Source organism: Apium graveolens, chromosome 11 (assembly GCF_009905375.1).
Source record: "Apium graveolens cultivar Ventura chromosome 11, ASM990537v1, whole genome shotgun sequence".
NCBI classification, from domain to species: Eukaryota; Viridiplantae; Streptophyta; class Magnoliopsida; order Apiales; family Apiaceae; genus Apium; species Apium graveolens.
In genome coordinates, this window is record NC_133657.1 from 204484776 (window position 1) to 204552151 (window position 67376).

Genomic DNA, 67376 nt, shown 5'->3' on the forward strand with positions numbered 1-67376 from the left:
ATTTGGAATATGATAAGGCATGGATTGTGCAAACATGTTATTCCACATAGGCATATTGTATGGCATTTGAGGCATACTAAATGCAGCAAGATAAGGATTGTTAAAATATGGCATGTTTGCAAAATATGCATAAGGATTCTGTTGAGACATAGTAGGCATAGCATGTAGAGGTGATGCAGACATTTTAGGCATGGAAAAGGGTACAGGCATGGGAGTTTTCTTAATAGATTTGCAGTTAGCAGATAGATGATTAACACTACTACAATGCACACAGCTTTTTCTAGGAGCATACTTGTCAGGTGTGTAATTGTTATGTTTGTTAACCCCTACCTTCCCATTTCTATTAGATTTCCTTTTAGTTTCCTTTTTATCCTCAACCACTTTGAGCCTATTCTTTAACTGTTCTAAGGTCATGTGCCCTATATTCACCTTACTGAAATCTTTGGATGTGCTTGCTTCTTCTTTGACAAAGTTCTTGGAAGTTGAACCAAACTTTTTATTGAGTTTCTTTAGAAATTCACTTTTAGAAACATCTGCCTGTTTTAATTGAGAAACCTTCAACGGATGCTCCTTTTCTTCCTTCAACGGATAACTTTCATCATCCGTTGATTCCACATCCGTTGACAGTCCATCAATTAATTCCATTTTCTTTTTGTTTTTATCCCAGGCAGTCTCACAGAATGATTCAATTCCTTGGACCTTGGCAATTTGAGCACTAACATCCCTAGATGTCTTCCAGGCTTTAATCACCTCTTGCTCTCTCTCTAATTGATTAGAAAGTATTTCTACTTTCTTAACAGATTCAGCTAGTTCATTTTCAACAGATATACAATGTAGCTTAGTTTTCTCTAGGTCAATCAACTTGTCTTCTAACACAGCATTTCTATTACTTAAAAACAGATTGTTCTCTTTAATCCTACTATTTTCTTTAGCAAGAGATTTAAGAGACACACGCAAATGATACAATTCAGTAGACATGTCATTAAAAGCATCATTGCACTCTTCTTTAGTAAGCTGTGTTACATCAGTAGTGATTACCTGGTTGCTTGATGAACTAACTTCATTTTCCTCAGAATCAGCCATGAGAGCCAAGTTGACATATTCCACATCTTCATCCTCTTCTTCTCCATCAGCTGCCCAGTCTTTTTCTTGAGTAATGAGAGCTCTTTCCTTTTGCTTGAGCAGATCAAAATATTTCTTTTTGTAATCTACTTGATCAAATTTCTTCTTTTCAGAAGTTGGCTTTCTGCACTCACTTGCAAAGTGTCCACTTATACCACAATTGAAACACTTGAACTTGGATTTGTCCAACATGTTCTTATGAGGTCTAGTGGCTCTAGTGTTTTTCCTAAATTTCATCTTTGCAAATCTCCTGGACAGAAATGCAAGATGTTCATCAATACCATCAGAGTCATCTTGGCTGGAGTTATCTTCATTCTCAGCAACTTGCTCTTTATCCTTGCTTGATTCTTGATTTCTTATACCATCTTTGGAGTTTGATGTAGATCTCACAGTTTCTTGTCTGCATTCTCTCTCATTTTCAGCTACCAATGCAACTGAACCTGCTTTCTTTCTCCCCTTTTCCAATACCTCATCCTGTTCCAGCTCTAGTTCATAAGTCTTCAAGATTCCATATAATCTTTCAAGAGTGAAGTCCTTATAATCTTGAGAGTTTCTTAAGGAAACAGTCATGGGTTTCCATTCCTTTGGCAAGGATCTTAAGAATTTAAGATTTGAATCCTTCACCTGGTACACTCTACCATACAGCTTCAGTCCATTCAACAGCTTTTGGAATCTATTGAATGTGTCATTTAAAGATTCATTTTCTTCAAAATGAAAATACTCATACTGTTGAATGAGAAGCTGCATTTTGTTCTCTTTTACTTGTTCTGTACCTTCACACAGTAGCTGAACTGTGTCCCAAACCTCTTTGGCAGTTGTGCAATTTATCACATTATCAAACATATCCTTATCAAGACCATTAAACAAAATGTTCATAGCCTTCTTATCCTTGTGGACTTCTTCTGTGTCTTCCATTGTCCATTCTGCTCTAGGTTTTGGAATGGATTGACCAACAGCAATTGTGGCCGTAGCAACTGTGGCTACTTTGTGGGGAATGTGAGGACCATTCTCAATGCAGTTTACATAACCTTCATCTTGGGAGAGTAGATGAAGGTGCATTTTCACCTTCCAGTGGTGATAACTGTCTTTGTCAAGAACTGGGATTTTTACTCCAATATCCTTCTTACTCATCTTTGTTAGTTTCCAAGATCTTTAAGCTCTTTGTGTGTCAAGAGGAGGCTCTGATACCAATTGTTATTCCTAGTGAACTAACAATGAGATTTACAGAAGGGGGGTTGAATGTAAATCTCAAAACTTTTTCAAGTTTTGAGCAGTTTCAAGGTCTATGTGTTTAAGATAAACAAGTGTGTGAATTGCTTTAAGCTAATACAGACAGATATATATTCAAACACAAAAGTACAGAACACAACAGACCTTAAAAACTTTTCTGGTGGATTTGTTGTTCTACCAGAGATGGTATTTCAGAAAATCTGTGATTCAAGAAGTTGATCACAGCTGCGTCCTAGTACAAACTAGATAATTTTTCTCTCAAGATTTTTCTAAACAGCTCTGGAAAAATTCTTATCTAATTACTAGCTTCTGCTTGGTTTATATATCACCAAGTTTACAAGTGAAGACAAAGATAAAATACAATAAAAAATAAGTTCTCCACTTGTTTCTTCTCCATTTTACTCCAGTGCATTGTTGACTATTGCCTCTTTGTACTAGAGTAGAACGGCTGCTTTTTCTGATGTTCCTGAAATAGGCTACCACATCTCAGTTATCTCTGTCAACCCATGTGCCTCTGTTTGTAGGTACAACTACCACTTGTCAACTGCTATTTATCAGAACATCCGTTGAAGCCTTCATCCGTTGATGGCTTTATCCGTTGATGTGTTAGCAGTTGAAGCTCTATCCGTTGATGCACTCATCCGTTGAAGGATGTTATCCGTTGAAGCTTTAGAGACATCCGTTGAAGCTTTGTTTCTCATCCGTTGAAGGTCTTTAAGTTATCCGTTGATACCACTTCATTTATGCAAAATTACAAGGCATGAAATATTTACAATTGGCCTTCCTATTTGCATATCCTCTAGTAGTCAACATGACTTATAATTTCTCTCAACAGTTAAGAACTATATCTCAAATACAGATACTGAAATGTGCTACAACACTAGACTTATTTCTAAGTAAAGCTACACCATCAACGGATAGCCAAAGTGGTCTTATCCGTTGAGGCTACAAACACTAGATTTCTACTTAAGTATTTTGTTAAACATATCATCAAACTAATGCACATATATTCCTAACAGCTGTAATTTACTTAAAAATATTATTTAATCATTTTATTTACGCTTTTTAATTTGAGAAAGTATAAGAGTCCTTTTGTTTTCTCATTTATACTTTACGCTTTCTTGAATCTTCAAAAGCTTTTACTATCCTTTCTCTGCAAAACCCTCAATCTTTTCTCTGCAACTTCTACTCACAAGAATGGCACCAGTGGTAAAGATAATGTCCCAATCTGGGTTTGTCTTTGAGAAAAACAATTTTATAGCTTTGGTGGAAAAGAATGAAGCCCACTCAGATTATCACAAGATGATGGATTTCATCAAGAACTGCAAACTGAGCTATGCAATGCTGGAGGCCCCAATGATTTACTGTGAGGTAGTTGAGGAGATTTGGACAACGGCTGAGTTCAATCCCACTGATATGACCATCTCCTTCTCTCTCAAAGGTAAGGACCACTGTATTAACTGTGATGATATACAGTCATGCTTTAAATTACCTGAGAATAATGCCATGACACCACACACTGGTAATGATGTATCTAGCATGTTAGATTCCATAGGCTACTCACTTAATTCTACTAGTTTAGGCAGTATTAAGAGAAAAGGCCTTAGGAAAGAATGGAGTTTTCTTGGTGATGCCTTTATCAAGGTTTTCTCTGGGAAAATTAGTAATTTTGATGCAATAACTTCATCTCTTGTTAATATGCTCTATATGCTAGTTTCTGATAGGTACTTTAATTTTAGCAATTATGTTATGCTAGAATTGGCTACTAGGTTAGGTAACAAGGCTAATAGACCTCATAACATCTACTATGCTAGATTCTTTATGTTGTTGGCTAACCATGTTGCTGAAGGTTTGGTCATAAATAATGAGAATAATAAGCTCAAGTGCTGGGCACAAGAGAAGAGGGTCCTTGCAGACCTTTTAAGGATGGACCTCAACAACAAGGTGCCATTGGTATATTTACCAATCATGAATGCACATCAGGTAAGTGAGGTAAATGCTTCTTCAACTCCTACTACTTCCAACCCCATTATTTCTTTGCCTTCAAGAATGGCCATGGAATCTGTGTCTTTGCCCCAACAGATTCCTACCAAGGCCACCAAATCTAAAGTTTCAAAACCAAAGTCAAAGAAAGCCACCTCTGTTGTTTCTCAAAAGACAACAGTTGTAACAACTACCATAAACCCTGAGGGGAGTGAACAGGGTGTGAGTGGTGAGGGAAGGGGTGAACATCAAGAAAACCCCCAGGATAAGGTAGGAGAGGTGAGTGGTACCCCAGCTAGCCAAGCCACAGTTTCTCAAAAAGCTGTGGTGGTTGAAAATGATTCAAGCTCATCCCTAGTTGCATCCACCCAAAAGGGCGCAGCTATTGAAAATAGTCCCCATCCAGGGACACAGAACAAAAGAGGGAGGGACACTGAACCCACACACTCACCTGCAAAAGCCTTTACAAGAAGAAAGAGGGTCAAAACCCAAATTTCCACACAGGGTGCACACACTGCACAGATACACCCACCTGTATCTATGCCTTCTCAAATTCAGCTTGATGTGACTCCAACAAATGTGGAGTCACAACCTCATTCTCTCAAAATTGACACACATCAATCACCAAATTCTCCATCACCATCTCTGGATGTGGACATGTTATTCACATCAATTCCTGATTTTCCCTCTTTACAACTCAGGGAGAAGCCCCACTCAAATACTTGTGATCATCATCTTTTAGATGATTTGTTGGATCATCAGCCAATTCTTTCAGACTTAGTTGAAGAATCTATGTCACCTAAATTAAAATCAATCCACACAGATTCAACAATTATGTCACTTTCAATTTCTACTTCTTTTCCTTCTTCAACGGATATCCCTCATCCGTTGACAAGTGGTTGTTCTTCAACGGATAAGCTTGACAGCAGTTATCCGTTGATACCATCAGTTTTAACTTCAACGGATATTCCTTATCCGTTGATGGTCTCTACACAAACAACTGAATTAATTCCAAGTGTAGAAGACATGGTTACTGTACAATCACTTATAGGGCTGAGGGAAGGGAGTGAAAATTTGAGTGTGAGGCTGGGTTGCTCCCAGGCAAAAGGAGAGCTTGAGAGTACAAATATGCATGCTATTTCTTCCAGCATGGCAAAAGAAAGTGAGAGGAGTACCACCTTAGTAGGTGAAGGTGAGGGTGTGAGGGATGTGAGCCAGGGGGAGCCCCAGATGCAAGAAAAGAGAGAAATTGAGAGAAAAGTAGGTACAGAGGGTATAAGGGTGGATCCAGCCATTGCTAGTGAGTCAATGATTGTGGATGATGCTGAAAAGGAAAGACAATTTCAGCAACATTACAAAGCTGTAATTGATAACATTTCCTTGGATGCTGACACTTTTACTCATCTTGTGTCAGCCTATCAGTTGTTGGCTACTCAAGGCAATGAGGAGGCAGAAAAGACTTTAAATCTAGTACATACTTCAGAATCTCTACAAAGGGTTAAAGCTGCTGTCAATAGGATGCCTTCTACAGCTGGTGAGCCATCTGAGGAATTTGGAGTAAATTCTAATGATGATGACTCTGTTTCATTTGATGGAAGCATGAACTTAGGGGGAGATGAAGGCCCTAGTTCTATTCCAGATTTACCTGAATGGGCATTGACAAAGGAGTCTACACTAGGACAATTCAATGTATCCTTAGTCAAACAAATCATGTCTATCCAAAAGGCCATTCAGAACACATCACATGCTGGTACCAAGGCTATTCTTCAAGCCCACTTGGATTCTCTACATCTCATGAAGCTACAACAACTGAGACAGAATCTAAGTGTGGATGAACTCAAACAAGAAATAGCTGACTTGAAGTCCTACAATTCTGAGAAGCTGGACTCAATTATGCCCTTTGGTACCATGCAGTAACTGTTACTGAGACTGAGAAAAGAATCAGATGCTGATAAGAAGATGGCCAAATTGGAGGAAAAAGTTCAAGTTATTGAAAACTCTATGATCACCATTCTTCAAAATCAACAGTCTCAGACTAATCTACTAATGCAGCTGGCTAAAGCACAGGGCTTAACCCCTCTCCTTGATGATAACAAAAAGAGGGAGAATAAAAGGGAAGGTGAAGGGGAGCCATCTACACAAATTCAAATATCCAAAGTGCTAATTCCTGCCATCACTACTTCTCCAACACTTCAACTCAAAGGAAAGCTTGATGGAATTGACATAATCCAGATAGCAGTAGCTGAGATTCAGGTGAAAAAGCAATGGAAGAAAATTGATGGAAGGATACAACAAGTGTTTGGCTCTACAACTTCAAAATCTTTATCTGTGAAACACAACACAAAAGTTGAGCCAATCATTATGGAGCAAAATCCAGTAAGGAGGAATAAGGTTGGAGAAACTTCTTCATGGAATCTAAAACCCATGATACTCAAGCCAACCACCAGATTTAACAAGGACTCTATAAAGAACCCTCTAAACTTTGCTCAACTAAAAGAAGTGGATTTTCCTCTTCCAAAGCCTGATGAAGACAAAGTTTTGGGTGGTAATATCTTAAAGCACAAAGAGACCAAGGATGCAGTGGAAAGAATGAATATGGCTGTTATTTATAGAGAGGGAAAGAGAATCTGTGTGATTCAAGGTCATCCCAAATTCTCAATAGCCAAGAATGAAGAGATCATGAGGTTAAAGGAAGAAGCTAAAAAGTTGGAAGCTGACAAAAGAGCACATGCAAAGGCTGAAAAACAGCTAAAGTCAAACCAACTTGAAGAAGAGAAGAAAGGGATTGAAGACAAGAGTGAAGACAAGACTGAAAATATAAATATGGATTTTGGGAATCGGCTTTGTGAAAGTGTGGAGGAAAGAAGTGAGGAAATAAAGGAATGGCGGAAGGGGAACAGAAGAAAGGCCAAGGCACAAAGGAAAAGTGAAGATAACACTGAGGCAACCCAATCTAAATCTAAACCACTACCTTCCATCCCTGAACCTGTTATTGCTGACCCCAATATAAATATCCATGGTGAACCAATCATCCCTAAAGAGGAACCTATTGATTGGGACACCATCAAATTGCCTACCTTCTTAACTACTCCTCCACCACCAAAGAAACTGAAAAGAAAATCGAAATCCACACCTCTCCCAACCTCAACGAAATTCACTCAGAAACACAAACCTAAGCCCAAGCCACCAACTCTAAGGATGATTATGTTCACATTTGTGACATAAAAGAATGCACAGATATTGAACTCTACCTGGATGAGCTGGAGGAAGTGAGGGGAATAGATGCCTACAGACAGCTACCAGAAAGGCTAGTGTTCAAGTATAAAGGAAGAAATAAAAGGACTTGGCCACTTCATAGAGTTCTAAATGAGGGTTATTCTACCTTGATTAGAGTTTACTCAGCTATAAAAAGGGACACTGGTTTTACCAGAACTACCAAGACTGAGATTCTCAACAAGATTGCCAGCATAATGAAAACTTGGAGGGAACCAAATTCCTTGCCTAGAACATTATTCATCCCAGAGCATGGAATCACAATTCATAAATTACCTCATTGGTTGATGGAGTTCAGAGACAATAAAGGAGTCAGAAGATTTTTCAGACTTGAAGACCAGCTTAAGATTGCCAGCAATGAAACTCTCAAGGACATGCAATCTAAGTTGGATATCAGTGATAAAGATGAAGTTGATTCTACAGACAACTCCAACTCCAAGTTGAGGAAAATGACAGGGGGCTAGGAAAGAAAACAAGGGTACAAAGGAAAAGAAGATGATTTGCTCAGGCTAAAGGAGCACCCTTGGAAACACTGTAAATCTTCAATTCCATCTCAATACACATACTTTTGCAGCACTTTTGAATTTCTACTTAGTGTCAACTCATATAATTGTTAAGTGTTTTGTTATCATCAAGTTAACCCTGAATTTATGCCTACAATTCTTATAGACATAAATAGGGGGAGATTGTTAGGAATATATGTGCATTCGTTTGATGATATGTTTAACAAAACACTTAAGTAGAAATCTAGTGTTTGTAGCCTCAACGGATAAGACCACTTTGGCTATCCGTTGATGGAGTAGCTTTACTTAGAAATAAGTTTAGTATTGTAGCACATTTCAGTCTCTGTATTTAAGTTATAATTCTTAGAAGTTGTGGGAAATTATAAGTCATGTTGACTACTAGAGGATATGCAAATAGGAGGGCTAATTGTAAATATTTCATGCCTTGTAATTTTGTATAAATGAAGTAGTATCAACTGATAGTTTAAAGGCCTTCAATGGATGAGAAACAAAGCTTCAACGGATGTCTCTAAACCTTCAACGGATAACATCCATCAACGGATGAGTGCATCAACGGATAAAGCTTCAACTGCTAAAACATCAACGGATAAAGCATCAACGGATAAGAGTGTCAACGAATAAAGCCATCAACGGATGAAAAGTTCAATGGATGCTCAGTTCCATAGCAGTTGATAGTGACAGTTTATAAAGCTGACATAGGCACATGGGTTGACAGAGACAACTGGAATGTGGTAGGCTCTTGGAGGAACAAAAGAAAAAGCAGTCGTTTCACTCTGGTACAAAAGGAAATAGTTAACGGATTATCCCATATTGTACTGGATAGAAAAATGGAGTAGAAACAAGTGAAGAACTATTTTATAATTGTACTTTATCTTTGTCTTCACTTGAAAAACTTGGTGATATAAATACCAAGTGGCAGCTAGTAATTAGATAAGATTTTCCAGAGCTGTTTAGAAAAATATAGAGAGAAAATCATCTAGTTTGTACTAGGATGCAGCTGTGATCAATTCTTTGTATCATAGATTTTCTGAAATACACATCTCTGGTGGAACAACAAATCCACCAGAAAAGTTTTTAAAGGTCTTTGTGTTATTTACATTTGTGTTTTGAATATACATCTGTCTGCACTTGCTTAAAGCAATTCACACACATTTGTCTTTATTCACTTAGCCTTAAAACTGCTCAAAACTTGAAAAAGTTTTGAGATTTACATTCAACCCCTCTTCTGTAAATCTCGTTGTTAGTTCATTAGAAATAACACATTTAGTGTGCATAGCCTAAAATAGAACTGAATACAATTTTTATATTTTTAAATATAATTTTTAAGCATATTCTAATTTATACTAATTTTTTAATGTTAGATACACTCTAACCTGTTTTTAAGTTATTAATCTCATTTTCTCATTTATTTTGTAAAGATCAGTTGTGATTTATTATTTTTCTTTTTTTTCATTTCATGAACTAAAACAAAATTAAGATTTATCGTTTCAAATGACGCGTTTTTTAATTCAAACTGTCTAATATTTCTTTTATTAATTTTTATTTGATTTTCTTCAAAACATTCAAATAATAAGTTAATAATACACAATATATTATCCGGTATTTACATCTTTATTTAATAAAATTTTAATCATAACAAGACTTAAATTACAATGTGATAATTTGATTCATTTCTGCTTTAAAAATATCAAAAACTAAATAAAAAAATTATAAATTTTGTTTATTCACATTATTTAATACAAACAATATTATATGGACAAAGTAGATACTACAATATTTTCGAGTTAGAAATTTTTTCAACCCCTGAGAATTAAGTATGCTGGGTCCGCCCCTCGTCGTGATCCGCATGAGCTCCGTCACCGGTTCTTGAATTTCATCTTGCACTCCATGCAGTACTTGAGCTTTTTCGGACAATAATTCATTGAGCCTTCGGACAACAATAGACACAATTGCTTCAGCCATTCAGAAACCAAACACAAAATTAATGTTTATTTTGTATATGATATATCATTATTTATCACTTTTTTTGTATATTATACACAAGTTGACAGTTATCATCCTTAATAATATCCTAAATTACTAAAATTCTAATATTTTATAACATTTATAAGAAATGGATTTGGAGGCTCTTAAACATCTCCAATATGGATTGATAATAAGTTGTCGAAATTGATATGGTAATATAATCTTGGTAACTTACCCATTGGAATTGGTTGATTGTCGCGAAGTTACTAACTAATATTGTCAATATTTGGTAAATTTTGGAAATAGTAAAAATACATGTACAAGTACAAATAATATAAAAGATCAATGGTTTTTTGTAATTTAATTGTTACTAGTAGATAACCCGTGCAAAGCACGAGCCGAGAACAAAATATCAATATTTAATAATGATTATAAAAAATTATTTTAATTTTTTATTAAAATATATAATAAATAAAATTGTACGATTATTGCAATTTTTATTTTTAAATAATATGTAGCTTTCATTAATTCAAATTTTATTATAACAACAAACTTAACGTTATTATGTATCTATTATTCAAAAAGACATAACTAATATTTTACATCAAAACTTTAGTCGCGACACGATTGATGGATAATTTAATAAAAAATTAAATCAACAACACTAAGTAATTGCATATTAAATTTCTTATTGTTAGCTGAATTTGTGTTTTTATATAGTTTGTGATTGCATAATTTTTTCTGATAAAATATTCATTATGTATGTATAAATTTGCATTTTGGTGCTAAAATAACATTCTGTAGGTATGAATCTAGAAATTACAATGTATATACGATTTTGTTTATATAAAAACAATATAAATATGTGGTATATAAGAATCAAAAAACGGGTAAAGTATCTCTTCAATATATAATAGGAGAACAAGAGGATAAATTCATGAGATTAAATAGTCTCATTGAAATGACTAATTTACCCCTGAGATTAAAAAGTCTCATTGAAATGACTAATTTACCCCTGTATTTTAAATTTATATAAAAGAGGTTGTTGGGAGGAATTGAACATGAGTCTTCACGTTTACAAACACATCACTTTACCACTATATCACACTCTTACTTAAGTTTTTTATCATACACATAATATGTGTGAGTGTTGTAAATAACGACAATTTATTTAACATTAATAATATATTTGTAGAGTTAGTTTTGAACAATTGAATTTGAGGTATAAAATTAAGTACCGTATATAAACGGATCATTACCTTATTTATTAAATAATTTAGTTTGAAAAGTATGTCTCATATATTTTTAATATATATTTTTAATAAAAAAATAATTTGTACACATAATTAATTTTTTATATGTTAAAAAGAGATACACTTATATAAATAATATATATTTGTACTACATATTTAGATAAGTTATAATTAGCGTATTTCGATTTATTTCTAATTCAAAATTAGAATTTGACCCATTTTTCAAAAAATACTCGAAGTCTGACTAAATGACCTACCCGTAAATACCATGCCACTACATAGGTTTAATTTGAATTACGAGTTTGACGAGAAAATCTTACCAACAAAATTAATAACTTTAGAATCTTTATAGAATCAAGGCAATTGATTTATGTATCAAAATTTCTAGCTTCAAAATCAGTATTTTAACCATTTTGAAAAATACTCGAAATTTGAATACATGACTCGGCCGAAAATACATCATCACTATCTAGATTTAATAAATTTAAATTATGAGCTCGACGAGAATATCTTACCAATAAGGATGAATTTTATAACATCTTATATTAATATAAATTAATATTTTTGAGATATTTATACGACCAAGTCATTTGATATTATGTATTAAAATTACTATTTTTTACATTATTTCAGTTGCAGAACATATACGGACTCCCGTACTGAACTAAAAATAAGGACTATCATATATATATATATATATATATATAAGAAACTTGTAAAATTATATAATTCAGTATTTTGAAAAATAAAAATTAAATTAGCAATAATAAATTTACAAAAAAAAATACTTAGTGTTGGAAAATATTGTACAATTATTTTAAATTATTTGAAAAAAGGTTAAAACTATAATGTATTGTACTATTTGATTTAATCCATGTTATGCTATCTAAATAAAATAATTAATATTAGTCCATATTTTGAAATGATTAACAAGTTCAACTAATATTTAAAAAAAAATCATCAAATTGAAAATATTTAATTTTAGAAAAATGGTATACAATGTTATCAAGTTACTATAAAAAGAATTATTAGTATCATAAATGAAAAGAACTTTAAAATGATTTGAATGATGATATTAGTACAAAATTATCTTCAGATTCTTGAAAAAAAAACTTCTAAATATCAGTAGTTAGTCTTGACGATATATGACTTATTTTTATGTCAGATCCATGACTCATGCTCTGTTGAGTAAAAATAGATATTGTTTGATTTTCAGTGCTACTACGACTACGATATATAAAAAAAACTTCTAAATATGAGTAGTTAGTCTTTAGTAATAAAATACCTCATTACTCCGGGTTTATTTGACCAAAACTCAAAAAATTTACTCAACTCTACAATATATATATGTTAATTTTTAGTTTCTTTTTATAAACATATTGAAAATATTTGATGGATTAACCATAATTTTTTTCTTTTACACGTACAGTACAGTGACTACCATGCTTGTATTTATTTAATAAATACAAATTACAAGACACAAATAGGAAAATATGTATTATAGTTAATGAGATATATTTAAAAACGTTATGAACGTTATTAATGTTTTACATAAAAGACATCATACACATTGATGGATACTCAATTTGTATTTGATATGTTTTAGATGTTATACAATATTTATCAATAAGAAAACAATTAAGAATTTTACTCATATAATTGTATGATGTACAAAAAAATCTAAAAAATGACCCGTGTCTCGCACGGGTTATTTTGCTAGTTACATATAGAATTATAAGTCATATATGAATAAAAAAGAATATAAATGGTATATTTAGAGCTATAGTAAGATTTAAAAAAAAAGGTGAAACCAAAAGTTCGTAAAACCGAAAAGAGGTGAAACCAAAATATCCCTTAAAAGATGATTTCCTTATTTATTAATAATAACATTGTTTAAAGGATTCCATTTTATTATTTTAATAAAAAATAAAAAAGAATTCTACGAAAATAGAAATATCGTAATTATAATCTGATTTGAATCTATATTTTGTTAAAAAAACAACATAGAACTCTATATTAAAGAGAACTATATGGGTAAAACCAAAATACGGCGTAACCGTATTAATATGAAACGAAGTACCCTATCAAGAAATAATTTGGAGTTCTACAAAAATAGAATTGTAATCATATTACGGTTTGAACAATTTTATTATTTTCTAGTAGTGAAACCAAAATATAATTTTTTTCCCCCCAAGGATTGACTCAATTGTTTAAAGAAAAGATAACTAAAAATACAATTTTTTATAATATTCATATCATTTTATTAAAATGGAATTCTACCAACAAATTAAAAAATTCTAAATTAAAAAATTCTAAATTAAAAAATTTCAATTTAAACACATGGCCTATTTAATTGGTCGTGGTTTATATTTCTCGGAACCTATTTAGTTGAGTCAATTTATGAACTTATTTATTTTAAAATATAATTAAAAATAGGATTCAAACCTATAAAAATAATAAAAAATTATGGCTTATAAAAAATTTAAAAATGAGTAAAAATAATACATATACAATTATAAGTCATATTGGAATAAAAAAGGATAAAAATAATACTTGGAGTTATAAAAGGTGAAACCAAAAGGTGGTGGAACTAAAAAATAAGTGAATATGTTTAGTTTATTGATAAAGAAAAAACAGGTAAAAATAATACATATAGAATTATAAGTCATATAGGAATCAAAAAGGATAAAAATATTAAACTTAAAATTACACCATGAATAATAAAAACAAAAAAAAATAAAAGGTGATAGAACCAAAGAATAAGTGAAAACAAAGTATCACTTAAAAAATTTATTAATAAACAAAAATAAAACTAATATGTTAGATTTATATATCAAGTAAAACAATGCAAAACTAGAATTATAGTGGAAAATTTCATAACTGATTCGATTATTTTTAAACACATAACTATTTTTTGCAAGTACCAATTTAATATTTGATATTAATATATTAATTTTAATTCGTGTTTCGCACAGATTATGAATAATTCTCTACAAATATTAATTCGATATTTTTAGTCTCGGTCTCGTGTTTTGGGTTATCAACTATCAACTATCTATACTAATAAGCGAAACCATGTTTATGTCCCAAATCTTGGTACTCACTAAAAAATTATGCAACTAATTTTAAAATTTTATGTAATAAAATCTCAACTGACAAAAAATAACTTTCACTCTTTGTCAATTTTATTTTCCATCAATTTTTATTCGTTTTTGAACATCCAAGCGTCGGTTTACTTTAAAATAATTGTATTAATGAGTTAACATGTTAGATTTGTATAAGTAAATAATTAGGTGCATGCATAACTAGAACTATATATTGAAATTTTAGAGTAACACTTACCTTCGTTTTTTTAACTACATATTTTAATAGCATTTTATCTATTATATTTAAATTAATATTTTACACGAATTATGAGTTTCAGTTTTATATAAATAATAATCTGATAATAATATTTTTAATTCCCGGCCCGTGCTTCACACGGGTTACCAACTAGTACTTTATTAATTAATGAATTGAGTAATTGATGCAAAATGTAAATTAATGCAAAATTAAATGTAATTAATTGTATTAACAATTATTAACAAATATGAGCTGTCAAACAAAACGATGTGCGTAACAAGGTGAGTAAAGTGGAATTTTAAAACACAATTGCCAATAAAAAAATTAAAAAAAAAAACTAGAAACGGAAATTGTGAATCAAGCTTTTCTGTTTCCAATGAAGAGACAACTCCCAAATTGATATTGATATTGATGTCAACACTATCAAAGGTGATATTGATGAGATGAAAAAGGTCATTTCTGACAAGATGTACTCTAAACTTCCAGAAGCTATAATGCTTGACATTAAGAGACAACTCAGGAAAAATTCTGATCTTGCCACAAAGATAGATGCCTTGGATACAAGAATGACAACAATGGAAGCATCTCTTACAGCAATTCATCTACACCAAGCTCAACAAATAGACTTGCTTCAAACTGGTGGCTGCACAAACCTCCTCCTCTACTCAGCTTGATGATAAAAAAAGAGAGAAAAGAGAGTTCTAGGAGTGAGGGGGAGCAAAAAGTGCTTAACATTCAAGTTAGAAAAGTAATTGTGCCTACAATTACTATCTTAAAATTGTAAAAGTCCGGTCCTTGTTCACCATTCCCAAATATGAGTCCTTCTGGAAGCTCCAACAACTTGGGACATTCCCAAATAAACAACTGTTGAAGAACAGGCATGCTTCCTTTCTCCACCCTCCAACTTTCAAAATTGTCAAGACGCCACAGATTAAGATGGGTGAGTCTTGGGAAACCCATGGCTGAGCATACCATTTCCTTTCCTTTGTATGCGTTACCTAGTAAATACAATTCCCTCAAAGTTGGAATCTTCTCCAGTACTGGCATTGGGTCTTCCTCCAGGCACGATCTCCTTAAGGTTAACTTGGTGATACGAATCAACGACACATCAATAAGATTATGATTAAGTTGTTGCTCTTGCCCAAATATTTCAGACAACTCTGGGAGCTTTCCGTGCATTTCTAATTCCTGAAGGCTGAACTTTTGATTACAAAACAGCTGTCTTATCATGTCTGGATCATTTCTCAGTCCTGGATCAGCAGATATCCATATATCAAGGCTCAAGCACCGGATAGAGGAATTTGATGACAACGCTAAATCAGATAAGTACTTGAACATCTCTTTAATATCATCATAACCACCCTCTGCTATTAGCTTTAGTTTCCGAAGACCGGATAATTTTGGTAGATCCTTAACCTCACACCACTGAGTACTGAAATTTTCGAGTGTCTCTAATTTGCTCAGCCCATTAAACCTTAATTTGGTATTCTTCACTGATTTGAGAGAGACCCGAGGAGGTAAATACAAATGACGCAAAAATGACAACTTGCCCAAATCATTACTTGACGCCGGTGGCTTGTTAAGAATATCATACGGATTGTCTAGGTTGAGAGTCTGTAGCAGCACCAACTTTTTTATGAAAGGAAAAGTTTTCAAATTAGAACCCCTTAGGCTGAGATAGCGCAAGTAAACAAGGCTGCCTAATACTCTTCCAATATTTGTACCAGAAAAGGTACCTAAAACGGATCGTCTACTATGCGTTACATTTTCAAGAGACAAAACTCTTAGTAACTTAAAATTGGCCAAATACAGTCCCAATCGTAGTTGCTGACTTTCATCTTCACGATCCACATTTCGAAATAAAATTGATCGGTATTGTTGGTGATTTGGTTTCCCGGTAAAGTAAGAATTAGCTTCTACGACTCTTTTGTCATAAAATACAAGCTGTCTAGTTTTAGCAACCCGAGAGACATCATAATGATTGAGATTCAAGTCGTTTCCTTCCCCAATATCAATTGCTTCGAAAAAATCTTCTCCTTTTGCCTGGAATAATGATAGGTCTCTCATAAGGTCATGCAGAGAACAACTTTTGAATTTCGTAAGCGATGATCCCAAATCATTAAATCTCACTTGAACCATACTCCTATGGACCAGTTCTCCCATGTAAGATTCAGCGACTTGCATCATTGTCTCTCCTTTCCTTTTGTCACTTGATAGTACTATTCCCTCAGCAATCCATAACTGATATAAACTTTCTGCATCTATCCATTCATCTTCCATAAATTTACTCAAATATAAAAAGCATGGTTTCAGTTGAGGGGGCAAAACGTTGTAACTCCGAATTAAATTGTCAAACAGTTGTTCTTGTTGGTTTTTTCCAAACCCCTTCCCTTCTTTTAGAGATGATATACTATCATCGTACACCTTCTTCCACTCATCAAAGGTCGGTTTTGTTACGAGAATTCCCCCCAAAATCATTATAGCTAGTGGAAGACCGCCACAATTTCTAACCATTTCTCTTCCCATTTTTTCCATCTTTTTATAATCTCTAGCAATGTCTGTAACAGACAAAAAAAGAAGAAATATCTGTATAAGCCTACACAATATTGAGATTGGCCTATTAATTAAGTTAAAATGAAACAGTTAGAAATAGGCAAGACAGTAATTTGACACTATGCAACATATTCTTCTGCAACTGATTTTTTGTAAGTTCTAAAATTGGTTTAACTACATTTATTGTCAATATTCTAGAAGTTTTAGAGTATTTTATTGGATTTTCCAAGTCTAGTTTTACTTAACATATGAAATGAAACATAATGAATGCGTGTAAATTACATATGTACCTAGATAACCTCCTCTTGTAGGAAGCGCTTTCAACTGAAGTAGCTCCCAACTTTGATCTGGGCTTAGACATTCTGGTTGGTGAATGAATCCTTTTGGATTTGCATGCCGAGCAACATCAACATTACGAGTTGTAAGCATTAATTTGCTTAAAGATTTTTCAGCAGTGAAAGCCGCCTTTATAGAATCCCAAGCATCATTTGACCAAATGTCATCAAGTACTATCAAACATTTCTTCTTTTGCTGGATTTGTAGCAGATTCTCCACTAGCTTGCCTTCGTCCCAAGTAAATATTTCCTCTTTCATCTCATATACGAGACCTATAAGTATTCGCTGCAAAATTTGTCTCCTTTGCCACTTTTGTGAAATGGAAACCCAAGCTAAACCAGCAAAGTGAGTCTTGATGGTGGAATGATTGTATATTTTTTCAGCCAGAGTTGTCTTACCCAGACCTCCCATTCCACAAATTGAGATGAGAGCGGGTAAGAGTCATCACTTTCATCCACCAGATATCCAACCAATTGATCAACATCGGCCTGAAATCCAACAAATATCTCTGGTTCAACAGTAGTGAAAGTGTGAAATCGCTTTAGCATTCCTGGTTGTCCATGAGATGAATTTGATGATTCAGGGGATTCTAATGTTGATTTGATATTACAATCACGAAAGCGATTAAAGAGAAGAGACATCTTTCTTTTAACATCTTTGAGCTTTCTTGAAAACGTCCTTGTGTTCATCCACTGCATTATTTTTCCAGGGGATGATAAAGCTTGGACAAGATAAGTTTCGACGACATGTTCAGCATCATAGGCAAGCTCCCGTGCATCTGCAAGCAGAATACGGATATTTTGATCATGTAACCTTGAATCAGCATCTGGTAAAAATGTCCTCATCCGCTTGAGTTGTGTCACCAGTTCTTGAATTTCATCTTGCACCCCATGCAGTACTTGAGCTTCTTCAGACAAATCAGTGAGCCTTCCGACAACATTTGACACAATTGCTTCGGCCATTTTGAAACCAAGCACAAAACGTAGTAGTTGAAATGCAGATGAATAGGCTTCTGTAAAACCTCTTTGAATTATTACCAATGAAATGAAATGATTTGAACTTTGTAAAACAAAGTTCCAGTGGTGTGAAGGTACAAAATAAAGCTATAAGGAAAGAGTGGACAAACTTTTGTTTGTTAAAGGTCCTGCATGGTGGCCGAGTAATAACACTTTCATGATCATGAAAGATTCTTCTTGTTTGTGCTTTTAGATTCTTCTTGCTTTACTCTGTTCTGTGGTGCATTACTCTAAAGCAACAATGAATCACTCAATTGTTATCATTTTGATCAATTGGCTTTACCTCCTTTCTTTTACGTTTTCAGTTCCATTACAGCTAACTAGATTCAGACAATGTGTTAGTTTTTAGTCTGTGTCCATGTGTTCTATCAATCACTGCTATTCTCTACTACCATGACTCTACATCAACTGTATGTGATTCTAATTTTACGGGCAACGGATTCCCGCAAAACTTAAGATTTTGCGGGAATATATAATATTTGTTAGCTGTGAATATATTATATTTTTTATTCTATCTTATAAAAATATAAAAATTATTTTTTATGCATTTGCATTGGTGAACATAAATCCTAATGCTGGTCTCCTATTGATTCATAATTCTATATAAAACTTATTCATATGACCTTATATTCTTTATTAGAGAAGAAATCAGATTTTTTGGTCATATAACCTTGAATCTGCATAAATAAAAATACAAATAAGAGATGTGTACATTTTGCGTCTTTCTTTTTAACTGGTTTTAGATTCTTCTTGCATGGAGGTCAAATGTTTTTTTGTTGATAATTAGTGTAAAAAAATGATCGGACTTATTCCAGGTAACGTTAGACGAGTATTTTGATCATTGAGATCCTCAGTTTTGAGGTGCATTACCAAAACAACAATGATTACTCAATAGTGATCCCATTGAGCTGAATCATTTTATCAATAATATTATTTAAATCTGTAATTGTAGAGATCTGAATTTGATATTAGGATGAAATACTATAGCAAATAAGTATTATTTAGTTTCTGAGAATCAAACGCAGTGAAACCGGTAATATGTAGTTGGTGTTGAGTTGCTGCTGTCCAAGTAACACTTAGTGGTTGTTGAGTTGCCGGTGTCTATGTTCTTTCGGAGAGTATATATTCTAGTCGTGCAAGCTTTTGTTTTATTGCACTTGTCAATTTTTGGCTTTTGTTTGTGGTCTGTTTTAGTTATTTGTAGTTGTTTAAGTCTCTTTTGTGCCCTTGCAACAAGGCTTCTTTGTGATAGTTTCTTGCTCAAGGCTGTATTGGTATGAACTTCTACTATAATTGGAGGTTGGTTTAACAAATTTGGCTTTGTTAAATAGACTGATCCCAGAATGAGATATGTTATTCTCAAGGCTGTATTGATATGAACTTCTTTGAGTGAGACAGTCTACTGTTCGGGTATAACTTTTCTTGAGGTGATGAAATTTGTTTCCTAAGAAAAATAAAAAATAGATTAAATTGAACATACATCATTATGAGTATGATTAAGTTGTTTCTGCTGCTTTAATATTTCACAACTCCGGGATCTTGCCAGTTATCCATAATTCATGAAGGACGAACTTATGATTCAAAAACAATTCTCTTATCATATCTGGCTCATTTTTGAACCCTTGATCAGATGTCTTAATATACATGTTAATATCAACGGCCAAGTACCGCAGACAGGAATTTGATGTTAATATCCGTTTTTGGATTGATTTTGATTTTGATTTTGTTGTTAGAAATAGAGTTTAAATATTTATTAGATAACGTAGTTTGTACACCTATATAAAGAGGAGGAATAGAGTGTATTTTATAAGTATGGTATCAGATAATAAAATCATGTTTTATTTTTAATTTACTTTTTAGAATACTTTTTATCAATTATCATTTAAAATGATGTTGATGGGTTAAGAAGTGGATTAGAGTACTATGAGCTTGATGTTGTTGGTAGTGCTAAATTTCAAAATATATTCCGAGCTATGTCACATGTTGGTCAAGACCAGAAAGTGAAAATCTTTTGTTATGATTGATAGGTTGATCGGTCTTATCTTAACTCTTCCTGTTTCCACGGCATCAACTGAAAGAGCATTTTCTGCTATGAAAATTCTCAAGACCGTTCTTCTAGCAAGTTGGATGATGCATTTTTGGGAGATATTATGGTTATATATACAGAGAAAGAATATGCTAAAAAAGTTGACATAGTAGCGATGATCGATGAATTTTATGAAATGGGTGATCGGCGCGTGAAGTTTTGGTGAAGACTTAGTCAAGCCCACCCAATCCTAAATTCATGGTTCCGCCCTGGTCCTTGTGTACATCCTCTGCATTATTATTCCAGGGGATGATAAAGCTTTGACAAGTTAAGTTTCACGACAGGTTCAGCATCATAGGCAAGCTCTCGTACATCCGCAAGCAGAATTAGGATTTTTTGTTGATGCAACCTTGAATCAGCATCTGGTAAAAATGTCTTCATCCGCTTGAGTTCGGTTACCACTTGCTCAATTTCATCTTTCACCCCCTTGCATAACTTGAGCATCTTCACTCAATAAATCAGTGAGCCTTCCGACAACAATGGACCCAATTGCTTCAGCCATTCAGGAACCAAACACAAAATGTAGTAGTGGCAATGCAGATGGAATGGCCTTTTGCAATGCAGATGTAAATTGTATGGTGAATGCCCTGCCAGTGAGTAATTAACTTTATGGGGTAGCGTAGCTTGAATAATTGTACTCTGTTTTGGAAAAAAGAAAGTAAATAAAAGGAGGAGTCTGTAGCAATGGGGTATTTGAGAATAACTACCTTTAATTTATGACCCCAGTTTCTGAAGACAAACCAAGATGGTTTTTCACCTTGCTCCCGAGTTCTAAAGAATTAAGGAAAGTAAGTGAAGGGTAACTAAATTACTTTCGATTTCACTCGTATTCAAAAAACGAAAACAAGTGGTAATGAATGTAAATTTGACATAATTTCACTACAAAATTTGCACTGCAAAAGTGGGATGAACGTATTTAGAAACTAAACATAATCGTATAACATATTGTAAAACAAAGTTCCGGTGCAAAAAATATAAAGAGAACACTGAGATGACATTTGATGCATTGCAATTTAGCAAGCTGGATGGTACCTTCTGGCTACATGAGGAAGATTTGGAACTTTAGAGTGCAAGCCATCAGCTTAAATTTAGATATTCGTCTCCTGTCTGTTCATAGTTTATACAATATTGGTTGCATATGTTACTAATAATAGAATCTTACAAAAAAATTCCACACAACAAATGTCATTTGGAATTGTTCAAGCATATGCTTTAGATTTACAGACACTTGTTGTTCATTCTTTTTCCAGTCAGAGGAGCTGACGCTGTCGGATATTGATTTGGATATACCACAAGGTACTCTTGTCGCAATTGTTGGTAGTACTGGAGAAGGAAAGACATCACTTGTTTCAGCGATGCTTGGAGAGCTTCCGCCACTTGGAGATACAAATGTTGTTATTAGAGGAAAAGTTGCATATGTTCCCCAAGTATCATGGATCTTCAATGCTACAGTGAGTGAAACCACTTTTTCTGTTGTATCAATTAATTTCTTTAGTCAGGAAACCACCGGTTAATAAATTCATTCATTCTCAATATTCGGCATAGCTTCCATCCTATGTAAGAAGTATGTGAAACAATAAAATCACGTGAGAGGTGACAAAAGGTTATGTAATATAACCGTATTTACAACCTACATTGTGTGATATGCATATTTTAATGTTTCAGGTACGGCAGAACATTTTGTTTGGATCTGCATTTGATCCTACAAGGTATTCAAAGGCAATAGATGTGACTGCATTGCGGCATGACCTTGACTTGCTTCCTGTGGGTGCTAATACAACATTCTTGTGCTGCTAATGCTATTAATGTGATATGAAATAATTGTTTTTTCAGTATGAACAAATTGTTTGACCATCAAATGCTTGTACAGGGGAGTGATCTTACTGAGATTGGCGAAAGAGGGATTAATATTAGTGGAGGGCAAAAGCAACGAGGGATTAATTTTTGATATCTTGATAATACTGCTGTTGCATCTCCAGGTTTTTGAAAAATGCATCAAGGAAGAACTGAGAGGGAAAACAAGAGTTCTTGTCACAAACCAACTACATTTTCTTTCACAAGTAGACAGAGTCATTCTAGTGCATGAAGGAAAGGTGAAAGAGGAGGGAACTTTTGAGGAACTGTCAAACAATGGTCAACTGTTCCAAAAGCTAATGGAAAATGCAGGGAAGCTGGAAGAATATGTGGAAGATAATGAAGAAGGCTTGAACATCGATAATAAAATTTCAAAACCTATTGTAAATGGTGAAACAAACGAGGTTCCTCAGGATGCAAGCCAGACAAAGAAAAATGAAGGAAAATCTATACTTATCAAACAAGAAGAACGGGAAACAGGAGTAGTCAGTTGGAAAGTTTTGGATAGGTAAGCAGTAACTAATTCTTCTACTCAGAAATTTTGGACTTTTTGTGTGTTTTTCAGTCTGCTACCTGTGTTTCGTATTTAGGCTGCTTCTGATGGACCAACCTGAAACGACCACTTACTTTTCTATTATAAAGTTCTTTAGGATAACTTCCTTGATATAAGAATCTAATATAATTCGGTGATGTTATATACGAGGGTAGTTTTATTCCTAGTGAAGAAATCTGATGCAATGTTTATTTTTAAAGAACTTCAGATCATTGTGGCAGTCATCTAGTCTTTAATCTTGGACTGTTTATAGTTGGTTATAAACCATTAAATGTAGTCAACACTAAAATTATGTGTTTATAATAATTACAGATTCGTGCAATTCGTGTAATTATTTATCTGCAATTTCATATTTCAGTAGGCCTAAGCTCTGTTGGAACATGTGGATGAGATATGCGTACATAGGTTAACACAATAGTTAAGTGTACCAGCGCTATGTTGTAGACATTGGCAAATTCATTTGGGATAATCTTATCAAGCCTTTATGCATCCCGAAAGTTGCATGAAGCTATGCTCAACTCTATTCTAAGAGCGCCAATGGTCTTCTTCCATACCAACCCACTTGGACGCATTATCAATAGGTTTGCGAAGGATCTAGGTGATATTGACCGCAATGTTGGGCCTTTTGTGAATATGTTTTTGGGTCAAGTGTCCCAGCTCATTTCAACTTTTGTGTTAATTGGGATACTAAGCACTATGTCATTGTGGGCTATATTGCCACTTCTACTCTTGTTCTATGCAGCCTATCTATATTTTCAGGTACATAAAAATTTCTTCAGTAAAATAATTTTCTCTTTCCTATTTTTAGAGCAAAGTAGTATCATTAGACATGATTGATTATGATATTTGCACATCATATCAAGTGATCACTCTCTTGATGTTATAAAGCCTATGATCGGATGGCCAAGATTAACGCAGACTCCATGGACAATAATATTAGGTTTACTCTTGTGAACATGAGTGGAAATCGTTGGTTGGCCATTCGCTTGGAAACTTTAGGGGGAGTAATGATTTGGCTTACTGCAACATTTGCTGTTGTGCAGAATGGAAGGGCAGCAAACCAGGAGGCTTTCGCCTCTACAATGGGTCTGCTTCTCAGTTATGCATTAAATATTACAAGCTTATTGACTGCTGTACTGAGACTTACAAGTCTAGCTGAGAATAGTTTAAATGCTGTTGAGCGTGTCGGCACATATATAGAGCTGTCTCCAGAGGGTCCATCTATTATTGAAAACAACCGCCCCCCTCCTGGATGGCCTACCTCGGGATCAATCACATTTAAGGATGTTGTTCTACGTTATAGGCCTGAACTTCCTCCAGTATTGCATGGATTGTCCTTCTCAATTTCTCCAACTGACAAGGTTGGGATAGTAGGAAGGACAGGAGCAGGAAAATCCAGCATGCTTAATGCTTTATTTCGAATTGTTGAACTGGAAAAGGGAAGAATTTTGATTGATGATTATGATGTTTCTAAATTCGGATTGACAGATCTTCGTAAGGTTCTTGGTATTATACCACAGGCGCCAGTTCTATTTTCAGGTAAACCTATAAGAAGTCATCTGTTTTATTTTTTGTGTTGTCAGAAAGTTCTGCAGAACAGAAGAAGCCAAAATATAATGGACTTGGGTCAGTTCGGCCCTGACAGTGGCACCTTCCGGTAACATGAGGATGACACTCTAAGCATATCCATTCTATGACGACTTTTATGTTTTATATTAATACAAACATATAGCATGTGCAAAGCACAGGTATTTTGATCATATTCAGCAGCAAAGCCTAAAAATTATTTTAGGGGTGGTGGGCAATACCTGAGTCTTTAATGTCGTTTTTATTCATCAAGGAACCGTGAGATTCAATCTTGATCCCTTCGATGAACACAATGATGCTGATTTATGGGAATCGCTAGAGAGGGCACATTTGAAGGATGTCATCAGCAGGAATTCCTTGGGGCTGGACACAGAGGTATTTAAGCATAAAACCGAGTGTTTTAAATATATCGGATTGATAATGTACACTTCTTTTCAGAACAAGTTGTGTTACATTTCAATCGTATTTCAAAGCATTTTATCTTGAATATAAAAAATCTTTATAATACATTTGTTTTCTATGGGGCAGAAGTTTAAATTTCTTGACTACTCAGTAGGTAAGACAGTGAATCCATCTCTTGTACTTTAAAAAATCTTTATAATACATTTGTACTCAGTAGATAAGAAGTTTAACTTTTGTGTCGGTTTGGAAAACTGTTTTTGAAATGTCTCTTTGAGGAGGTGAAATAATACACAAAGATTTTCCTTAGTGGAACTAAGGGTTATTGCTAAAGTCTAGGTCAATTCATGTAGCATATATTTTTTATATTCTACATTTCATTTAACCAGAACAACACAAAATTATAAGATTCTTTTTTTATGAGACCATAAACTTCTTGCATAAGATTATGCCTTATATTTACGTAAGAAGATCCTGTCATTAGAACATTTTCAAGGTTCATTAGATGCCATACCTACTGTTACTCCAGCAAAATTATTTCATAATTTTTTTACCTTACCTTTCCGAATATTTCCTCAATTTTAATGTGCATAAACAAGGGATTAGGGGCCACAGGTGCGTCAGTGAGATATATTTTCTTATATACTTATAATAATTCTACCATCAGATTTTCAAGACAAAGTCTGAGCAATCTGAATTGCAGAGAACTCGAAGGTTCTTGGTATTATACCTAACCTGTTTTATCTTTTTTTCAACTAAGAGTTATATCTTTGGTTCAACTTGTTAAGGTATCGGAGGCGGGGGAGAATTTCAGTGTTGGGCAGAGACAACTACTAAGTCTTGCTCGTGCATTGCTTCGTAGATCAAAGGTTCTTGTTCTCGATGAAGCAACAGCTGCTGTTGATGTTAGGACTGATGCACTAATCCAAAAAACCATTCGTGAAGAATTCAAATTTTGCACGATGCTCATTGTTGCTCATCGACTAAATACAATTATTGATTGCAATCAAATTCTTTTGCTAGATGCGGGTCAGGTATGAAATATTTCTCGTGTCTTTACTTTAGGTTTAGTTTTGCACCAACTCACATTTGTCCAAAATGCAGATTTGTTGTTTTTTCTTCACAGTTCAGGATAGCTATGTTTTAATGATAAATGTGCATTTATCATGTCCTGGAGTGTGATACCCCTAAAGCACTACTTCTTAATGAACAAAGCTCTTTCTCCAAGATGGTTGAAAGCACAGGGCCCGCAAATGCTCAATACTTGCGCAGTTTAGTACAAAGCGTGAAAGGCGAGAACATATTAGGAGCAGATGAAACCAAGCAACTAGATGGGCAAAGGAAGTGGCTAGCCTCATCACGTTGGGCTGCTGCTGCACAGTTTGCTGTAGCTGTTAACCTATCTTCATCACAGAATGACCTCATGCAGTTGGAACTTCTAGAAAATGATGATAATATTCTCAAGAAAACAAAGGATGCAGTTATAACTCTTCAAGCAGTCCTTGAAGGGAAGCATGACAAAGTTATTGAAGAGACTCTTGATCAGTACAACGTCCCCAGAGATGGATGGTGGTCAGCTCTCTACAGTATGGTTGAAGGTAATCCTCAGTAGATTATAGTCATTAACATTGCGTAAAATAACAGGACAGGAACAAGGAAGGTGATCCTTAGTACATTATAGTTATTAACATTGCCTAAGATAACAGGACAGGAACAAGGAAGGTAAAGTTCAAAAAAAATAATAACCAACTAAAAATGGAACGAAGATTATCTGGGTCTATTTTGAATACGAGCACTAGATAATCCCTCGTCTCAAATGCGACCAACTTGGATAATTCATGAGCCTGTCACGTGCTCCCAAAAATCATCATTTTGTTTGTGCACTTCATAGTTTAACTTAATTTTATTTCATGTACAAAGTGACCACGTGTTCAATGTGGGACTGGTGTGTTACCGGACTCCTATTCATGAAACCAAAAGAGCATGGACGTCATTCACCTTGCACTACTACAAATCTCTAATACACACATTCAGACTGCAACTAACTATGATATCTTATAACTCAAATTGTCAGGTCTTTCATTGATGAGTAGGTTAGGTCGAAACAGACTTCAACATTCAACGGATGATTTCGGAGACAGCACTATTAATTGGGACCAGATTGAGATGTAGTTAAGAGATATTCCTGGAGATTGCAATCTGCTGATGTACAAAATCTTGTTCTTCATTTAAGAATGTAATCTACTGACTACTTCTAAGGCTGCTGAACATAATATATTTTACAGTTTAAAATATACAAGTCAAGTTTCATTATACAAGTCAAGTTTCCTTAAGCTCCTCCAACTTTGGACATTCATAAACATACAACTCTCGAAGAACAGGCATATTTTCTTTCTCCACCCTCAAACTTTCAAAATTATCAAGAGACCCAAGGAGGTAAATACAAATGACGCAAAAATGACAACTTGCCCAAATCATTACTGAACGCTGGTGATGTCCTAGGTACGTTTAGGTTGAGAGTCTGTAGCAGCACCAACTTTTTTATGAACGGAAAAGTTTTCAAATTAGAACCCCTTAGACTGAGATAGCGCAAGTAAACAAGGCTGCCTAATACTCTTTCGATATTACTACCCAAAAAGGTACCTAAAACAGATCGTCTACTATGCCTTATGTTTTCAAGAGACAAAACTCTTAGCAACTTAAAATAGGAAAGATATAGTACCGATTGTAGTGGCTGACTATAATATCCATCCACATTTCGAAATAAAATTGATCGGTATTGTTGGTGATTGGGTTTCTTGGTAAAGTACGTAAAGCTTTTACGCCTCTTTTCTGATAAAATACAATCTGTCTAGTTTTATCAACATGAGAGACATCAAAATGATTGAGATTCAAATCATTTCCTTCTTCTCTGATATCAATTACTTTGAAAAAATCTTCTGCTTTTGCCTGGGATAAAGATACTTCTCTCATAAGGTCACGAAGAGAACAACTTTTGAACTTCGTAAGAGATGATTCCAACCTAAAACACGAGATATTTGACTTTGATAATCTTGTCCCAATCCTTTCCCCCTCTTCAGGGATGTGATAATGTCACCATGTACCTTCTCCCACTCTATCAGTGATGGTTTCGTGACAAGAACTCCACCCAAGGTTACTATGGCTAGTGGAAGACCACCACAATTTGCCACCATTTCTCTTCCCAGTTCTTCCATTTTTTTATAGTCTCTAGCAACGTCTGTAACAGACAAAACAACAAGAAAGGTATGTATAAGCCCACATAATATTAAGCTAGGGCGATTCATTAAGAAAAAAGAGAACACCTGGAAACCTCTTCTCCTGCTTCTTTTTCACGAAACAAATTACTTATGGTCAGGAACTCGGCAGGAAAGCAACTGGTTTTCCGTAAGTTTCAAAACATGGTTTAACTACTTTAATTGTTTATACTAGAAGTTTCAGAGTATTTTATTTGATTTTTCAAGTCTAGTTTTACAAAAATCAGCTGTTTCATAAGAGGTGTCATAACTTTGCAGTCCATTTAGTTACCTTAAACAGATGAAATGAAATTAACAAGAAAGGTATGTAAATTACCTAGATAACCTCCTCTTGGATTTGGAGCAAATTCTCCACTAGCTTATCGTCGTCCCAGGCAAGGATTTCCTCTTTCTTCTGATGGACGAGACATATAAGTAATCGCTGCAACACTTGTTTCGGTTGGCACTTCTGTGAGATGGAAACCCAGGCTAGACCAGCAAAGTACTTCTTAATGGCGGTATGATTGTATATTTTTTCAGCCAAAGTGGTCTTACCGAGACCTCCCATCCCACAAAAAGAAATAAGCGGGTAAGAGTCATCACTTTCATCCACCAGATACCCCACTAATCGATCAACATCTGCCTGAAATCCAACAAATATTTCTGGTTCAACAGTAGTAAATGGCAGGCATCTTTCTTTGAATTTCTTCAATCTTTCTCCTGTTTTTGCTCTCCTGTTTTCTTGTCTTTCTTTCACTGGAAGAAGCTTTGACAAGAAAAGTTTCGACAACATGTTCAGCATCATAGGCGGAATTCAGCAAGCAGAATTCGGATTTTTTCTTCACCTAACCTTGAATCAGCATCTCGGAAGAATGTCTTCATCCGCAAGAGTTGCGTTACCAGTTCTTGAATTTCATCTTGTACTCCATGCAGTACTTGAGAATCTTCGCTTAATAAATCAGTGATCCTTCCGACAACAATGGACACAATTGATTCAGCCATTCAGAAACCAAGCACAAAATGCAGTAGTTGCAATGCAGATGGAACGGCATGTAAAATGTTAAGCGATAAGGATTGTATGGTGAAGGTTTTGGAAGGAATTGAATGGGGTGTTTGACAAGAACTACCAAGCACAAAGTGTAGTAGTTGTAATGCAAATGAAATGTTAGGTGATAAGGAATGTGCGGCGAAGATCTGCTGAATAATTCTACTCTTCATTTATGGCCTTGGGGTAGTTGTATTCTTCATGTATTCTCCTTGTCAGTGCTTATTAGTCCGTTGAATAATTGAATTCGTAATAAATTATAATTAAAGTGATAGGCGTAAACATGTGCTCGAAGGAGATCCAAGTTTTATTAATGACCTCTGTTTCTGAAGACCGGCCCACCAACTAACGTAGGCAGATCAGCTTTAATTTCACCTCTTTAAATTATGCAGTCAATTATTATTATTTCTGAAAAAGTGTTCGACGTATTTTAAGATGAATATAAAGTGTAGTTTTATAATTTTTTTTAAAATTTTCTTTTTTTAATATAAATAGAATATTTAAAATTTTGTTAAAAAGAAATTTTTTAAAAAAATTATAAAACTATACTTTTTATTCATTTTAAAATATGTGCAGACACTCTATTAGAAACGATAACAAGGGACGGAGGGAGTAACGGTTGAGGAGTTGTTGTAAGACAACTAGACCTGACAAATCGGATAACCGGATCGGTTTCGGATCGGATCTATTTCGGATCGGTTCCACTTTCGGATTATGATATAACTTGAGGTCATTCGGATCGGATCGGATGTGATTCGGTTCGGATCTAATTCGGATCAAAAACGGATGAAACTCGGATAAAAATAGGACAAAATTCGGTTCGGATTAAATTCGGTTCGAATATTTCGGATCATAACTTTTTTATTTTTTCATGTTTTGAGACTTAAAAAAATATCTTTTTATTAAATGTACTACTTTTAATATAATATAATGTACTTTTACATTAATTTATAATTAAATAATCAAATTATCAAGAATATAAGATACATTTAAGTATGAATTTTGCTTATTTCAGATCATATTCGGTTGGAATATTATCTGAATCGGTTTTGTTCGGTTCCAATTTATAATCGGATCTAGTACTTCGGACCATTTTCGGACAAATTTTCGGTTCAGGTAATTTTCGGACCGCTTTAGTTTGGTTTTCGGATAATTATCGGATTATATAATTCGGATCTCGGATCGAATCTCAGATCCATAGATTTCGGTTCGGTTTTTCGGATTCAGACCCATTTTGTCAGTTCTAAAGACAACTAAGTATTATAATAGTCGTTAACACACCTCTTTGAATTATTACCAATGAAATAATTTTCCAAAGCGAGGAGTGAAGCATATTGGAGTAATCTGATCTAAAGCTAATTGGCTTGGAAATATTCGATAATTCTGATTGAAATGCAGATGAAATTGCTTTTGGTAATCTCTGAAGCAGTATTCAGTATTCCATTATCTAAAGCTAAGTAAAATACATGAAAGAGAATTATAGGGGTGAAACCAAAATACGGTATAACCGTACTAAGATGAAACCAAGTACCCTATGAAGAAATAATTTGGAGTTCTACGAAAATAGAATTGTAATCATATTATGGTTTGAACAATTTTATTATTTTCTAGTAGTGAAATCAAAATATAATTTTTTTTTGCCCGCAAGGGTTGGCTCAATTGGTTAAAGAAAGGATAACTAAAAATACAATTTTTTATAATATTCATACCATTTTATTAAAATGGAATTCTACCAACAAATTAAAAAATTCTAAATTAAAAAATTTCAATTTAAACACATTGCCTATTTAATTGGTCGTGGTTTATATTTTTCGGACCCTATTTAGTTGAGCCAATTTATGAACTTATTTATTTTAAAATATAATTAAAAATAGGATTCAAACCTATAAAATTAATAAAAAATTATGGCTTATAAAAAATTTAAAAATGAGTAAAAATAATACATATACAATTATAAGTCATATAGAAATAAAAATGGACAAAAATAATACTTGGAGTTATAAAAGGTGAAACCAAAAGGTGGTGTAACTAAAAAATAAGTGAATATGTTTAGTTTATTAATAAAAAAAAATGGGTAAAAATAATACATATAGAATTATAAGTCATATAGGAATCAAAAAGAATAAAAATATTAAACCTAAAGTTACACCATGAATCATAAAAATAAAAAAAATAAAAGGTGATGGAACCAAAAAATAAGTGAAAATAAAGTATCACTTAAAAAATTTATTAATAAATAAAAATGGGTAAAAATAATATATATATATATATAATTCATATAGGAATAAAAAGGATAATAATAATACAATTAGAGTTAGAGTTATAACATGAATCATCAAAAGTGAAACCAAAAGGTGGTGATACCAAAAAATATGTGAAACCAAGTATCACTTGAAAGGAGGTTTCGCTTATTATCACAAATTGGTCAAATAACCACACCACCTAAACATTCCACTGCCTGCACTACCGAGTCTGTGAGGCCAGAACTGCCAACTCCCCTAATCATGCCCGTCACCAAGACTAACGGGGAGATAGAAGTTAGGATTCAACAATTCAAGGATGCTGGCAAGTCAAAAAAAGTGATCTCTACAACTCATGGTCAAAGCTCTGCAACAGCTCAAATCACTCATGATGTTGGAAAAGAAAGACTCTTGAAAACTGCAGATACTTTCAAATAACCAATTCAAATAATACTTGGTTTCACTTATTTATTAGCAAATGTAAACACATCTCCAAATGAATATAATAATTTACATGTAATTTTATAGTTTAAAATTATTTTTTTAAACTTGAATTTTCTTTTCAACTAATATAATATGAATAATATATCTCAAATTAGGTTGGAGTCTCCAATTTGAATTTGTAAATATTAGTATTTATGTTTTCATTGATAAATGTGCCTATTCAATATTATGACACAAGAGAAAATACTTAGAAACATTTTAAAAAATGAGCGGAATCAATCCACATCTTTCATACTCTAGTTTCCCATTTCAAATGGTCAAGAATAATCTCAAGACAACTTTAATTTTTTCAAGATATATAATATTTGTCTATTCTAATTTTAGACTAGTGAAACTATTTTCATAACATGATGCATAACTTAAAATCTATTATTTAGATATGTAAAAATATTTAACCATTCTTAAATTAGAATAGGTAAAGAATACTTGCAGAATTATAAGGTTAATGATATTTTCATCCTTAGCATTTAGGCACACTCATGATGACATAACTAATTTTATTCCACTAATCCTTTATTGGTTGCTTGTGCTATTGCTACAAGGATGATATTTGTACCATTTCATTTCACTCTTATCCAACGGACTCAGCTTTTAAAAGTCTATGTCTACCCATAAATATCCTACACACAAATGAGAAATTTAAATACAAGAATTTCAAATCACGTTAGCACATAACTCACTTTGCACCTAAACATAAACTTGGTTCTTTAGATGATGGTTCTGTTATGTGTGTTTAAATTTGAAAATTGTATCAAAATACGACTTTCATTGACTCATATATATTTGTAAAATAAACGATCTTTCAATATAAAAAAATTTAGGTTTTGAAAGTATATTTAATGAAAGTGGAATAATTTTTCAAGTCTAGACAAGTTCATGTCGTATAACGAGAACAAACCATGGACTTATTGTTAATAAAATATGAATATTTCAATTAATAACAATATTAATTAATTATGCCATATAATGATAAACTTTTAAAATCTTATTTTTTTTAGTACATTAGTTGGCTTCATTATAAATAATCACATTTTGTTTAACTAGTTCTAAATAAAATTAAATAATTAAATGAATGCACTAACTAATTAAACAATTAATTAATTAACTAAAACAGTTATAAATAATTAAATCAAATTTGGATTAACAAAAATCATTTTTTGGAATTAAATTATTTACGTTAATTATTTAAAATAATTAATTGAATAAATTTTTAATTAAAAAATATTTTTGGAATAAAATAATATAACTTAATATTAAAATATATTTTGTTTTGTATAAAAATTAAAACATTCAGTTTTTATGCATTTTTTTAACAATTATGAAAGGAAATTGTGCCCAACAGCTAACAAGTGGTGGATTCTCAAAGTACAATTATCAAAGCAAAAAAATAATTAAAAACAAAATTGGAAAGGGAAATTGTAGCATTTATAGTTGATTTTCTACATGGTTGATATTGGGGATTAAGCTTGTGGGTATTCTATTATGAGATCGGGGATATGTGCGACCTTGTAAAAGTCCGGTCCTTGTTCACCATTTTCTAGTCTCACCCTATCACACAATTGTGAAGACATCTTCCACAATGTTAATTTTCGAAGACAATTGAGAAATATGAGTCCTTCTGGAAGCTCCTCCAACATTGGACAATAATAAATAGACAACTCTTGAAGAAGAGGCATGCTTCCTTTCTCCACCCTCCAACTTTCAAATTTGTCAAGACGCCACAGATAAAGACGGGTGAGTCTTGGGAAACCCATGGCTGAGCATACCATTTCCTTTCCTTTGTATGTGTTTGAAAACAACCTTAATTCCCTCAAAGTTGGAATCTTCTCCAGTACTCGCATTGGGTCTTCCTCTAGGTACGAATCCCATAATGTTAACTTGGTGATACGAATCAAAGACACATCAATATGATTATGATTAAGTTCCTGCCGCTGCTCCTCAAATATTTCAGACAACTCTGGGAGCTTTCCGTCCATTTGTAATTCCTGAAGGCTGAACTTATGATTCCAAAACAGCTGTCGGATCATGTCTGGATCATTTCTGAATCCTGGATCAGCAGATATCTGCATAACAAGGCTCATGTACCGGATAGAGGAATTTGATGACAAGGCTAAATCAGATAAGTACTTTAACATCTCTTTCACATCATCATAACCACCCTCTGCTCTTAGCTTTAGTTTCCGAAGCCCGGATAATTTTGGTAGATCCTTAATCTCACACCACTCAGTATTGAAATTTTCGAGTGTCTCTAATTTGCTCAGTCCATTGAACCTTAATTTGGTTTTCTTCAGTAATTTGAGAGAGACCCAACGAGGTAAATACAAATGACGCAAAAATGACAACTTGCCCAAATCATTACTTAACACTGGTGATGTCCAAGGTACGTCTAGGTTGAGTGTCTGTAGCAGCACCAACTTTTGTATAAATGGAAAAGTTTTCAAATTAGAACCCCTTAGGCTGAGATAGCGCAAATAAACAAGGCTGCCTAATACTCTTCCTATATTAGTACCATAAAAGGTACCTAAAACAGATCGTCTACTATGTGTTACTCTTTCAAGAGACAAAACTCTTAGCAACTTAAAATTGGCCAAATACAGTCCCAATCGTAGTTGCTGACTTTCATCTTCACGATCCAGAAATAAAATTGATCGGTATTGTTGGTGATTGAGTTTCTTGGTAAAGTAGGAATTAGCTTCTACGCCACTTTTCAGATAAAATACAAGTTGTCTAGTTTTAGCTTCCCGGGAGATAACTGAACGATTGAGATTCAAATCATTTCCTTCTCCAGTATCAATTACTTTGAAAAAATCTTCTGCTTTTGCCTGGGATAAAGATAGGTCTCTCATAAGATCATGAAGAGAACAACTTTTGAACTTCGTAAGAGATGATTCCAAATCATTAAACCTCACTTGAACCATACTCCTATGGACAAGTTCTCCCATGTAAGATTCAGCGACTTGCATCATTGTTTCTCCTTCCTTTTTATCACTCGATAGTACCATCCCTTCAGCGATCCACAACTGATATAAATTTTCTGCATCGATCCATTCATCTTCCATAAATTTACCTAAATATAGAAAGCATGGCTTCAGCTGCGGGGGTAAGTCATTGTAACTCCAACCTAAAACATTTAATATTTGACTTTCATAATCTTGTCCCGATCCTTTCCCCCTCTTCAGGGATGTGATAATGTCACCATGTACCTTCTCCCACTCTATCAGTGATGGTTTAGTGACAAGAACTCCACCCAAGGTTACTATGGCTAGTGGAAGACCACCACAATTTGCCACCATTTCTCTTCCCAGTTCTTCCATTTTTTTATAGTCTCTAGCAATGTCTGTAACAGACAAAACAACAAGAAAGGTATGTATAAGCCCACATAATATTAAGCTAGGGCGATTCATTAAGAGGTTTAACTACTTTTATTGTTCATACTAGGAGTTTCAGAGTTTTTCATTTGATTTTTCAAGTCTAGTTTTACAAAAATCAGCTGTTTCATAAGAGGTGTCATAACTTTGCAGTCCATTTACTTACCTTAAACAGATGAAATGAAATTAACAAGAAAGGTAAATAAATTACCTAGATAACCTCCTCTTGTAGGAAGTGCTTTCAACTGTAGTAGCTCCCAGCTTTGATCTGGGCTTAGAAGTCCTGGTTGGTGAATGAGTCCATTTGGATTTGCATACCGAGCAACATCAACATTACGACTTGTAAGCATTAATTTGCTTAAAGATTTTTCAGCAGTGAAAGCCGCCTTTATAGAATCCCAAGCATCATTTGACCAAATGTCATCAAGTACTATCAAACATTTCTTCTTTTGCTGGATTTGTAGCAGATTCTCCACTAGCTTGCCTTCATCCCAAGTAAATATTTCCTCTTTCATCTCATATACGAGACCTATAAGTATTCGCTGCAAAATTTGTCTCCTTTGCCACTTTTGTGAAATGGAAACCCAAGCTAAACCAGCAAAGTGAGTCTTGATGGTGGAATGATTGTATATTTTTTCAGCCAGAGTTGTCTTACCCAGACCTCCCATTCCACAAATTGAGATGAGCGGGTAAGAGTCATCACTTTCATCCACCAGATATCCAACCAATTGATCAACATCGGCCTGAAATCCAACAAATATCTCTGGTTCAACAGTAGTGAAAGTGTGAAATCGCTTTAGCATTCCTGGTTGTCCATGAGATGAATTTGATGATTCAGGGGATTCTAATGTTGATTTGATATTACAATCACGAAAGCGATTAAAGAGAAGAGACATCTTTCTTTTAACATCTTTGAGCTTTCTTGAAAACGTCCTTGTGTTCATCCACTGCATTATTTTTCCAGGGGATGATAAAGCTTGGACAAGATAAGTTTCGACGACATGTTCAGCATCATAGGCAAGCTCCCGTACATCTGCAAGCAGAATACGGATATTTTGGTCATGTAACCTTGAATCAGCATCTGGTAAAAACGTCCTCATCCGCTTGAGTTCTGTCACCAGTTCTTGAATTTCAACTTGCACTCCATGCAGTACTTGAGCTTCTTCAGACAAATCAGTGAGCCTTCCGACAACATTTGACACAATTGCTTCGGCCATTTTGAAACCAAGCACAAAACGTAGTAGTTGAAATGCAGATGAATAGGCTTCTGTAAAACCTCTTTGAATTATTACCAATGAAATGAAATGATTTGAACTTTGTAAAACAAAGTTCCAGTGGTGTGAAGGTACAAAATAAAGCTATAAGGAAAGAGTGGACAAACTTTTGTTTGTTAAAGGTCCTGCATGGTGGCCGAGTAATATCACTTTCATCATGAAAGATTCTTCTTGTTTGTGCTTTTAGATTCTTCTTGCTTTCCTCGGTTCTGTAGTGCATTACTCTAAAGCAACAATGAATCACTCAATTGTTATCATTTTGATCAATTGGCTTTACGTTTTTAGTTCCATTACAGCTAACTAGATTCAGACAATGTGTTAGTTCTTAGTCGTGTCCATATCACTACTATTCTCTTCTACCATGACTCTACATCAACTGTATGTGATTCCTCTCTTTTTAATTCAATCCTGCTTGTTGTCACATTCGAGAGAAATCTTGATCCTTATAAGATGATTACACTTGTCGAAATTTCACAAAACTGTCAGCCATGGCAATTCCAGCTAGCTTCGCTGCACCTGCACAACTTATTAAACAATGCTGGTCGAAAAACTGTGATAATGCCCTGTTAATTAATAACTTTTATTAATATGCGAAACCTCTTAAAAAGTGTTACCTTTGTTTCACTTTTTTTTTGCTTTGTTTCACTTATTTTTTTGATGTTATAATTCTAAGTGTATTATTTTTAGGGCTTTTCTCATAAATACCTAAATTTTATAAACTTTTTGTAAAAATACTGTCAGTTTTTAAAATAAATTGCAAAAATACTATCTTTCAACCGCTAGTAACCATATATGCAACCACAATTGCAAATCTGTTAAAAATTACATTTAGTTACAAAATAAGTTGTACAGGTGGTTGCAAATGGCGAAAAATGAATGTCCCTGCGGGGCCAATACTAATACCAACTAAAAACAACCCCAAAATCAACTAAAAACAATCAAACCCACTTTTCTCGTTCTGTACTGAGATGTAGGCAGGCAGGCACATTGTCGAATTTACCCATTTATATCAATAGCAGAGGACTATGACAAAAAGGGCGCCACGGTGCATTGACAAAAAGGGCGCCACGGTGCATGTTAGAAGGTTGTTAGACATCGTTGCTTGCACCACCAGCTTTGGATCTTCGGCAAACAAGGAAGATTCCGGCAAAAATGCGTCGGATAGCAAGGCCTCCAAAAAATCTCTGCGGAAACGAATGTCTCTTCCGCCGCCGGAGAAAAGCTTGTCGGTGTTTCCGTCACCGTGCTCTTTTGTTGCCGCCGTGCTTGTGCTGCCGCCGTCGGAGGAACAACAGTCTAGGTATGTCGTGGCGGTGACAGTGAGAGGAGAGTGAGAGAGAGGGCAGAGAAGTTAAAAAAAGGAATGAGAAGATAAAGATGGTATTTTTGCAATTTAATTGTTTGTATGTTTAAAAAGATAGTAAATTTGCAAGATTTTAAGTAAGATAGTAGAGTTGCAAATAATTACCCCAAAATTGGTATTCTTGACAATTTCCCTTATTTTTATCCTAATTGATTCTTATATGACTTACTCCCTCAGTTCTACTGGATTGTTTACGTCACTTTTCGGCACGCTTTTCAATACTCATTTAAAGTATACTTCCATAATATTTTTTTTAAAAAAAATCCGAAAAAAAGTTTAATGTTTAAACTTTTATTCAATTTTTTTAAAAAAAATATTATGAAACTATAATTTATTGAAGCCTCGAAATACGTGCAAACATTGTACGTAAACTATCCAGCGGGACGGAGGGAGTATAATTCTATAAATATATATTATTTTTACCCGTTTTTCTTTATTAATAAACCTTTTAAGTGATATATTTTTATCCTAATTGATTCCTATATGACATATAATTCTATATATATTATTTTTACCCGTTTTTCTTTATTAATATACCTTTTAAGTGATATTTTGTTTCACTTACTTTTTTGGTTCTATCACCTTTTGTTTTCGGTTTTTATGATTCATGTTATAACTGTAAGTGTATTATTTTTATACTTTTTGATTCCTATATGACTTATAATTCTATATGTAATTTTTACCCGTTTTTCCTTATTAATAAACGAAACCTATTTTTAAGTGGTACTTTGGTTTCACTTATTTGTCGGTACCACCACCTTTATTAATAAACGAAATCTCTTTTTAAGTGGTACCTTAGTTTTACCTATTTTTTGGTATCACCACCTGTTGTTTTCACTTTTTATGATTCATGTTATAATTCTAAGCTTATTATTTTTATCCTTTTTGATTCCTATCTGACTTATAATTCCATATATATTATTTTTACCCATTTTTCTTTATTAATAAATTTTTTTAAGTGATATTTTATTTTTTACTTATTTTTTGGTTCTATCACCTTTTATTTTCAGTTTTTATGATTCATGTTATAACTCTAAGTATATTATTTTTATCCTTTTTTATTATTATTCTATATGTATTATTTTTACCCATTTTTCTTTATTAATAAACAAAATCTATTTTTAAGTTATTTATAATTTTATATTATTTTCCTTTTTTATTCTTATATGACTTATAATTTTTTTATGTATTATTTTTAATCATTCTTTTAAATTTTTATAAGCCATGATTTTTTATTATTTTTATAGGTTTGAATCCTATTTTTAATTATATTTTAAAAATAAATAAGTCCATAAATTGGCTCAACTAAGTAGGTTCCGAGAAATATAAATCATGACCAAGTAAATAGGCCATGCGTTTAAATTGGAATTTTTTAATTTAGCATTTTTTAATTTGTCGGTGGAATTCCATTTTAATTAAATGGTATGAATATTACAAAAACTGTATTTTGGTTTCACCACTAGAAAATAATAAAATTATTCGAACCGTAATACGATTACAATTCTATTTTCGTAGAACTCTAAATTATTTCGTGATAGGGTACTTGGTTTCATCTTAGTACGGTTACGCCGTATTTTAATTAAATTTATATTTTATTAAATATAAATTTAATTAAAAGGTAAAAAATGAAAAATTTGTCAGATTAAAATTTTAATGCATAAGTGTTCATACATATCTATATTAAGGGGAGCTTACTTAAATAAATGGGACCAACATCATACTCAGAAGATTCCAAAAAGTTATTGGTCTCATGCTATTCATGATCAGCTGTCACAACAGTCCGTTATAGGGTCACATGATCTGATAGTACAATCACATGACTAGCAGTCCCATTACTTTCTTTATATGTCTATCTTTCTGTACTAAAGAGACTATGCAGTTATTTTGATATTAGAGAAACTATTTTCTCCTCTGCATCTTTAAAGCATCTCTGCATTTTCTATGTTTTGAGATCTCTGTGATTGTCTTGTTTATAATACTGTTTTGCTGTGACTTGCTTGTATGCTTGTCATCATGGTATCAGAGCCATCCTGATATGCTCTTTGATTTATCATTAATTTTTCATCTGTGTTTTCTACACACTCATTTTTCAGATCTACTTTTTCTGTCTAAATTTTTTCTTGAGAGCTTTTTCCGATTTCATTAAAGATCATGGCCAATAGTCGATTAACATATCAAGATATGGTAAACCCATTGTTCCCGCACCCATCCGATGGTCCCAACTCCATTCAAGTTGAAAAACTCCAAGGTAGCCCTGATTATAGATCTTGGAAATGATCCATGGAGATTAGCCTTTCCTCAAAAAGGAAATTGGGCTTTGTTAAAGGCACTGTACCAGTACCAAGCGACGACCTTGCAAAGGCTGAGATGTGGGAAACTTGCGACAACATGGTTATCTCCTGGATCACATCAAACCTCTCACCTGTCATCTGTAAGTCTGTTATTTACATGAGCACTTCTAAAGATATATGGGATAATTTAGAACAACGCTTCTCTTTGACTAATGGGTCTCGTAAATGCAAGTTGAATAGAGATTTATATTAACTTAAACAATCATCTATGCCTGTTAATGAATACTATACAGCTATGAAAACAATTTGGGAGGAACTCGATTCTTTAAATGTCTTACCCACTATTGCCAACCCTTCTGCTGAGATTACCAAATTGCTCTCTGATATTGCAACTCAAAAGGAGGAAAGCAAGTTGTTTCAATTTTTGAATGGTCTAAATGATGTGTACTCACCACAAAGAAGCCATTTGTTACTACTTCAACCTCTGTCAAATGTTGAAAGTGTATCTGCAACGTTACAACAGGAGGAAGCCCGGAGAGATTTAATATATGGCCATAAAACTGAGGACATGGTTGCTTTATATGGCAAGGGACCTTCTTTCAACACCTCCAAGATCTATCAATGTACGACATGTGGTGGAAAAGGGCATACTCAAGACAGATGTTGGACAATCATTGGGTATTCAAAGTGGCATGCCAACTACTTTGGCAATCAAAACACCTCTCAATCAAGAATAACTTCACAGTCATATGCAGGCAATAAGCCCAAATGGAGAAGTAATGCTAGGACTGGAATTTCAAAATCTGCTAATGTGGCTCAATACTCAGACTCTAAAAATGATACACCTATGTTTTCCTCACAACAGCTAGCTCAACTTGCTCAACTTATGAATCTGGAAAACTCCCAGGCATCCGACTCAGGGGGAGAGATACCTGAGACACCTTTCTCTGGAATGATGAGCTGCAACATTGCCCAGCCCTTCAACCAAAATTGGATCATTAACTCTGAGGCGTCCGATCATATGACACCACACCTGCACAATCTCAAAAGACCAGTACCTGTTGCTTGAAACACACATATCAATCTTCCCACTGGCTCCACTGTCAATATCACTCATACGGGTACAGTTACTATCTCAAATACTTTGTCTTTGAATGATGTCTTGTGTGTTCCAAATTTTAAACACAACTTGCTATCGGTTCAGAAATTGATTAAGCACAGTAATTGTGAAGTGAAGTTCTTACCTAGTCATTGTATTATCTTGGATAGTGCATCTCAAAATGTTATTATAGTGGGAGAGGCCAAACATGGCCTGTATTATCTAGTTGACACTACTGATCCTGTCAAATGGTTGTCTAATATACAAAAACCTAATGCCTGTCTTGCAAATAATGGAGATCCTGTTAGCATTTGGCATCATCGACTTGGTCACATGCCAATGACTAAACTTCATCTTATTCCCGAGATTCCAAAACCTATCAAATCTGATATATTGTGTGTTACCCCCATGCTTCTCATATCTTTGATCTTATTCATCTAGATATTTGGGGACCCTATAAAGTACCCACTAAAGGAAATTTTAGATACTTTATCACTCTAGTGGATGATCATAGTCGATACACTTGGATTACCTTATTGGCATACAAGTCTGATTTTCTATCTGTGTTTCAAACCTTTTATAACTATGTTCAAACCCATTTCGCTAAACCCATCAAAACCATTCGATCAGACAATGCAATGGAATTTCTGGATACAAAATGCACCGAGTTCTTTTCTCTTCATGGTATAGCCCACCAACAATCATGTTCTCATCGACCACAGTAAAATGCTCGTGTTGAACGAAAACATCGATACATCGAGCCCGTCCAGTTCCCCACATGGATCTCCAATTTCGTTTTGGTCAAGAAACACAACGAAAAGTGGCGAATGTGTGTCGACTATTCTGATGTTAACAGAGCATGCCCCAAAGATTTCTACCTACTCCCATACATCGATCAGCTGATCGACTCTACAGCAGGAAACGAACTCCTTTCCTTTATGGATGCATTTTCAGGGTACAATCAGATAAAAATGGATTCTCATGACTGGGAGCAAACGACATTCATTACTCACAGAGGAGTATTCGGATATCGGGTCATGCCTTTCGGGCTGATTAATGCTGGCGCAACTTTTCAACAGATGATGGACACAATCTTTGGCTCACAAATAGGGAAAAACATGTTAATCTATGTCGACGACATGATAAACAAGTCCAAACTCGCCGTTAACCACTCACTTGATCTTCGTGAGACCTTTGAAAATGCTCGGAAGCTTAACTTGCGCCTCAACCCTAACAAATGCTCATTCGGGCTTACATCTGGCAAGTTTCTGGGATTTCTGGTCACACAGCAAGGCATCGAAGCTGACCCCGCACAAACAAAAGCCATCCTTGAAATGGATGATCGAAAATCCATCAAAGACTTACAAAAGCTAACAGGATGCATAGCAGCCCTGCGAAGATTCATCCCACAATCATCCAAAAGATGCCTCCCGTTCTTCGCCACCATAAAAAAAGCTTCAAGATCATCACCATTCGAATGAAACGATGAGTGTAAATCTAGCTTCACGGAACTCAAAGCGTTCTTAACAAATCCTCATATCCTTACTAGGCCAATCCCAGGCGAAGCTCTACGCATTTATCTATCGGGTTCCGATGAAACAGTTGCAGCCGTCCTTGTCCGACTCGACGAAGGAAGAGAGGTTCCTGTATACTACATTTGTCACTCACTGTGTGATGCTAAAACTCGGTACCCTCAGGTCGAAAAGCTCGTGTACGCCTTAGTTATTGCAAGCAGAAAACTCCGACACTATTTCCAAGCAAGGGAAATTTATGTGTTAACAAATGCGCCGCTTAAAAGAATCCTCCACAAACCCGATATGACAGGAAGGCTCGCCGCATGGACCATCGAATTAAGTCAGTTCTACATCGAGTATAAACCACGAACAGCCATAAAGGCCCAGGTCCTCTCAGATTTTGTAGCAGAATTCCAATTCAAGGCCAAAGCGTCGGATCCCGAGGAAGCCCAGCTAAGGTCGTGGCTGTTGTCTGTTGACGGATCATCAACCTCGAATTCTGGTGGTGCAGGGATAATTCTTATCAGCCCAGAAGGGTTTAAAGTCCAGCAAGCCCTTAAGTTCGAATTCCAAGCGACAAATAACGTGGCCGAATACGAGGCATTAATTGCGGGATTAAAATTGGCAACGGATCTCGAGGTAAATATCATCGACATATTTGGCGATTCCCAGCTGGTAGTTAAGCAAATAAGCGGAGAGTTTAAGACTCACAATGAAAACATGGCTAAATACCTTGCAATGACACAAGAGCTGCTCAAGAAATTCTCTTCCTGGAAACTCTCCAATGTTGATAGAACAGAAAATCAGTGGGCTGATTCCCTCGCCAAGTTAGCCTCGTCCAATCTGAAAATGAACCTCGACCCAGTATATGTTGACAGCCTGAAATCCCCCGCTATCGACACATTGATGGTCCACAACATTCATAGTAATCCTGACTGGCGAAGCCCTATCCTCGAGTACATCCTAGAAAACAAACTTCCCATGAAAAAAGTGAAGCTCGCGCTATCATGTTTAAGGCAAGGAACTATTGCACAATCGGTTCAATGTTGTATCGACGTGCTTTAACCAAACCACTTCTCCGATGTTTAAGCCCAGAAGAGGCCGATCAAGCAATCCTCGAGGTTCACACGGGAATATGTGGCAAACATCTCGGGGAAAAGAACCTAGCTCTTAAAATCATGAGACAGGGGATGTATTGGCCCACACTTCGGAAAGATTGTGAAAGTTACATCCGCAAATGTCATGCATGCCAACGACATGGGAACGTGAGTCATCGACCTACAACAGAGCTTAACTCGATACTCGCCCCTTGCCCTTTCTATCAATGGGGAATCGATATCGTGGGGCCCTTCCCAAAGTCTAAAGGTCAATGCCAATACATCGTGTTTGCAGTCGACTACGCGACGAAATGGGTCGAGGCAAAACCTCTCTCCAAGATCAGAGAAAAATAGATGATTGAATTTTTTATGGAATATGTGGTGTTTCAATTTGGAATTCCAACGATTTTAGTCTCGGATAACGGGACACAATTTGTAGGCGCACAATTCGAAAAAGCCTTAAGCGACTTAAAAATCCAACACATCAAAGCATCGGTTGCATACCCACAGGCCAATGGCCTTGCAGAAGTAACGAACAGAACCATCTTGCAAGGATTAAAGAAAAAAATAGAAGAAATTCCCCGATTTTGGGTTGATGAGCTCCATAATATGATGTGGTCCTACAGAACAACTCCTCGAAGCGCAACAGGAGAAACTCTTTTCCGTCTCGCGTACGGCGTCGATGCCGTTTTACCTGTCGAGATTATTCTGATTTCCCCAAGAATCGAGGTTTTCGATCCTTCTTTCGCTGCCGAAGGATTATGCTTTTACGAAGACTTACTTGAAGAAACAAGAGAGGAATCTAGACTTCGCATGATCGCACAGCAGGAGGAGACGACAAGGTACTTCAACAAGAAAGTCAAAAATAAGCGATTCGAAGTGGGAGACCTCGTCCTTCGAGATTCCGCCACATCACAGCCAACAATCTCAGGAAAATTGAAACCAACATGGGAAGGCCCATACAAAGTGTCGAAGGTCGTCAGCACAGGAACCTACGAGCTCTCGTACCTCGATGATCAACCAATTAAGAATGCCTAGAATGGTATCCACCTCAAGAAATTTTACCAATGATTAACTCTTTATGTAATGATTAAAACTTCGAGGCCGCAGGGCCCTACCAAAAACCAACCCTCGATGCAATGAGGGTCGTTATGAGATCCCCATCGAGGGAATTTAAGTTATGAAAGCTTTCAAAATTACTTTACGAAAACGTCATAATTCATTCTCTGCTTCAAAAAAAAACAAAACAACAACATAAGTTGGATGTATCCCATTAAGACTTCAAGTACAAATAATATATGTACTCCCGAACGATGAGCAATAATCGATCCCTTCACATTCAAAACATTCTTACACAACAATTAAGCACTACGCAAACAGACTCAAAAATAAACCAAAGACAATGCATCCCAGTGAAATCCAAGTGGTACGAAAACCTTACATTTAAAATTCCTAACATGGAAAACTTTAGTAGACTAACATAAAAATTACCAAATAGATAATTGAATATCATAAAAATGTCTAAAGGCCACCAAAGCCTCATTCAAAGTACGATTAACAATATAGCATCAATGAAGAAACATCGACTTACAATAGCAGAAACTCAAAATTCAAAATTCATACATCATCTACGGGGCATTCCCTGCCTTCAATTTTTATCGGTCGGATCATCGGGCTGCAAAGCAGCGAGGTCAGCAATGTAATCCTCAAACGAATGCCCCGTGGTGTCCACCCCCGCCCCCTGCATCCTAGCAACACAATGCCCATAACCATCTCCCAGGGCGTTAGCAATGTCCTCGATCCCTTTTTGGACTTCCGCCTTCAAAACAACATTCTCATCGACAATCAATTTGTACGATGCATTCATGCCGTCGACATGGCGCTCCCAGCCTTCATACTTACTTCTTAGGTCATCGCGCTCTGTCTCAGCTTCTTGAAGCTTCCTCTCGAGCTCCGACACCTTCGCATCCCTCGACTGCCCCGAAACCTCCATTTCTCCCACCTTCTTGGTCAACGCGGTATTTGCAGTAACCAACTCCGTAGATCTCTTCTCCAATTCTGAATAACTCATCATAAGCTTTTTCCTCTCAACCCTAAGAGCACTCACTTCCGCTTCCAGTCTCTTGTAAGCCACATCATTACCATCGGCACGAAATTCTTCCACGATATGCATAAAATCTGCGAGGAACTGTCGCAAACCACAAATATAAAGTAAAAAAAATATATAATAAAAAAAGAAGACAACAATACATGAAAATAAAATTCACATACCCTCCCGGCTCGACTCTTACACCTGTCAGCAAGGTCATCTCGACGCCGGCCATCGAAGGCAATCGCGTCTTGGGGAAGATGAAAATGATTAAAAGCCCTCAACGACACTGTTGTCCCTCCGGTCCAACGCTCGTTGGGTTGAATCTCGACCCTCACAGGCTCCTTCTTGGATCGAGGCTCGCCAGTGTTGGACATAAGAACCCTACTATTGACCAAGGTGATGGTCTTATTCACTCCACTACCTCCCAAAGCTGGCTCGGCAAAATCTCCTCCTCCTAAATGAACATCATCAACCTCACAACGCCCTCTCTTCCGAGGATTCAAATCCCCCAGATCAGCATCAGTCACAACCTTCTCAGGAGCCTCCACAACTTTGTTTCCCTGATCATCTAACAACTCGATGGACACAGAGTGCCCAGCCCCAGAAGCCCCGACCCTAGAAGTGCCAGCACACGCTCCATCAGTATTCTTCCTCGATGAACGCTGAATGAGCAACATCATAGCCTTATCCATCTCCTTCCTAATCCCGTTGTCCAAAACCTTCTGCAAAGAAGCTCCAGCCACTAAAACAAAACAAAAGAAGGAAAAGAATCAACGCGTAATACAAAAAAAAGGGGGAGACAAACAGTAAATAAAAAATATATATGAAAAAGTAATTAATCGATTGAAAATCCCCTCTTACAATCATGCATTTCCAAAAAATCGGGCTCGTTTAACTAAAGATGTGTGTACATTGACCTCAACCCATGAAACTCATTCAGATACCTCACATCGTACTTCTCGAGGTTATTTAAGTAATCGATAGTAAGCTGGCTCACTTTACCACACGGTTTCACAAACTCTAAATCAGGCCCCCCGAAATACAGCCACCTAGCATGGTACCCAGAATTGGAAGATCGAACACTGACAATTTTAACCCTCTTATAAGGACAGTCAAAATAAACATGTCCGTCGTGATACCTAACTGCATATATCAAAAAGAAAAGTTTAAAAGAAGGAGTTCTATTCCTATCACAATAAAGAGCGACGAATCCACTAAGCTGGGCAATGGAGTTGGGCGTCGACTGACTAACCCCACATCCAATAGCCTCGAACATCGCCAAGAAAAAAGGATGCATAGGCAACCGAAGCCCAAAGTGGAAAAATATCATCGGTATCCCGTGCATCCCAAATTTCGGCATCATCCACACCCATTCATCAGTGTCGGTACTCGGTATCGATACCCATTCGACAAATCCACATACGACTTTATCTTGTTAACTGGAGGATCCTTTGTAATATAATGACTCAGATAGTTTAAACTTGTTCTTCCCTCGAACTCTTCCCTACCTAACCGAAGACAATCTTCAACAACCTGTCGTCTCTTTTTTAAGGTCCCAGGACTCGGGGGAGGCGAGGGAAGAGGCCAAATAGGGAAATTCCCCAAGAACTCGTCCTCTTTCATAAAATCGAAGGACCCACACTGCTCTAAGTCAAGAATCTCCAGACTATTCAAATTTAGGAAGGACTCTTGATCACCCTCCTCGAGGGGTCGCTTACCGGGATCTCGACCAGAAATGGTACGGATAGATGACGAACTAGATTGATCCATTAAATGATTGAAATCGAATAAACTAAATCAAGAGAAGCAAGATGTAAAAGAGAAAACAACAAAAGACAATATAGAAGGTGGAAGATGACTTACATGCGGTTACTGCAGAAGTCGAGAATTTTAGGTGGAATAAGAATAATCCGGCCAGCCGCTACGCTTTTGTTAAGTGAAACAGAAGCCGAACAGTCCAATGCTACAATGTCCAATCAATAGTCACCAGAAAATAAAAACCAAAATACTTATACGTTTCAAAAAAAAGAAGGAAAAAAAGGAGGAAAAAGAAGAAGAAGAAAAGAAGTAAAGTTAAAGTACAACAATATGCACAACACATTCACTTCTATCTCAATACCCTTGTCTTTTTTATTTTTATTTTACTAACATTTAATCCTCTCATTATTTTATTCTTTTTACCACGCTTTGCTCATTTTACTAACTCTCAGGTCCCGAAATAAAAGCGCAAATCTAAAGATAGTTGCTTGAACTGGGAGGAGGACAAATGTTGGACCAAGACAAGACGGCCCAAAGGAGTCCTAGTTAGTATAATTATGGAACATAATGTAAAACCCAAGAAGACCCAATTTGTAAGATAAAGCCCATTTGGGACTTGATATAAATAGAGGACAACAACCTCATTAAAGGAGGTTGGCAAATTAAAGTAAAGAGCTCATCTCCTAAAATTATAGTGTTAGTAATATAGTAATATTGTAAGCTTATCATGTTCTATGTCCATATTTAATAATTACTTTGCAATTGTTATATTCCTTTAGTTTGATCATAATTTATGATACTCTTTATTCTTGTCTTTCAGTGCAACAGGGTTATGCTTAACAGTATTCCCATTATCGTCATTGTGGTATCATTTGGATTGTTTTCTTTACTTGGAGGAGACTTAACACCGACAAAGGCATTTACATCACTTTCGTTGTTCGCAGTCCTGCGCTTTCCATTATTTATGCTTCCAAATATAATAACACAGGTTTGGTTGTGTGTTTCCTTGTTCTACATATATCTCATTACTTTCTGGGCTAACATTAGGGGTGAGCAGAAAACCGTACAAACCGCAAAAACCGTCTGCACCGCACCAATCCGCACCGCAAAACGCCTTTTTTAATTTTCGTGGTGTGGTTGCGGTTTGAATTTTTAATAAACCGTGCGGTACGGTGCGGTGCGGGTTGTGGTTTTATATTGGTGAAATGCGGTTCAAATCGCACCGCACCGCAATATTTAATATATATATATAATAGTTATATTTCATGATTCCATTTATTAAGTTTGATTCCATTTAACATACTAGGAGTGCTTACTTAGTGATCATCTTGATTCTGCAAGATTTGTTGCGTGGTCACCATCCTATTTGTGTTTCTTCAAAAATAATGAGACACATGGTACAAATCCACATATTTAAGAGATAAATCATTTAATTGCCGAGCCAAGTTTCTACGTTAAACTTTACAGTGTGAAATTTCTAATTTGTATTATTGAAGAATATTGGCGACTTTGTTATATTATTCGGAAATTTAATTAATTTAAGTTTTGTATTTATTTAAAATTTTCGAACTTGTAATGTATAAACCGCAGTGAACCGCACCACACCGCACCGCTTTTTTGTGGTGTGGTTTATGCGGTTTTTGAGGGTACGCGGTGCAGTTGCGGTTTGGAAATTTGATCAAACCGCATGTACGGTTTGGTTTGCGATTTGAGGAAAAAACCGCACCGCCCGCACCACGCTCACCCCTAGCTAACATAACATGTCACTGACAAAACAATTCACTAGCTTATATCAACAGGTGAATACAATATTCAGGAAAATGTATCTTATATCATTACTTGAGACTTTAATTTGTTTTCCTTTGGTAGGCTGTAAATGCAAATGTATCTTTGAAGTGACTGGAGGAACTTCTCTTGGCCGAGGAAAGAACTCTTTTGCCGAACCCATCTCTTGAACCAGGACTTCCTGCAGTATCAATCAAGAATGGTTCATTTTCTTGGGAGTCAAAGGTTATATTTTTCATATTCAATTACAAAAAAACTTCAGGCCATAAAATGATAAATAATTAGAATTATATTCTAATAAATAATCCTAGAAGGTTGCTTCTAATTGAACACTGTCACTTTGGACCACAAATCCATGAAAATTTAACTCAAGACTATGAGAAAAATATACAGAAAAAAATTCTGTTCATGCAACACTATATCCTTACTATTTAAAAAATGTAAAGAGAACACCGAGATGATATTTGATGCAAGCAATTTTAAAAGTTTGCCGGTACATTCTGGCTACATGAGGAAGGTTTGGAACTTTAAAGTGCAAACCATCGGCTTAAATGTAGATATTTGCCCCCTATATGTTCATCATTCATACACATCAATTTTCTTATGTTACTAATAATAGATATCTTACAAAACGATTCCGCATAACTAATGTCATTTGGAATTGTTCAAGCATATGCTTTAGATTTACAGACACTTGTTGTTCAAGCATATGCTTTAGATTTACAGACCACAAGGTACTCTTGTCGCAATTGTTGGTAGTACTGGAGAAGGAAAGACATCACTTGTATCAGCGATGCTTGGAGAGCTTCCAGCAGTTGGAGATACAAATGTTGTTATTAGAGGAAAAGTTGCATATGTTTCCCAAGTATCATGGATCTTCAATGCTACGGTGAGTGAATACACTTTTTCTGTTGTATCAATTAATTTCTCTTGTATGGAAACTGCCAATTAAGAAATTTATTCAACCTCGATACTCGGCATTGCTTCCATCCTGTGTAAGGAATACACTATGATAAGAAGTATGTGAAACAATAAGCGAGGTGATAAACACATTTATGATATTGTGTACAGTTAAGCCAAAGACAAAAGGTTATGTAATATAACCGTATTTACAACCTACATTGTGTGATATGCATATTTTAATGTTTCAGGTACGGCAGAACATTTTGTTTGGATCTGCATTTGATCCTATAAGGTATTCAAAGGCAATAGATGTGACTGCATTGCGGCATGACCTTGACTTGCTTCCTGTGAGTGCTAAAACAACATTTTGTGCTGCTAATGTTATGAATGTAATATGGAATAATTGTTATTATAATTCGACTATTATAATTGGTCTCTGTTGATATTTTTTAATAATACTGCTGTTAGTTAAGTAATTTAGTTAAGTGGTGTTCGGTTATTGTTTTGTGTTTGTCTACCCTGTGGAAAGACACCGAGCATAGCTATGGGGTAAAGTTACACTTATTATCTTTCTCTGTATGCTCTATAAGGGCTACATGGCTAGACAATTTTTTCATAGTTTACAACATTCGACTATTATAATTGGTCTCTGTTGATATTTTTTAACATTCGACTATTAGTTAAGTAAATTAGTTAAGTGGTGTTCAGTTATTGTTTTGTGTTTGCCTACCCTGTAGAAAGACACCGAGCATAGCTATGGGGTAAAGTTACACTTATTATCTTTCTCTGTATGCTCTATAAGGGCTACATGGCTAGACAATTTTTTCAGGTATTATATTTGTAGGCACTCTTGATATTTTGATAATACTGCTGTTGCATCTCCAGGTTTTTGAAAAATGTATTAAGGAAGAACTGAGAGGAAAAAGAAGAGTTCTTGTGACAAACCAACTACATTTTCTTTCACAAGTAGACAGAGTCGTTCTAGTGCATGAAGGAAGGTGAAAGAGGAGGGAACTTTTGAGGAACTGTCAAACAATGGGAAACTGTTCCCAAAGCTAATGGAAAATGCAGGGAAGCTGGAAGAATATGTGGAAGATAATGAAGACGGCTTGAACATCGAAAGTAAGATTTCAAAACCTACTGTTAATGGTGAAACAGAAGAGGTTCCTCAGGATGCAAGCCAGACAAAGAAAAATGAAGGAAAATCTATACTTATCAAACAAGAACGGGAAACAGGAGTAGTCAGTTGGAACTACAGATCATTGTGGCAGTCATCTAGTCTTTGATCTGGGACTGTTTATAGTTGGTTTATAACCATTAAATGTAGTTAACACTAAAATTATGTGTTTATAATCATTACAGATTCGTGCAATTATTTATCTGCAATTTCATATTTCAGTAGGCCTAAGCTCTGTTGGAACATGTGGATGAGATATGCGTACATAGGTTAACACAATAGTTAAGTGTACCAGCGCTATGTTGTAGACTAAACTAAACCAAGTTGCATCCCAGTCATTGCATTTGTTATAGACTAGGTTTTTACAGCTATGTTTTCTCAGTTATGCATCTATTCAATCAATCTCTACAAATACTACCGGCTAGTCTAATACATCATTCAATCTTTGTTATGCGTGTCGTCAATCTTCAAATATTCATACATGCCATAGAATTTTTTTTTCTTGATTGGGTTGGCTGGTGATCATACATAATTACATATATCTTTACCTAGTATCCTTTCGACATTTAAGATGTAAACGCAATATCTATGTACTATCTTTTCTTACTTGTCAGGTATAAAAATGCATTAGGAGGGTGGTGGGTAGTTATGATACTCTTAATGTGCTATGTCCTAACAGAAGTTTTGCGAGTTATGAGTAGCACATGGTTAAGTGTTTGGACAGATGCAAGTAGCCCGAAGAGATATGGACCTGGCTTCTATAATTTGATTTATTCACTTCTGTCGCTTGGTCAGGTATGATTTACATATAATCTGTATCCTCCTAATAAAGTATAAAATTTGCAATTGTTTTTGTTAGAAATGCATCAATTGAATTCCTTCTTACAATTGGTTAGGTTTTAGTGACATTGGCAAATTCATTTGGGATAATCTTATCAAGCCTTTACGCATCTCGAAAGTTGCATGAAGCTATGCTCAACTCTATTCTAAGAGCGCCAATGGTCTTCTTCCATACCAACCCACTTGGACGCATTATCAATAGGTTTGCGAAGGATCTAGGTGATATTGACCGCAATGTTGGGCCTTTTGTGAATATATTTTTGGGTCAAGTGTCCCAGCTCATTTCAACTTTTGTGTTAATTGGGATACTAAGCACTATGTCATTATTTCGGATCGGTTCCACTTTCGGATTATGATATAACTTGAGGTCATTCGGATCGGATCGGATGTGATTCGGTTCGGATCTAATTCGGATCAAAAACGGATGAAACTCGGATAAAAATAGGACAAAATTCGGTTCGGATTAAATTCGGTTCGAATATTTCGGATCATAACTTTTTTTATTTTTTCATGTTTTGAGACTTAAAAAAATATCTTTTTATTAAATGTACTACTTTTAATATAATATAATGTACTTTTACATTAATTTATAATTAAATAATCAAATTATCAAGAATATAAGATACATTTAAGTATGAATTTTGCTTATTTCAGATCATATTCGGTTGGAATATTATCTGAATCGGTTTTGTTCGATTCCAATTTATAATCGGATCTAGTACTTCGGATCATTTTCGGTCAAATTTTCGGTTCAAGTAATTTTCGGACCGCTTTAGTTTGGTTTTCGGATAATTATCGGATTATATAATTCGGATCTCGGATTGGATCTCCGATCCATAGATTTCGGTTCGGTTTTTCGGATTCAGACCCATTTTGTCAGGTCTAAAGACAACTAAGTATTATAGCAGTCGTTAACACACCTCTTTGAATTATTACCAATGAAATAATTTTCCAAAGCGAGGAGTGAAGCATATTGGAGTAATCTGATCTAAAGCTAATTGGCTTGGAAATATTCGATAATTCTGATTGAAATGCAGATGAAATTGCTTTTGGTAATCTCTGAAGCAGTATTCAGTATTCCATTATCTAAAGCTAAGTAAAATACATGAAAGAGAACTATAGGGGTGAAACTAAAATACGGTGTAACCGTACTAAGATGAAACCAAGTACCTATCAAGAAATAATTTGGAGTTCTACGAAAATAGAATTGTAATCATATTATAGTTTGAACAATTTTATTATTTTGTAGTAGTGAAATCAAAATATAATTTTTTTTTGCCCGCAAGGTTGGCTCAATTGGTTAAAGAAAGGATAACTAAAAATACAATTTTTTATAATATTCATACCATTTTATTAAAATGGAATTCTACCAACAAATTAAAAAATTCTAAATTAAAAAATTTCAATTTAAACACATTGCCTATTTAATTAGTCGTGATTTATATTTTTCGGAACCTATTTAGTTGAGCCAATTTATGAACTTATTTATTTTAAAATATAATTAAAAATAGGATTCAAACCTATAAAATTAATAAAAAATTATGGCTTATAAAAAATTTAAAAATGAGTAAAAATAATACATATACAATTATAAGTCATATAGAAATAAAAATGGATAAAAATAATACTTGGAGTTATAAAAGGTGAAACCAAAAGGTGGTGTAACTAAAAAAATAAGTGAATATGTTTAGTTTATTAATAAAAAAAACGGGTAAAAATAATACATATAGAATTATAAGTCATATAGGAATCAAAAAGAATAAAAATATTAAACCTAAAGTTACACCATTAATCATAAAAATAAAAAAAATAAATAGTGATAGAACCAAAAAATAAGTGAAAACAAAGTATCACTTAAAAAATTTATTAATAATTAAAAATGGGTAAAAATAATATATATATATATATATATATATCTATATAATTCATATAGGAATAAAAAGATAATAATAATACAATTAGAGTTCATGAAAAGTGAAACCAAAAGTGGTGATACCAAAAAATAAGTGACACCAAGTATCAATTGGTCAAATAACCATACCACCTAAACATTCCACTGCCTGAACTACCTGAGAGTCTGTGAGTCCAGAACTGCCAACTCCCTTAATCATGTATGTCACCAAGACTAACGGGGAGATAGAAGTGGCAAGAACTGCCAACTCCCCTAATCATGTCTGTCACCAAGACTAACGGGGAGATAGAAGTTAGGATTCAACAATTCAAGGATGCTGGCAAGTCAAAAAAAGTGATCTCTACAATGCATGGTCAAAGCTCTGCAACAGCTCAAATCACTCATGATGTTGGAAAAGAAAGACTCTTGAAAGCTGCAGATACTTTCAAATAACCAATTCAAATGATACTTGGTTTCACTTATTTATTAGCAAATGTAAACACATCTCCAAATGAATATAATAATTTACATGTAATTTTATAGTTTAAAATTATTTTTTTAAACTTGAATTTTCTTTTCAACTAATATAATATGAATAATATATCTCAAATTAGGTTGGAGTCTCCCATTTGAATTTGTAAATATTAGTATTTATGTTTTCATTGATAAATGTGCCTATTCAATATTTTGACACAAGAGAAAATACTTAGAAACATTTTAAAAAATGTGATTCCACATCTTTACTCTAGTTTCCCATTTCAAATGGTCAAGAATAATCTCAAGACAACTTTAGTTTTTTCAAGATATATAATATTTATCTATTTTAATTTTAGACTAGTGAAACTATTTTCATAACATGCACAACTTAAAATCTATTATTTAGATATGTAAAAATATTTAACCATTCTTAAATTAGAATAGGTAAAGAATACTTGCAGAATTATAAGGTTAATGATATTTTCATCCTTAGCATTTAGGCACACTCATGATGACATAACTATTTTATGTCTAATTTTATTCCACTAATCCTTTATTGGTTGCTTCTGCTATTGCTAAAGGATGATATTTGTACCATTTCATTTCACTCTTATCCAACGGACTCAGCTTTTAAAAGTCTATGTCTACCCATAAATATCCTACACACAAATGAGAAATTTAAATACAAGAATTTCAAATCACATTAGCACATAACTCACTTTGCACCTAAACATAAACTTGGTTCTTTAGATGATGGTTATGTTATGTGTGTTTAAATTTGAAAATTTTATCAAAATACGACTTTCATTGACTCATATATATTTGTAAAATAAACGATCTTTCAATATAAAAAAATTTAGGTTTTGAAAGTATATTTAATGAAAGTGGAATAATTTTTCAAGTCTAGACAAGTTCATGTTGTATAACGAGAACAAACCATGGACTTATTGTTAATAAAATATGAATATTTCAATTAATAACAATATTAATTAATTATTCCATATAATGATAAACTTTTAAAATCTTATTTTTTTAGTACATTAGTTGGCTTCATTATAAATAATCACATTTTGTTTAACTAGTTCTAAATAAAATTAAATGATTAAATAAATGCACTAACTAATTAAACAATTAATTAATTAACTAAAACAGTTATAATTAATTAAATCAAATTTGGATTAACAAAAATCATTTTTTGGAATTAAATTATTTACGTTAATTATTTAAAATAATTAATTGAATAAATTTTTAATTAAAAAATATTTTTGGAATAAAATAATATAACTTTAATTTATTTTAAAATTAAATCATGGAAACAGTTTTTGGATTTAGTTTTGTCTTCAACCTTGGATCAAAACCAAGGGTTTAGGGATGAACTTGGCCTAGCTCCCAAGAACATTGCCCTAAATCTCCAGAATCCAAAAAATATTATAGAATCCGATCTATTTTAAAGCTACAAAAGTAGAATTATATTATATGAATAAGTGAATAACTGAAACAAAAGTTGGTGATACAGAAATTATGAAACCAAAATTAAGTATCACTTAAAAAAGGGTTTCCGTATTAATAAAAGTTATTAATTTCCTCCGTCCCTCTCATTTCTCATTTGTGTCTGACATGCATTTTAAAGCACATATAAATTAGAGTTTTGTAACTTAATATTAAAATATATTTTGTTTTGTATAAAAATTAAAACATTCAGTTTTTATGCATTTTTTTAACAATTATGAAAGGAAATTGTGCCCAACAGCTAACAAGTGGTGGATTCTCAAAGTACAATTATCAAAGCAAAAAAATAATTAAAAACAAAATTGGAAAGGGAAATTGTAGCATTTATAGTTGATTTTCTACATGGTTGATATTGGGGATTAAGCTTGTGGGTATTTTATTATGAGATCGGGGATATGTGCGACCTTGTAAAAGTCCGGTCCTTGTTCACCATTTTCTAGTCTCACCCTATCACACAATTGTGAAGACATCTTCCACAATGTTAATTTTCGAAGACAATTGAGAAATATGAGTCCTTCTGGAAGCTCCTCCAACATTGGACAATAATAAATAGACAACTCTTGAAGAAGAGGCATGCTTCCTTTCTCCACCCTCCAACTTTCAAAATTGTCAAGATACCACAGATCAAGCCGGGTAAGTCTTGGGAAACCCATGGCTGAGCATACCATTTCCTTTCCTTTGTATGTGTTTGAAAACAACCTTAATTCCCTCAAAGTTGGAATCTTCTCCAGTACTCGCATTGGGTCTTCCTCCAGGCACGATCTCCTTAATCTTAACTTGGTGATACGAATCAAAGACACATCTATATGATTATGATTAAGTTGCTGCCGCTGCTCCTCAAATATTTCAGACAACTCTGGGAGCTTGCCATCCATTTGTAATTCCTGAAGGCTGAACTTTTGATTACAAAACAGCTGTCTTATCATGTCTGGATCATTTCTGAATCCTGGATCAGCAGATATCTGCATATCAAGGCTCATGCACCGGATAGAGGAATTTGATGACAAGGCCAAATCAGATAAGTACTTTAACATCTCTTTCACATCATCATAACCACCATCTGCTTTTAGCGTTAGTCTCCGAAGACCGGATAATTTTGGCAGATCCTTAACCTCACACCAATTGATATTGAAATTCTCGAGTGTCTCTAATTTGCTCAGCCCATTGAACCTTAATTTGGTATTCTTCAGTAATTTGAGAGAGACCCGAGGAGGTAAATACAAATGACGCAAAAATGACAACTTGCCCAAACCATTTAAGACCGGTAACTCAAAAATTTCATGGTGCACGTCTAGGTTGAGAGTCTGTAGCAGCACCAACTTATATATCCATGGAACAGTTTTCAAATTAGAACCCCTTAGACTGAGATAGCGCAAGTAAATAAGGCTGCCTAATACACTTCCGATATTACTACCCAAAAAGGTACCTAAAACAGATCGTCTACGATGCCTTATGTTTTCAAGAGACAAAACTCTTAGCAACTTAAAATAGGAAAGATATAGTACCGATCGTAGTGGTTGACTATAATATCCACCCATATTTCGAATTAAAATTGATCGGTATTGTTGGTGATTGAGTTTCTTGGTAAAGTAGGAATTAGCTTCTACGCCTCTTTTCAGATAAAATACAAGTTGTCTAGTTTTAGCTTCCCGGGAGATAACTGAACGATTGAGATTCAAATCATTTCCTTCTCCAGTATCAATTACTTTGAAAAAATCTTCTGCTTTTGCCTGGGATAAAGATAGGTCTCTCATAAGATCATGAAGAGAACAACTTTTGAACTTCGTAAGAGATGATTCCAAATCATTAAACCTCACTTGAACCATACTCCTATGGACAAGTTCTCCCATGTAAGATTCAGCGACTTGCATCATTGTTTCTCCTTCCTTTTTATCACTCGATAGTACCATCCCTTCAGCGATCCACAACTGATATAAATTTTCTGCATCGATCCATTCATCTTCCATAAATTTACCTAAATATAGAAAGCATGGCTTCAGCTGCGGGGGTAAGTCATTGTAACTCCAACCTAAAACATTTAATATTTGACTTTCATAATCTTGTCCCGATCCTTTCCCCCTCTTCAGGGATGTGATAATGTCACCATGTACCTTCTCCCACTCTATCAGTGATGGTTTAGTGACAAGAACTCCACCCAAGGTTACTATGGCTAGTGGAAGACCACCACAATTTGCCACCATTTCTCTTCCCAGTTCTTCCATTTTTTTATAGTCTCTAGCAACGTCTGTAACAGACAAAACAACAAGAAAGGTATGTATAAGCCCACATAATATTAAGCTAGGGCGATTCATTAAGAAAAAAGAGAACACCTGGAAACCTCTTCTCCTGCTTCTTTTTCACGAAACAAATTACTTATGGTCAGGAACTCTGTAGGAAAGCAACTGGTTTTCCGTAAGTTTCAAAACACGGTTTAACTACTTTTATTGTTCATACTAGGAGTTTCAGAGTTTTTCATTTGATTTTTCAAGTCTAGTTTTACAAAAATCAGCTGTTTCATAAGAGGTGTCATAACTTTGCAGTCCATTTACTTACCTTAAACAGATGAAATGAAATTAACAAGAAAGGTATGTAAATTACCTAGATAACCTCCTCTTGTAGGAAGTGCTTTCAACTGAAGTAGCTCCCAACTTTGATCTGGGCTTAGAAGTCCTGGTTGGTGAATGAGTCCATTTGGATTTACGTACTCAGCAACATCAATATTACGACTTGTAAGCATTAATTTGCTTAAAGATTTTCCAGCAGTGAAAGCCGCCTTTATAGAATCCCAAGCATCATTTGACCAAATGTCATCAAGTACTATCAAACATTTCTTCTTTTGCTGGATTTGTAGCAGATTCTCCACTAGCTTGTCTTCGTCCCAAGTAAAGATTTCCTCTTTCTTCTCATGGACGAGACCTATAAGTATTCTCTGCAACACTTGTCTCGTTTGCCACTTTTGTGAAATGGAAACACAAGCTAAACCTGCAAAGTGAGTCTTGATGGTGGAATGATTGTATATTTTGTGAGCCAGAGTTGTCTTACCTAGACCTCCCATTCCACAAATAGAGATGAGCGGGTATGAGGCATCACTTTCATCCACCAGATATCCAACCAATCGATCAACATCGGCCTGAAATCCAACAAATATCTCTGGTTCAACAGTAGTGAAAGTGTGAAATCGCTTTAGCATTCCTGGTTGTCCATGAGATGAATTTGATGATTCAGGGGATTCTAATGATGTTTTGATATTACAATCACGAAAGCGATTGAAGAGAAGAGACATCTTTCTTTTAATATCTTTGAGCTTTCTTGAAAACGTCCTTGTGTTCATCCTCTGCATTATTTTTCCAGGGGATGATAAAGCTTTGACAAGATAAGTTTCGACGACATGTTCAGCATCATAGGCAAGCTCCCGTACATCCGCAAGCAGAATTCGGATATTTTGGTCATGTAACCTTGAATCAGCATCTGGTAAAAAAGTCTTGATCCGCATGAGTTGCGTCACCAGTTCTTGAATTTCATCATGCACTCCATGCAGTACTTGAGCTTCTTCAGACAATAAATCAGTGATCCTTCCGACAACAATGGACACAATTGATTCAGCCATTCAGAAACCAAGCAGTACAAAATGCAGTAGTTGCAATGCAGATGGAATGGCCTTCTGTAAAATGTTAAGCGATAAGGATTGTATGGTGAAGGTTTTGGAAGGAAGAAAGTAAATAATTGTAAATAATTATATACTCATTTTTATATTAATAAAGAAATTTTTTCATTTTATGTTGAAGTTTCTGAACACCAACCAAAGTTAGGTAGATAAGGAATGTGTGGAGAAGGTTTTCAGAATGATGAACTTTGAATAATTGAGTGGTGAAGGGCCGTTGAATAATTGTACTCTTCGAAGCTCAAATATCAAATTGGTCCCGCAGGAGCCACGGGATATGACTTCGTTCATCAGTCCCAACAACTATATCATATACATAATTGAAGTCGTCATAAATCTTAATGTGCTCGAACATTAAGATTTATGACGGTCAAATTCAAATACAGTATGTGCTCGCTTCAAGTAGATCCAAAAGTTTTATTTTGCATGTTATCACGGTCAAATACGTTAATGACCCCTGTTTCTGAAGACCAACCAACCAATTTAGGCAGATCAGCTTTAACCTCACCTCTTTAAATTATTACCTGTTCAGGAGTTGTAAGATGAAGAGTGGACACATTCAAACTAAAGATCAGATGAGGAAGAGATATAAAAAACTGCAACCAGATATCTTTCGACAAGGAATATATCAGTTATCCATGATATTTTGTCAAGTATTTTGAATTTTGTAAATTTTCAACTACAAAAAACTCCAACGTTGCTTAACCTTAACCCGAGGTTAGATAAGAACTCCTTTTTGAGGAAGGAGATGGTTTGTTCTGGCACAGGTTTTCCCCAACTCACAAGTCTCGCACTGTGGAACCAAGGATGCATGCCTAATCTCTCCTGCTCGGAAATTGGAAGATGCTGCAAGTTAATTGAGTTCCCAGAAGAAATAATTTTTTGTCTGGGCTAAGTCTGAGACTGATAAACCGGTTTTTATTCATGCTTACTCCATGTTAACGGTGCATGTACCGTACAATTCTATGTTATCTTTTAACGTAATCAATTACCTTAACATAATCAATTACCTTAACATGGCTAAACCATGTCCGTATGTTATGTGCATCTCCACTGGTATAAAAAAATGAGAACATTCCTATTCCTTTTGCCATTAAACACTGCATCGCCATACTTGCCCATCAAACATTTCTCTACCAACTCCATACTCTTTGAAAAGAGTATTCTTTTGAGCTCAATGAATCTGAACTGGATCAGATTGGTGCACGTACTCTTCAACTCCAGAGCTTTGATATGTCTAAATATAAATCTAAATGTGATATGTCTAAATATGTGCTCAAAGTATCTCTTCTAAGTATTATAGTAGTCTCTTTTAGGTGTTGGCTTAAAGAAGCATATTGGAGTAATCTGATTTACAGCTAATTTGCTTGGAACTATTCGATAATTCTGATTGAAATGCATATGAAATTGCTTTTTGTAATCTCTGAACCGGTATTCAATAGTATTTCTTTTCTTCTTTGATAAAAACACGCACATAAATGTAGACTGAATCTACTGGGTAATGGTAGTAGATGACAGGCTTTAGGTGCTGCCATAAACTGAGCCAGAACATGAACTGGATATGAAATATCAGGACGTGAAATAGTAAGATAGATTAAACGTCCCACAATACGTCTATACTGAGAAACATCTGAAATAACAGCAGAGTCATCAGAAGTGAGAAGATGGTAATGGTAGTTGGCTTTCATATAATTCAGAGACAATCATGGAAAAATTAATCTAAAAAACAATTAAGACAACTAATCTAAAGCTAAGTAAAAATACCAATAAGGTGGTCCTGTATGGCGGCTAATCAAAATCTTTCATCATCCATTTTGTCTCTTTCTTCTCTACTTGCTTTTGATTCCCCACAATAATTGAATTTATTCATGTTAGTTAATTTATACTCTTGAACAACTTCTAACAACTTTGTGTATGATTTTTCTAATATGATTTTTCAGATTCACCGTAAATTTCTTTTATGTGTAAAAATATTAGCATATGGTACATATCACTTGCATCATTAAGTTAAATAAAAATACAAACAAGAGGTATGTACATTTTACGTCTTTCTTTTTGGTAATTTTAGATTCTGATTGCATGGAAATCAAATGTTTTTTTGTTGATAATTAGTTTAGAAAAATGATCGGACTTATCCCAGTTAACATTATACGAGTATTTTGACAAGAAACACATAGTAGCAATAATCAAGATTAGCAGAAATTATGTAAAACATAATAAAGCACATTCACTATTATGGCCCCATATAAGCTGATCAACGGATATCTTTGATCATCAATGGATGACATGATTAACGATTAACTTGATCATCAACAAATGACTTGATCAACGGATAACTTGATCATCAACGGATGACTTGATCAACGGATGTCTTGATCAACAGATGTCTTGATCAACGGATAACTTGAATACATCCTTCAAAATTTCTCGAAAACTTCGAGAGCCCGGTTAAAAGCCTAAACATCCTCAGAACGACTTGAAAACTGGGGTAATAGATCTTCAGATATATTGCAGCCTGTCCGTCTCGTTCTGCCGTTTCCGAAAAGGTATTGCAAGTCCTAATCGGACATTGTATGCAAAATCTGTAGCCATAACAGCGAAGCTCCCCGAAAACAGAATGCAGCAGCGGAAAATCTCTGTTTCTTGCAGCTTAATCGCTCAAACTATTACATACAACTTAATACACCGAACTAGCCTATTCTATTACATTAGAAAAATCAGAATAGGAAAGACTATCACGATCAACCTTCGTGGTTTACAAAAAAAAACCACGATAAATCACGTGGGATATTAATCATAACAAAATAACCATGATTAAACCATGTGGGATCCAAACACATAATTAAAATATGGTCATAATAGTGAATATCAACCTGCATCACAGAATCAATACAAGCATACCACTATATATATATATGCATATATAATTATGACATGGACTTCATATCTTAAAACGCAGAACCTAGAACCACGCTCTGATGCAAATTGTTGGAACAAAAGCTTTGACAAGAAAAGTTTCGACAACATGTTCAGCATCATAGGCAAGTTCCCGTACTTCAGCAGGCAGAATTCGGATTTTTTCTTCATCTAACCTTGAATCAGCATCTCTTAAGAATGTCTTCATCCGCAAGAGTTCCGTTACCAGTTCTTGAATTTCATCTTGCACTCCATGCAGAACTTGAGAATCTTCGCTTAATAAATTAGTGATTCTTCCGACAACAATGGACACAATTGATTCAGCCATTCAGAAACCAAGCACAAAATGCAGTAGTTGCAGTGCAGATGGAATGGCCTTCTGTAAAATGTTAAGCGATAAGGATTGTATGGTGAAGGCTTTGGAAGGAAGAAAGTACTAAAGAAAAATTATATTAATAAAGAAAAATTTTCATTTTATGTTGAAGTTTCTAAACACCAACCAAGTTAGGTAGATGAATAATAAGGTGGTCCTGTATGGCGGCTAATCAAAATTTTTAATCATCCATCTTGTCTCTTTCTTCTCAACTTGCTTTAGATTCTCCACGATAATTGATTTTATGCCTGTTAGTTAATTTATACTCCAAAGAACTTCTAAAAATTTTGTGTACGATTTTTCTAATAGCCTGAATCTGATAGATTATTTTCAGATTCACCGTAAATTTATTTTATGTGTAAAAATATTACTCCCTCCGTCCCGTTAAACGTTTCTCATTTTGAATTTTTGTATTGTTCAGGGTAAGCGATTAGCGATTGACTACTAATTTACGTCTAATCTATAAGATCAAACATAGTAATGAGTGATCTAGTTTAATTCGTATTTATGAGTACTTTAATACAATGAAGTTTTTATATTTAATACTAATACAAAATTAAAGATATTAACAATCAAAAGTGGGCATTGGCAAACGTGTCCAACACAAATAGAAAATATTTTTAGGGACGGAGGGAGTAACATCTAGTACATAGTACATATCACTTGCATCATCAAAAATGACGAGTTTTGCATAAATAAAAATATAAACAAGAGGTCTGCACATTTTGCGTCTTTCTTTTTCATGGTTTTAGATTCTTCTTGTATGGTGGTCAAATGTTTTTATGTTTGTAGTTAGTGCAGAAAAATGATCGGACTTATCCTAGGTAACAAAACATTATACGAGTACTTTGATCTTTGAGATCCTCTGTAGTGAGGTGCATTACCAAAACAACATTAGATTACTCAATAGTGATTCTATTGAGCTGAATCCTTTTATTAATAATATTATTTAAATCAGTATTTGTAGATATTTGAATTTGATATTAGGATGAAATACTATAACAAATACTGTATTTAATTTATTTAGTTTTAGAGAATCAAACCTATTTAATTTATTTAGTTTTAAAACCTCGTGAAACCAGTAATATGTAGTATTCCAGTGGTGCAAACTTTTGTTTTATTGCAAGCTTTTGTTTTATTGCATTTGTCAATTTTTGACTTGTTTGTGGTCTGTTTTAGTTATTTGTAATTGTCTATGTCTCTTTTATTTTCGAGCCTCTACAACAAAGGTTCTTTGTTATAGTTTCTTGTACAAGGTTGTATTGGTATGAATTACTACTATAACTAGAGGTTAATTTAATAAATTTGGCTTTTAAAAAAAATTATGTACTTGTAGAAAATCGGCACTTTGTTACTATTGTGTTCCACCCAATTATTAATATAATTTACTCTGAAACGATTTATAATCATCAGTAAAAATAAGTGCAAGAATGATTTTTAACTTTTCAATATTTCACATTGAAATGCAGATAACGGGCCTTTTGTAATGTCTAAACCAGTATTCAATACTAACATTTTTCTTCTCTAACAACAAATATGACACATAAATGTAGACTGAATCTATACTACGCCATAGATGACCTATTGAAACGCTTTTTGAAAGCATTTGTTATAATAGCTAGGAAGATTTTGACATAATGCAACATTAATCATTTACTATTACAATAGTCGAAAGTTAGTGTTACAATAGATATGCTGGTGTTGCGATGGTGTAACACTACATCCACCTGTTACAATAGCTTATTTATTTTTTTTAATTATTTTAATTTTGATGAGCCATGTAGGTGGGACCCACACCTCGGGCCCACAAAGGTGTTACAATTTAACACCCATAAAGGTGTTACAATTTCTGATACACTGTTACATTTGCTATTATCTATTTATTTAATATTTAATTAATTATCAAGTGGCCCACGTGTGAGCCTCGCAGGCCCCCACTCTTTGGCTCCCCTATATAAGCCCACTTTAATTAATTAAATAGTAATTAATTTATGAAGTAAATAATTAATTATTATTAATTAATAATTAATTAGTGAGTGGCCCCCATGTGGGGGTCACTTAATAGGCTACTCAAGTGGGTCCCGCATGTGGGTCCACTTAAATTATTTAATTAATTAATAACTAAATAATTAATTATTAAGTAGGTCCCACATGTGGGGCCGACTTAATAGGCTCCTCAAGTGGGTCCCCTCATGTGGGCCCCACTTAAGTTATTTAATTAATTAATAACTAATTAATTAATTATTAATTATTAATTAATTAATTATTAATTATGAAAACATCATTAAACGACGTGGCACGTGGTTCCCACAGTGGTGACATGGCATGTGGGTCCCACAGTGGTGACGTGCCATGTGGGACCCATTTTACTGGTATTTTTTAGTAGCTATTGTAACACTTTAGTACCTAATGTAACATTTGTATGTAAGCTACTGAAACATTTACATTACCTATGCTAAAAATTTATGAAGCTAATGTAACACTTGACAAATAAAAAATTGAAAATGGGTTGTTGATATTTAAGCAACCCCAAATTCAGTAAAACATTCATAAAAACAAGTCATCTAACAACCACAATATTCTTAAGTTAAACAATATTCTAAAAATTATGCATAATATCTTAAGTTAAGTATAATAGCAGCTTCGTCTGGTCCAATGAAAACTGAGGAAGTTGCACAAAAAGTTTTAAGGGGGTGTTTGGTTCACCAAAATTAGGTATGAAGTATGGAGTTGGAATGGATCGGACCTATATCTTGTGTTTGGTTGAGATTTTTTAATTTTTAAACCCATACCTTAAACCCATGAGGTATGCGATTTAGAAACTCTTGTGGGGAGGTGGGTATGGGCCCAACCTATCATTTATGCCAACATATGTCTCCTTACTGCGCGTTTCTTTCTTACTCTGCCACCTCTTTTTTTTCCTGCAGTCTCTAAAAATCAGGTATGATTTTTTTTCCTGTGAATTTTGTTTGCATTGGTGCACATTTTTAAACTTTTCCTAAAATTAAGGTTATTCCAAGAAAAAGGTACTCTGGCAGCTGCCTTATGTTCGATTATTCCATGTGATTTATGTTTATGATCCTGGGAATCAATTTAAAGGTGGTATGAAATATTTTCCAAGAGATGGTTGCCTCTTTTTGTTTACACTTATTTCCTTGCTTGTCATTTTAATTTTTAAGAATTAAATAATGTGGTTGTGTATATTTTAATTTTTAAGAAATTAGATTAAAAAATTTATTAACTCAGATTTCAATATTAATGAATAGAAAAATGTGAGTGTAAATTTATTATTTTTAGAAATTAGATAGAAATATTTATTATCTCATATTTTAATATTTATGATTAAAAGTATGTGATTGTGTATTTTTTTAATTTTTAGATATTAAGAAAATAATAGAAGTATCTTTGATTCTTGATTCACATGAGTTTATCAAACAAACACTATGTAAAGCTATCATTCCCATTCTATTTCTAAACCAAGCAAGTGGTATCAGGTTTCAAATTTCAAACACATACCTGCTTAACCCGATTCCTGATTCCAACCTCATACCAGTTACTGAACCAAACGACCCCTAAGTGGCATAAAATCAGAAAAATTTATTGTACTCGGCAACTTTGAAGGAGTCATGTTGTCTATAGCAACTGTCGGTCTATCTCCTCAACCATAATTCTTGATGGCATTTGTTGAGGTGGTTGCTGCTGGTATATTGCGCTTTGCAGCCCTTTGTTTCCAGTGGAATTGGTAAAGCAGCATAGAGAGATGACATATAAAGAAGAGATAGACCCTGTAAGGTAGATTAATCTTTTTTGTTAGTAATACTCAAGTATATTTGGGTTTACCCTCTAGAATAAGCAAACTGTGAATCTGT

The 67376-nt window shown here is 34.5% G+C and overlaps 3 protein-coding genes, 1 long non-coding RNA gene and 2 pseudogenes across 12 annotated transcripts; 3 read left to right on the forward strand and 3 right to left on the reverse strand.

Moving 5' to 3' along the window:
• Window positions 1-14955: 14955 nt before the first annotated feature.
• On the reverse strand, window positions 14956-18852 carry LOC141698492 (putative disease resistance protein RXW24L; annotated as a pseudogene).
• A 2310-nt stretch (window positions 18853-21162) lies between these two features.
• On the forward strand, window positions 21163-27375 carry LOC141696560 (ABC transporter C family member 2-like; annotated as a pseudogene).
• A 1339-nt stretch (window positions 27376-28714) lies between these two features.
• LOC141697567 (uncharacterized) lies at window positions 28715-60334 on the forward strand. The gene is made up of 2 exons (XR_012564771.1): window positions 28715-28848; window positions 59909-60334. It is a non-coding gene; the product is annotated as an uncharacterized LOC141697567 (long non-coding RNA).
• On the reverse strand, window positions 33523-36704 carry LOC141697566 (putative disease resistance protein At1g59620). The gene is made up of 2 exons (XM_074502002.1): window positions 35699-36704; window positions 33523-35456 (listed from the first exon to the last, which is right to left on the reverse strand). The coding sequence occupies exons 1-2, from the start codon at window positions 36702-36704 to the stop codon at window positions 33580-33582; spliced, it is 2883 nt and encodes a 960-aa protein (XP_074358103.1). The 3' UTR covers window positions 33523-33579.
• On the forward strand, window positions 39424-52350 carry LOC141695044 (ABC transporter C family member 2-like). 9 transcript variants are annotated; one of them, XR_012564255.1, is made up of 6 exons: window positions 39424-48642; window positions 48796-48963; window positions 49845-49985; window positions 50443-50649; window positions 50912-51010; window positions 51549-52350. XR_012564255.1 is itself a non-coding variant. In XM_074499280.1 (6 exons), exons 3-6 carry the CDS (start codon window positions 49960-49962, stop codon window positions 51663-51665), a joined length of 405 nt encoding a protein of 134 aa, XP_074355381.1. In that variant the 5' UTR covers window positions 39424-48642; window positions 48796-48963; window positions 49845-49959; the 3' UTR covers window positions 51666-52350. The 9 variants fall into 9 exon arrangements, 3 of the variants coding, with proteins under 3 accessions (XP_074355381.1, XP_074355383.1, XP_074355382.1); XR_012564252.1 differs by having other exon boundaries at window positions 39424-40555; window positions 50479-50649; XR_012564253.1 differs by having other exon boundaries at window positions 39424-40555; window positions 50487-50649.
• LOC141697565 (putative disease resistance protein At1g59620) lies at window positions 56860-60164 on the reverse strand. The gene is made up of 2 exons (XM_074502001.1): window positions 59156-60164; window positions 56860-58802 (listed from the first exon to the last, which is right to left on the reverse strand). Exons 1-2 carry the CDS (start codon window positions 60162-60164, stop codon window positions 56917-56919), a joined length of 2895 nt encoding a protein of 964 aa, XP_074358102.1. The 3' UTR covers window positions 56860-56916.
• Window positions 60335-67376: the final 7042 nt, after the last annotated feature.

Coding starts and splice junctions, on each gene's coding strand:
- LOC141697566 (XM_074502002.1), bottom strand. CDS start 36,704: ATGGCCGAAGCAATTGTGTCAAATGTTGTCGGAAGGCTCACTGATTTG. Junction 35,457..35,698: donor TACAAGAGGAGGTTATCTAG/GTAATTTATTTA, acceptor TGTCTGTTACAG/ACATTGCTAGAGACTATAAA.
- LOC141695044 (XM_074499280.1), top strand. CDS start 49,960: ATGGTTCATTTTCTTGGGAGTCAAAG. Junction 49,986..50,486: donor CATTTTCTTGGGAGTCAAAG/GTTATATTTTTC, acceptor TTAGATTTACAG/ACCACAAGGTACTCTTGTCG. Junction 51,011..51,548: donor ATGACCTTGACTTGCTTCCT/GTGAGTGCTAAA, acceptor TTGCATCTCCAG/GTTTTTGAAAAATGTATTAA.
- LOC141697565 (XM_074502001.1), bottom strand. CDS start 60,164: ATGGCTGAATCAATTGTGTCCATTGTTGTCGGAAGGATCACTGATTTA. Junction 58,803..59,155: donor TACAAGAGGAGGTTATCTAG/GTAATTTACATA, acceptor TGTCTGTTACAG/ACGTTGCTAGAGACTATAAA.